This window comes from Aquarana catesbeiana, linkage group LG13 (genome assembly GCF_042186555.1).
Source record: "Aquarana catesbeiana isolate 2022-GZ linkage group LG13, ASM4218655v1, whole genome shotgun sequence".
NCBI classification, from domain to species: domain Eukaryota; kingdom Metazoa; phylum Chordata; class Amphibia; order Anura; family Ranidae; genus Aquarana; species Aquarana catesbeiana.
The window spans coordinates 224,305,884-224,376,363 of NC_133336.1; the positions used below are offsets into that span (position 1 = coordinate 224,305,884).

The following is a 70,480-nucleotide window of genomic DNA, read 5'->3' on the forward strand; positions in this document are numbered from 1 at the left end:
AGACAAGATGGAACCTATGCCCTCAATGGAAACTATATCCTGGTGCCATCAGAAGTGGACGTTAACGTTGGAGGAGGGTTAACTGTACGGTACAGCGGGGCCACCAAAGCTATGGAAACCATTGTTGGCCGTGGACCCCTGAAAGAGTCCATTACTATCCAGGCCTTGGTTGTCAGTGACCAGAGAGCCCCACGTCTCAAATACACCTTCTTCGTCCCCAAACCAACCACCAGGTCCACACCAGCCAAGAAACCGGCAGAAGACTGGATGAAGCGGAGGGCACAGATACTCGAAATTTTGAGGAAGACCAGAAACAGCCGCAAATGATCAGTAGAAGATGTACTGGGACATTTATGTCTCGATTCAGAGAGACAAGCTAGCACATTCCAACCTAATTTCTTTTAGGTAGGAAGTTTAAGTGTTTCGCAGGCAGCATCTTCAAGCTATGCATATAAAGAACTGGACAGTACCACCTTTCACAAAACGTTCAGAGCTGAAATTAATGGGCGACATCCTGTAAACCATTTAACGGCCAGCTTTGCAGCCAAGTTATTAAGAAATATATTGCAAAAGAGAGGTGACCATAGGTGGTACAGATGGTCTTGCCAAAAAAAGCATCAACAGACTGTTGTATAGCTCGAAAGAAACAAAGGAAGGCCACCTGGACTCAAAGTAGACATTGTTGAGTCTTTAATAAGCCCGTGCTGTTGGCTGGTCCACCACAGGCGGCTCCCCTTTGGACTTTTCCCCTTTGGCCTTGTTTGGCCAACTGTTTTCTTATTGCCAATGGACTTTGAACTTCAAAGATGAACTGGTGACCACAAAGACAGTCTTCCAGGAACTTTGAGAGTTATATCTGGTCACTGCAGTGTTCAAAAAAAAAAGAAAAAAAAAAGGGTTTGCCGTTGCTGAGGCAATCAAAAATTTCAGCGTCAAACTCTACGGTAGCTTGTAAGAGGAGTTGATTCCTCACTATGGACTGAAAGTAGGGTCTGGATACCCATATTATTTAATAGGAACATAAAATAATTAGCTAGGATAACTTTGTTGATAACACATCCCTTAGGGACAGCCTGAGAAGGTCCACAAAAGCGATAAGCTCTTCCCATTCTGGAATTCCCTTTTGAGAGGAACTGGAAGAAGGGTTCGTTTTCTGGGAATAGCTTTTCGTAGGCATAGAAGTGATCGATGGGGGGGGGGATATTTGTATGGATCTTGTTCGCTACCATAAAGCCCAACATGAACAACACCTGGCGGTTCTGGCCAGACACTTGGTGCTGGTTAGCCACAGCATGAGGTTCAAAATCCATTCTAATTTATATGTCTATAGTCTTCAAAAGTGAGATCTGGTGCTAAACAGGGCACTCTCCATCGTAATCCAGCCTGGGTGGTTCTTTGCAGATCTACATGTGATCCTTTTGAAGATCTAAGGAGCAATGGACTAAGTTGTACATCGAGGCTGGAGGACCGATGGAGATCCTTGGTTTATCCTACTGTAAGGACATATCAAAACTTACTCTGGTGCTACAGAAACTCGAAAATTCCATTACCTTTATGTCCATCTTTAGTTCTCAAGAGCTCTTCAAGGCTTTTAATTTATAGAGCCCATAGGAACTGCTGTTTGTTGCTGCATCGATCAGTCCTCGATGGCGTGTACAAATCTCTAATGAGTTTTATTTATATATTTATTATTGTGTCTACAAGTCTTAAATTTGGATGAAGAGGCCCTAGTAGACTGCAAAGAAATCGGGACTAACAGACAACGTGAAGCTTTTAGCAACAAACTAACTGACATTAGATATAGTTTTCGAAAGTGAACAAAAGGTTCCCAAGGATCCTCAGTAATAGGCGCTCTACTGCACTGCAGATGTGTGAACATATGTCTTCGTTTAGTGACCCCATTATGCACCGTATCATAACATCTGCAAACGTTTAACCATTTGGGGGGTTAAAGGTGGCCACAGGAACCCAAATCTTTTGTCGGATTCAATGTTCAGCCTTCGACTAGGCCTGTAATTATCAGGGGGAACCACGCATCTGAAGTGCAGTAGAACGGGGATTATAACTGGGATTCTCCTGTGTAATCCCAGAGATTGTAGAAGTTAAATCATATTTGCCATCATCTCCTTCAACCATATCAGGTATATCAAGGAGAAGGTATTAAAGAACTCTTCTAATATTTTATGCAACTATTTATGATAGTGTTAAATTATTCTAAAATGATGGGGATATTCCAGTCCTCTATATAAAGGGTCCCCTAGATAACACGTAACTGCTAACCTTCAGAAGATGCCATAGAGCACCCAGCGTAACAAGGATTTACCAATGTAGCATACCGTTTTATGACTATCCGTGGTCACGTGACATAGAATCAGACATGCCCCGCCTCCCGAAAGCGTTCTAAGAATCTAACGACACCCACCCACGGCTGTGACCCAACGGTTACAGGTACAGGGCCCTCTCATTTTTTTTTGCTGCAATGGTTGAGAGTCAGGACTCTCAGGACTGCACACAGGGCCAACTGAATGAAGGGACAGCCAGCAATTCCTCAAATCAGTGTTTAATTATGATGATTTTATATTATTATTTTTGTCCTCTTTTTTTTCTATTGTTAAGAAATGCACAGAATTATTTAAAAACTATTTATATTAAATAAAAAAAATAAATATTAATTAAGAATGTCTTGAATTTATTGTGTCCTCTGCTTTGCATTCTTAAAGTGTTGAAGATTTGTATGCAATGTGTTAAAATAACAAGAAAAACAGTACAATAAATCCCCTGCAGCCAGCAACAATAGATCCCCTAGCAACAATAGATCCACCTCATTAACAATAGACCCCCAGCAGCAACAATAAATCTCCCAGCGGCCAGCAGGAATAGAACCTCCAGCAGCCAGCAACCCCTCCCTCAATAGTAGATTCCTCCAAGCAACAATTCCCCCCAGCAATACATCCCCCACCAGTCACAACAGACCCACCACAGCAGCAACAATATATCTCCCAGCATTATTAGAACCTCCAGCGACCAGCAACAGTAGATACCTCCCGGCAACAATTGACACCCCCCAAGCAACAATAGATCCCCCACTAGTAATAATATACCTCCCCGGCGACAACAGATCCCCCAGCATCAACAGACCCTCCAACAACTCCAGTACCTCTTGCCAGTACATTCAGTGCTGGAGTTACCTGAAATAGATAGATAGATAGATAGATAGATAGATAGATAGATAGATAGATAGATAGATAGATAGATAGATAGATAGATAGATAGATAGATAGACAGACAGATAAGATAGATAGATTAGATAGATGAAAGCCATGGGAGGCTATCAGCTGACCCAAGGAGGAGGTTTAGATCGAGAACAGGAGAGGTCCAAGAACAGAACCTTGGGGGACCCCTGATGGAAAAAGGAAGAGGAGAAGAGGAAATACGAATTGAAAGTGATGCTGAAGGAGCGGTGGGATAGGTAAGATGAGACCCAGCGAAGAGTACAGTCACAGAGGCCAAAGGAATGGATTCTTTTCAGGAGAAGATGGTGGTCAAATGTGCCAAAGGCAGCAGAGAGGTCCAGGACTAGGAGTACATAATACTGACCATTGGTTTTAGCCATTAGTAGACTGTTTGTGAGTTTTAGTAGAGCAGTTTCTGTGGAGTATTGAGGGCGAAATCCAGACTGAAGGGGATCAAGGAGGTTACTCTCAGTGAGGTGGTTGCTCAGTCTGATTTTCAAGGAGTTTGGAGGAAAAGGGGGGCAAGGAGATGGGGCGTAGGTTGTTATGAGTGGTGGGGTCCAATGAAGGCTTTTTAAGTATGGGGGTGACTAGTGCATGTTTTAGAGAGTTGGGAAAGATGCCAGAAGAGAGGGATAGATAGACAGACAGATAGGTGGGTATGGTAGTTATATGGTAGAGATACGATGGAAGGAGACAGTACAGCTACAATACAATTCATTACAAAAGGAATCAGAGGGCCATGCTCCTTAGAGCTTGCACTCGAAAAGGGAGATTCAGGTGATACAAAAGCTAATAACTGTAGGGGATGAACTGATAGAAGACAGTAAAAGTTTACAAATGAGTCTGGCAGCAGCATTCATGTTGGCCTGAAGGGCAGACAGCCTAGGCAGGCCAACAAGGAAGGAGTTGCAATAGTCAAGGCGGAAGTTAACCAGGGAGAGAATTAGAGGCTTTGTGGTGTTGTTAGTTAAGGAGGGGCGAATTTTGTATATGATATGGCGTTTGAGGCGGTAATATATGGACAGTGGTTGGATGTGGGGCCCAAAGGAGAGTTCAGAATCTAGGATTACACCTAGCATCCTGGCATGCAGGGGGGAACTGATAGTTGCACCACTGATCTCAACAGACAAGTCAGGGGAAGGGAGCCTGAGGGAGGAAATATTAGGAACTCAGTTTTGTATGGATTGACCTTGGGGAAGTTTTGTGACATCCATACTGATATGCCTGTTAGTAAATTAGTGATGCACAAGGAGACTGGTGAGGTGAGCTGAGGAGTAACGATATGGTATTGGAAGCTGTGGGAGACTGACCAAGGGAGGACTTGTAGATAGACTATAGAAGAGGTCCGAGGACGGAACTGTGGAGGACCCAACGGAAAGAAGAAGAGGAGGTGGAGTTGTAATACTAAAGATGTGGTGAGATAGGCAAGAGAGAGGTCCATGGATGGAACCTCGGGGGACCCGATGGAAAGAGGAGGAGGAGGTGGAGTTGTGATACCAAATGTGGTAAGATAGGTAAGAGAGAGGTCCGAGGATGGAACCTCGGGGGACCTAACAGAAAGAGAAGGAGAGGAAGAGGTGATACCGAAGATGTGGCAAAAGGCAAGAGAGAGGTCTGAGGATGAAACCTTGGGGGGCCCGATGGAAAGAGGAGGAGGTGGAGTTGTGATTAGAGATGGGCTCGAGTGTGTTTGAGTTCCCATGTGCCCGATCCTGCCCGGAAGCCGACACTGCTAATCACAGGCACTAAGACATTTTACGATCCGCAGCTGCACAGATCCGTAAATGTCTCAGTGCATGTGTTTAGCGGTGTGCAGTGTCGGCTTCCTGGCGGGATTGGGCATGTGGGAACTAGAACACGTCCGAGTCCATCCGAGGTCCGAGGATGGAACCTCGGGGGACCTGACAGAAAGAGAAGGAGAGGAAGAGGTGGAGTTGTGATACCAAAGATGTGGTGAGATAGGTAAAAGAGCGGTCCAAGGATGGAACCTTGGGGGACCCAATGGAAAGAGGAGGAGAGGAAGTGGAGTTGTTATACCAAAAATGTGGTGAGATAGGTAACAGGCCTGAGGAGGGAACCTTGGGGGACTCAACGAACAGAGGAGGAGGACGTGCAGTTGTGATACCGAAGATGTGGTGAGAAAGGTTAAATAGAGGTTTGAGGACAGAACCTTGGGGGACCCGAAGAGGAGAGGAGGAGGTGGAGTTGTGATACCGAAGATGTGGTGAGATAGGTAGGAGAGAGGTCTGAGGACGAAACCTTACGGGACCCAATAGAAAGAGGAGGAGGAGGTGGAGTTTTGATAATGAAGATGTGGGCAGATAGGCAAGAGAGAGGTCTGAGGACAGAATGTTTGGGGGCCCGAAGGAAAGAGGAGGAGGAGGTGGAGTTGTGGTATTGAAGATGTGGTGAGATAAGTAAGAGAGGTCTGAGGATGGAAGCTTTGGAGACCCGACGGAAAGAGGAGGAGGAGGAGGAGAGGAGGAGGTGAAGTTGTGATACTGAAGATGTGGTGAGATAGGTAAGAGAGAGGTCTTGGGACAGAAGCTTGGGGGACCCGTCGGACAGAGGAGAAGTTGTGAAACCGAAGATGTGGTGAGATAGGTAAGAGAGGTCGGAGGAGAGAACCTTGGGGGATCAGATGGAAAGAGGATGAGGAGAGGAGGTGGAGTTGTGATACCGCAGATGTGGTGAGGTAGATAAGCAAAAGGTCAGAGGATGGAACCTTGGGGAACCCGACGGAAAGAGGAGGACGAGGAGGAGGTGGAGTTGTGATACCGCAGATAAAACGAGATAGATACGAGGTCCGAAGATGGAACCCAACAGAAAGAGGAGGAGGAGAGGAGGAGGTGGAGTTAAGATGTGGTGAGATAGGTAAGAGAAAGATCCGAGGATGGAACATTGGGGGACCAGATGGAGAGAGGAGGAGGAGGTGGAGTTGTGATACTGAAGATGTGGTGAGATAGGTCATATAGGCCAAGGGGGTGGAGTTTTTTGAAGACCAGGGGATGGTCAACTGTATCAAAGGCAGCAAAGAGGCTAAAGAGTAAGAGTACAGAATAGTGACCACTGGTTCTAGTCGTTAGTAAGTTTTTTGAGAGCAGTTTCTGTAGAGTGTTGAGGGCAAAATCCAGATTGAAGAAGAAAAACAGATACCTGTAGATCGAAAGATCAACAAAAGAAAGACAATGGAATTAGTTGCAGGGTGCAACAGAGGTATCTAGACCTGGAAACCCTCCTCAGTCCCTGTTGGATGGATAATAACACATCAATATTATCGTTGGAAATGTCTTGGGCAAACAGGTTCCAGAAGCCAAATGATCGCCATTTACCCAATTAGAGTTTATTCACACCTGGATAGACCTGGAACATTTCCCTGCCAGAGTGGTGGGTATATAAATGTTCTGTTGTAATGTCCTCTGCCTAGAAAATTCCCAAATACCTATCCTGGGACAATGGCTCCTTGTCTTCTCAGATTTCCATTGATTAAAGACAAACAGAAGCTTCATTAAAGAGTTGCCCGTAAAACAATTAAAAGCAGTAATGCCCTCCAGCTTGAATCATTACAAGAAATTAAAGGCAAACTCCCAACAAAATATTTTAAAAATCACATTTTTGAAATGAACCCGGGGGAGGGGGGGGGGTTAACAAGATGGCTGACCTGTTGGTATCCTTATGTTCTGAACAGCCTGGAATCTAAACCTAGGAACTTATAGTCATCGTGTTCCCAGGCTCATAGACTGGCCCCAATAGCACAGAGAGAAATAAACACCTTCTAACACTTCCCCCTACATCCAAAACAACAATAAAACCTGGGCCTTAGATACGCCTAAGGGTCTCTTCCTCTGAGCCCTCCCGAAGAAACGCCATAGATAATAAATGGATCTGATGTTGACACACCACACCTTATTAGTACAGAAACAAAAATTTATTCCAATGAAAAATTGGGTGTGAGGCCGAACAAGAATTTCAACGTGTTTCGTCTGTCTAAACCAGCTGCTGATGAACATTGCGCTTCATCACTGTATTGGCCAAAATACCATGTATATTGTATGCTCAATTCATCCTTATACATTGCATCCTCAATTGATCTGTATACACTGTATCAATGTAAAATCATGTGAAGGACCGGACAATAAATCCAACGCATTTCGTTTGTCTAAACCAGCTGCTAATGAACACTGCTCTTCATCACTGCATTGCCCAAATATCATACACATTGTATTCTAAGTTAATCTGTATAAATTGTTTCCTATCCTGTAGCCCTAATGAAGGAGACAAGTTTTGTCCCCCGAAAAACGTTGGCTTTCTTGTTTATTATTCTGTGGTATGGCACTTCAATCTCAGCTCTATATATTGTCATTACAAACCAGGGAAGTTGTAGAAATTCTGTGGCGTATAGAAGTCACCAGCTCCAAATCCAGATACCCTGTACAAATAGCACTGCAATACTATTGGATAATAATACCAACAAGGACAACCCCCAAAGTTCCTGTGCTACCTATCCCTTCCCCCAAGTATTATTTCCATAGCTTGCACCTGAAGAAGGCATGAACCGCTAAAAACTGGATCTGTATTTCAGGTCTTCTACAAACAAGACCTAGAGTCCCCCCCTGTGAGGGGCATAAAATGAGCCCCCACCTGAAACGCATTAGCTTTCTTGTTTATTAATCTGTGGTGTGGCACTTCAATCTCAGATCTATTTATTGACATTACAAACTAGGGAAATTGTAGAAATTCTGTGGTATGTATTAGCCACCAGCCCGAAATCCAGGTACCCTGTACAAATAGCACTGCAATACTATTGGATAATAAAAGCCGTAGGGACCACCCCCAAGGTTCCAGTACTAACTATTCATCCCTCCCCAAGTATAATTTCTATAGCTGAAGAAGGCAGGAACAGCTAAGTACTGGATCTCTATTTCCTAGAGAGATCATGTGAGGGGCAGAAAAATACCAACCCCCCCAAGCACAATGGCTTTCTTGTTCATTAATCTGTTGTGTGGCATTTCAATCTCAGATCTATTTATTGCCATTACAAATCAGGGAAATTTTAGAAGTTCTGAGGTGTGTAGAGGCCACCAGCCCAAAATCCAGGTACCCCTTACAAATAACACTGCAATACTATCGGATAATAATACCAATAGGGACAACCCCCAAGGTTCCAGTGCTACCTATCCATTCCCCCCAATTATTTCCATAGCTTGCATTTGAAGAAGGCAGGAACCTTTAAAAACTGGATTTCAGGTCTTCTTCTGCAAACAAGACCTAGAGACCCCCTGTGAGGGGCATAAAATTACCCCCCCCCCCCACCATGGTTTTTGGGATGAATGGTCTGGTGACAGGGTCCGTTTAAGTCCACTGACCTTAAACATTAATAAATAATTGGCTCAGTTTTACAGTCGCGTGTTGGAGAAGCACCACTTCCCAACAGCTGTACCCTACCGACTCCGCGAGCTGGACCTTAGGTCATGGGAGATTCCCACGGTCTACTTCCCGCACTGTCACTGCGCAACCGATTTATTCATTCAGCTGGGAATATTATTGGGTACAAAGAAAAATGATTTGGTTTCCATCTCCAAAAACACGGCTACATATGTTGCAATCGCTGACCAATATGGAATAAAATATTGGAATGGAATGGTAAAGTGTTCGGTCACCATAAAGCCAAGGGACAAGGATTCATGCCCGCATGGGGTGATGGGGGAGAGGAGCAGAAGCAGCTGGAGCTCTGCTAAAAAAAATTCCTCTCTGTGTACCCAGAAGCCGGCGTGCCAGACAAAGCGATTAAACCAGCAGCACACAGATAGGATGTCACTGAGAACATGGCATTCCCTGAGCAAAGGGGAAAACATAAAGGCAAACCCCGAAGCTGTCACCTAGAAGTGGGTCCCCGTACGCAGGGTGTTTAAAAGACCCCCTTAAAAAGCAATGTCAGAAAAGTCAATTTTATCATTCATTTCAGTTTCAGACACATCCAGCACACTTTTTTTTACAGGGCACACTGCAGCCTCTGGTCACATGACTTTGTCACCTCACCTTCTCAGAACTACCAAGGGCTGTGTGTGAATAAAAGCAGCAAAATGCACCAAAACTTGAAGTACTTTTTTTTTTACCAATGGCTGGAATGGTGATACTTTGGTGGTGGATAAACTTAACCGGCTGTGTATGGCTCCTCTTCCTACTGCAGTAAGCACGAGGAAAGGAGAGCTCTACTCCCATGATGCAACAGGTGCATGACTTCTACTTCTTGTAGGCTGCATTCTGAACTTCGAATTGGCCAAGCCCTCCCCTGAGCAATGTCCAAGTGACCTCATTGGCAGGACTGAGGGTATTGGCCCAGCCCTCCCACGCGTAGTCCCTAAATGACCGCATCGCCAGGATTAATCATGTCAGTCCAGCCCTCCCCTGAGGAATGCCTAAATCACTTCAGCAACAGGAGTGTGCATTTTAGCCAGCCCCTCTACCAAGACTTGCATTATTGACCCGATCACCAGGATTGGGCGTATTTGCCCAGCCATCTCCCCAGTAGTGCCTACATGACCTCACCAAGGCTAAGCGTGTTGGTCCAGCCCTCACCCAAGCAGTGCCTAATTACCTCATCATCAGGACTAAGAGTATTGGCTAGCTCCTCCCCCAAGTAGTTCCAATGTGACATCTCTGGGACTGAGCGTTTTGGGCCAACCTTTTCCATAGTAGTGCCAAACTGACCTTGCCAATGCCAAACATGTTAGCCCAGCCCTCCTGAGCACTGCCTTATTTATCCCATCATCAGAACTGAATACATTTCCCAGCTCCTCCCCTGAGTAGAAGTGCCTATGTGATCTCATCTCCAGGGCTGGCACAGTTCCTTTCCCAAGATATGCCTAAGTGATCTCATTGCCAGAACTAAACATTTTGGCCAAGCCCCCCCCTGAGCAGTGTGAGTGACTTCATCACCAAGAGTATGTGAATTGGTCAGCCCCTCCCCCGAGCAGCGCCTTTGCGAACTTATCTCCCGGTCTGAGGGTTTGGGGCCAGTTCTTCTCCAAGTATCCCCCAGTCTGAGGGGTTGGGGCCAATTCTCCAAGTATTGTATAAATTACCTCATTACCAGGACTAAGCATATTGGCCTAGCGCTTCCTTGAACAGTGCCTGGGTGTACTGATCCAGCCCTCCCCCGAATAATGCCTGAGTGACCTCATACCCAGCACTGAGTCTCTTGGCCAGCCCCTCCCCAGAGCAGTGCCTTTGTGACCTCATCTCCCAGTCTGAGTGTTTGGGGCCAGACCTCCTCCAATTAGTGCCCATATAACCCCATTACCAGGACTAAGCATGCTGGCCTAGCCCTTCCTTGAGCAGTGCCTGAGTGTATAGAACCAGCCCTCCCCTGAGTAATAACTTAGTGACCTCATACCCAGCAATGAGTGTATTGGCCAGCCCCTCCCCTGAGCAATGCCTTTATGACTTCATCTCCCAGTCTGAGTGTTTGGGGCCAGTCCTCCTCCAAGTAATGCCTATATAACCTCATTGCCAGGACTTGGCATGTTGGCCCAGCCCTCCCCTGAGCAGTGCCTAAGAGCAGGGCTTAACCAGCCCTCCCCTGAGCAACTCCCTAAGCAGTACCTGTGTGACCTCATGACTGAGGACTAACACAAGGTGGGCAGGGGTGTGCCTATCCCTACGCAAATCTCAACCTTAAGAAAAAGCTACATTGATGCAAGATCCTCTGGGGCGGCACAGAGGTGAGGTGGGCGGGCACTGCAAGCAGGATGCGGCTTATACTAACAGACACGCAGAGACAAAACACCGTCATCTGAAAGATTTAATAGCACCCAAAAAAACAGAAATATACACAAATCATTGAATATAAAAGCACAAAAAGCAATAAATATTTATACAGCAACAGCAGCACACCAGCCTGGAGTCGACCATCGCGGTTCTCACGTGGCGATTCCTTTCGGTGGACTGATGCGATGAATTGCACACAACTGAAAAGTTTTTTTTTTGGTGTTGAAGCTGTTCTGGGTATCAATACTGCAGAAATACAGGAAAGTATCCCTTTCACCCGGCAGCGGGCGTCCCCCCGAGAAACGCTGCAGCAGAACTCCTGTGATGCAATGGGGGGCGCCAACTTAAAGAGCACCTGTCCAGAGTCCCGAAAGGCTGATTGCCCTAATACAATTACACACAGTATTCACCACTGGGAGGAGGAGCTATTCTGAACAATGTTAGTAAATGATTATGTTTGCGCCCTTATTTATCTTTATTACTTTGAATGAGTCCATACCTCCGGGGGGCGGGGCATCAGAGGTCATCTGCAGTCCGATAGTTGCCGTCTGGTCTACTGCCTGACCTCACAGCTTCAGAGTGTGCATAACCATGTCAAACCACAGTGCCCCCTAGTGGTTTACATTCCTCTAAGTCAGGGGTCTCCAAACTTTCTAAGCAAAGGGCCCATTTACTGTCCTTCAAGTTTTAGGGGGGCCGGACTGTGGCCATCGGGAGTAGAAAATGTCCCAGCATCCGTTGGAGTAAACAATGCCCCATCTGTGGTGTCAGTGAGAAGAATTGCACCCCATAGTTGGTGTCTTTAGTAGGAATTATGCCTCATCCTTGGTGTCATTGGGAGGAATTGTGCCCCATCATTGGGCCTCATTGTTGGTGTCACTGGGAGGAACTATGCCCCATCATTTGTGACATTTGGCCCCATCGTTGGTGTCATTGGGAGGAATTGTGCCCAACGTTGGTGTCATTGGGAAGAATTGTACACCATCATTGGTGGCATTGGGCCCCATCGTTGGTGGCATTTGGGCCACGTTGTTATTGGGAGGAACTACGCCCCATCATTAGGGACATTGGGCCCTATCGTTGGTGTCATTGGGAGGAATTGACCCATCCTTGGTGTCATTGGGCCCCATCGTTGGTGTTATTGGGAGGAATTGTGCCCCATCATTGGTGGCATTTGGGCCTCGTTGTTATTGGGAGGAACTATGCTCCATCATTGAACACATTGGGCCCTATGGTTGGTGTCATTGGGAGGAATTGACCCATCCTTGGTGTCATTGGGCCCCATCGTTGGTGTTATTGGGAGGAACTATGCCCTATCATTGAGCACATTGGGCCCTATCGGTGTCATTGGGAAGAATTGTGCCCCAACAATGATGTAATTAGGAAAAATTTGTGCACCATCATTGGTGGCATTGGGCCCCATCGTTGGTGTTATTGGGAGGAACTGTGCCCCATCATTGGTGGCATTTGGGCCTTGTTGTCTTTATTGTGAGGAACTACACCCCATCGTTAGGGATATTGGGCCCTATCATTGGTGTCATTGGGAGGAATTGACCCATCTTTGGTGTCATTGGGCCCCATCGTTGGTGTTATTGGGAGGAATTGTGCCCCATCCTTGGTGGCATTTGGGCCTCGTTGTTGTTATTGGGAGGAACTATGCCCTTTCATTGAGCACATTGGGCCCTATCGTTGGTGTCATTGGGAAGAATTGTGCCCCAACGTTGGTGTCATTGGGAAGAATTATGCACCATCATTGGTGGCATTTGGGCCCCATTGTTGGTGTCATTGGGAGGAAATATGTCCCATCACTGGTAGGAATTGTGCCTCATGATCAATGTTATTGGGAGGAACTGTGCTTCTTCGTTGGTGACATATGACCAAGGGCCATATAAAGGCGAGCAAAGGGCCATATTCGGCCCCCGAGCCACAGTTTGGAGACCACTGCTCTAAGTCAAAGAGGCCTTAGTTGGATACAGATATGCACACTCAAGTTCTAGGAGACAGTCAGAAGTCAGGAAGCCGGCAAGGACTTTAGGGAACCTCTGACTCTCAAGCTGAAGAGTCGGGGACTTAAGAGAAAGCTAAAAGGGAGGGGTCTGGTTCCCCTTTTAAAATGAAATCAAGTAACGGCAGATTGAGACAATGTAGACATCATATTGCTTTTTACATTCATGCTGCTAAGTAATCAGCAGTGGAAAATTGTGGATCTTTCACCCCACAGCAGAAATCCCCATGGAGTCGGACGCTCTCCGCGCCTGGAAAACTATTTAACATATCTACCCTCCCAAACCGGAGGGGCGGGGGGGCTCTTCATTTACAAATCCCAGAATGCTCTGCTAGTCCTTAGCTAGAAACTACAATTCTCATCATGTCCCATGAGTCTTCATCCACAGAATGCCTCCAGCTTCTATTACTCCAGCGACCAGCATACCCCGTCCAGTCTCTGCTAATTGAACTTTGGAGAACTACAAGTCCCAGCACGTCACCAGTCTCTGGAGTTGCCACAGGCTGATGGCTTGCTGGGACTTTTAGTTCCACAGTGGTCACTTCCAGCCCCGGGGTGTGCAGAGAGGATGTGTTACGTGGCTCTCTGTATATCAGACCGCTGACAGCTGCCATAGGAGGAGAAGACTGTGCAAAGAGCTCCCTCTGCTGGTCACATGGGGAACTGCATGCAAGGGGCTCATTAATCATGTAGCTAACCCGTTATTACAGCAGATTAACCCTTAAAGGAGATGTACACCCTCCCTGGATGACATTCCGTTTGCTCTGTAAATGTGTTTCCATTAGATGTGAGCCAAGCCGTGGTGCTTGGATATATGGCATTATCAAGCCATGTTTGGTAATGCTAGGAGAGCATGCTGGGATTTTTTTTAAAGGACAACTCCACCCAAAATGAATAGATCAGTATTGCGTGGTCACTTAATCTCATGCCAGCTTTTTACAGCTCTTGGGCACAAAAGTGAGATTCCTTCATTATATTTTCCAGTTGATGGTGAAATCTCCCCATTGTGAGAGGGGCAGAGACACAAACTACTGCAGGAAATCACCCCATTGTGGGAGGGGCAGAGACACAAACTACTGCAGGAAATATCAACATTGTGGGAGGGGCAGAGACACAAACTACTGGGGGGAAATCTCGCTGTGGGAGGGGCAGAGACACAACTGCAGGAAATCTCACCATTGTGGGAGGGGCAGAGACACAAACTACTGGGGGAAATCTCACCATTGTGGGAAGGGAAGAGACAAATTACTGCAGGAAATCTCCCCATTGTGGGAGGGGCAGAGACACAAACTACTGAGGGAAATCTCCCCATTGTGGGAGGGGCAGAGACACAAACTACTGAGGGAAATCTCCCCATTGTGGGAGGGGCAGAGACACAAACTACTGCAGGAAATCTCCCCATTGTGGGAGGGGCAGAGACACAAACTACTGGGGGGGGGGGGGTTCTCGCTGTGGGAGGGGCAGAGACACAAACGACTGCAGGAAATCTCCCCATTGTGGGAGGGGCAGAGACACAAACTACTAGGGGGGGGGTTCTCACTGTGGGAGGGGCAGAGACACAAACTACTGCAGGAAATCTCCCCATTGTGGGAGGGGCAGAGACACAAACTACTGCAGGAAATCTCATCATTGTGGGAGGGGCAGAGACAAATTACTGCAAGAAATCTCATTGTTGTGGGAGACGCATAGACAAAAACTACTGGGAGAAATCTTCCTATTGTGGGAGGGGCAAAGACACAAACTACTAAACTGAAATATCAGATTTGGGTGGAGTTGGCTTTGGACAGAAGTCGTTACAGTTCACATACATTGTTCAGCACTAGAATATTCAGTGTTCGATATATATTATTGTTCTGGAGCCTCGCATTTAAATACATTATATATACTGTAGTACACTTTGGTAATCTGCCTCCAGTTACTGCCATCGAAGGAAGCGCAGCCAGCTGCAACCACCCAGGTTGTCATGGAGATACAGTAAGTGCTAGGTTAAGACATCATCTAATTTACAGATAAAAGATCAGTAGTTAATGACTTTAGAGTACTTATGACCTAAAGGAGCAGTCCACCCAATATGGACATGTCAGTTGCGAGTGGAGTTTGGCGTGCTCAGCGCCCCGTGTTTCAGCAACCCCTCGATGAGTTCTTTCTGCTCATGGTCCTATGCCTGTAGTGTAACATAAAAAAAAATCAAATCCGCAGCTGGGACCTCAGGGGCGGAGACCTTAACTTGTGTTCCCTGGGGGCGGAGACCTTAGCCTGATTCCTTGACGTATACGGGAAGCCAATGAGTGCTTATGCTGGCCAGCATCCACCCGCAACTGAAGCGCCAACCCTGGACAGCAGTCATTTGGGGTTTCACAAGATCCAGGCTGTTCATTGGCTAGGAGCATGCAACATAGGAGGGAGGAGGAACTTAGTGCTTATGTGATGTCACTAGCTTCTAGTGAATAGGCAGGCAGCATTTTAAATGAGACCTGCACAGAGAAATATGGCGGCTTTCTATTGAGTTAAGTGGCACAGCGTGGGGTTGCCAGTTCCTGTGGCAAGCTAAGTATTGCACCCCCCAACCCTCCTAAGTGAGCACCCCTCCCCCCACTTCATGCCCCCACCTCCTTATTGTGCACCTTTACTCCCTTCATCGCCTCCCAAATCCATAACCCCACTCCCCCTTCATTGTGCCCCCTCAGCCCCTTCACCCCCTTATTGGACACCCTTCAGCCCCTCCACCCTCTTGTACACCCCAATTCCCTTTGTCCTCTCATTGTGCCCCCCAAATCCACACAACCCCTCATTGTGCACCCCAGTCCCTCTTACCCCCTTAAATTTCCTTATTCTGCCCCCAACCTCATACACCCCGTTCCCTCTTCATTGTGCACCCTCAGCCCCTTCACCCCCTTGTTGTACACCCCAATTCCCTTAATCCCATCACTGTGCCCCCTGAATCCACACAACCCCCCATTGTGCAACCCCAGTCCCTACACCCTCTTATTCCGCCACCAACCGCATACACCCCTTTCCCCCTTCATTGTGCACCCTGAGCCCCTCGATCCCCTTATTGTGCACCCCAATTCCCTTCATTCCCTCATTGTGCCCCCAAATCCACACAACCCCCCCCCCCCATTGTGCAACCCCAGTACCTACACCCCCTTAATTTCCTTATTCCACCACTAACTGCATACACCCCTTTCCCCCTTCATTGTGCACTCTCAGCCCCTCATTGTGCACCCCAATTCCCTTCATCCCCTCATAGTGCCCCCAAATCCACACAACCCCTCATTGTGTACCCCCAGTCCCTCCACCCCCCTTAATTTCCTTATATTCTGCCCCCAATGCATACACCCCTTCCCCCCTTCATTGTGCAACCTCAGCCCCTCCACCCCCTTATTGTGCACCCCGATTCCCTTCACCCCCTTATGCCCCCTGAATCCACACAACCCCCCCCCATTGTGCAACCCCAGTCCCTCCACCACCTTATTGTGCACCCTCACTCCCTTGACCACCCCATTGTTCCCTCCAGATCCTTTACCCCCCCCCTTCATGGTGCACCCTCAGCCCCTCCACCCCTATATTGTACAGTGTACACCCCAAATCCATATAACCCCTTCTCCCCCCAAGATCACCGATAGCTGGAGGAGTTCCAGTGCATGGTATGCCAGGGAGGCGGAAGGAGAAAGAGAGATCAGAACCATCCACAACTGCACCGAGGACCGCACGGCCACACACTCAGCTGGATCGCACCGCTCACTCTCCTCAACTTCTCCCACTCTGAACTCACTCCGCCCAGCTGGACACACCCACCCACCCAAGAGGGAGAGTGCCTGTAAGAGAACTATTAGAATACTGGCATGCGCACACTCATGGGCGACTGCAGATGCCCATAAGCACCAATGCGCATGCGTGACGGACTGCGTGCACGCGCAGGAGCGCGTCCCTAGTAACAATTGGCGCAAGTTTCTGGGTCTACACCTGCAGGCACTCGTTGTTCCTCCTGTCCCTCGGTTCCCTCTGTTCCACTCTCAGTGGGACCTGGGTTGGAGATACAAGAGAGGCCGACCTCGTCATTTCATTCTCCCTTCAGGTACGTGACAGGACCAGAACGGAAGCGTGCACAGACCAAATCTGCTTCTTCTTACCCCAAGTCCTTAAGAATTTTGCACCCCCTGAAGCCCCCACTCACGCTATGCCACTGTTTGTACTGAAGCCAGGAGGGACATCATTATGGCCACGGAGACCATCAATGGCCTGGCCTTGTATTTCTTCTCTGGGCAGATGTCCCTTAGAACTGTAACAACAATGGCAGCTGCCATGACCAGCAGGTCACATGACCTCTTTCAACCAGACATCAATAAAAGAAATAAAACATTAAATAACTTAAAAATACAACAAAATATACATAAAAAGCACACAACTCGAGACCTCTCTGTGAAACGTAATATACACATAGTGGCCGGAGAAATGGAAACTGAAGAGGACCTGTCACCTTACCCAAGGCAGGTATAAGAATGCACAATGGCCCCAAATTCATCAAGCTGCCAGATCACCTTAGAAGTACAAAACAGTACTCAGGGCTAAAGTAACATACAAGAAAATCCAGCTTAAGAAAAAAATGTAAATAAAAAAACAGCCAAGGACTGAAAAACCATTGCCTGGGCCAGAAAATCTCAGATCCAGGTCCATGGGGGCTGGTTCCTGGGTAGAGGGACCCCCAACAATTCTGTAAGGTCTGGAAAAAAAACAAAGTGTAGCGCTAAATATAACAATATGACAGCAATAAACTGAAACAATGAATACCGTATGTGAAAACATATAAACGTGTTATAAACATGCAAAGTGAAAGTCCAATGTTCACTGTGTGAACAGGATGAATCGGTGAATGTAAAAATTCAAACATAAAAAGAACTCCTAAGAATGTGTGTCCATCTAATACGTGACTTGTGAGTCCTCAATAAAATTTGGTGATGGTGCGAACAATATAAGTCTGGCTGTGAAGCTGTTGAAAAAAGAATGTGGATGGGTACTCTTACCGGATAGGGTGGACCCAAGAATGGGTACTCTTACCGGATAGGGTGGACCCAAGAATGGGTACTCTTACAGGATAGGGTGGACCCAAGAATGGGTACTCTTACAGGATAGGGTGGACCCAAGAATGGGTACTCTTACAGGATAGGGTGGACCCAAGAATGGGTACTCTTACCGAATAGGGTGGACTCAAGAATGGGTACTCTTACCGGATAGGGTGGACCCAAGAATGGGTACTCTTACCGGATAGGGTGGACCCAAGAATAGGTACTCTTACCGGATAGGGTGGATCCAAGAATGGGTACTCTTACCGGATAGGGTGGATCCAAGAATGGGTACTCTTACCGGATAAGGTGGACCCAAGAATGGGAACTCTTACCGGATATTCTTACCGGATAGGGTGGACCCAAGAATGGGTACTCTTACCGGATAGGGTGGACCCACTTAGCAGCGGTAGTGGATCAGCCAGGATTTTACAGGCTGAACACCTCAGGGTTAGGAGTTGCAAGAAGGTGGTCACGTCAAACTGGGTAGTTCCACTCCATGGCTGTAGGGATCCAGCTGGAGTTCCAGGATTTAGATAGCTCTCAAAAAAAGGCATGGAACCTCCACCCAATAGGGGAGCCGTCTGGAGGCCAATGGTAAACGCAGGATAGGCTCAATCAAACCAGGGTAGGAATAAGAAAAAAAAAATGGAGAAGCTCCAGGTCAAAAAACGGAGAGGTTTATTTTTAAAAAGTACAATACATCATAGTAGATGAGTACAAAAATACTGGTGATCACGAGTCATAAAATTATAAAAAGCAATGTGGGAAGCAAAGTATTGTACTTTTTAAAAATAAACCTGTTTTTTTTTTACCTGCACCATATGGAGCTTCTCCATTTTTTTTCTTATTCCTACCCCGGTTTGATTGAGCTTATCCCGTATTTACCATCGGCCTCCAGACGGCTCTCCTATTGGGTGGAAGTTCCATGCTTTTTTTTGAGAGCTATCTGAATCCTGGAACTCCAGCTGGAGTGGAACTACCCAGTTTGGAGTGACCACCTTTCTGCCAACCCTAAACCCTGAGGCGTCAAGCCTATACAAGCCTGACTGATCCACTACCGCTGGTAAGTGGGTCCACCCTATCCGGTAAGAGTACCCATTCCCATTCTTTTGACAGAAGATTTCCGTTTCAACAGCTTCACAGCCAGACTTATATTGTTCGCACCATCACCAAATTCTATTGAAGACTCACAAGTCCCGTTTTAGATGGACACACATTCTTAGGAGTTCTTTTTATGTTTATTTGAATTTTCACATTCACTGGTTTATCCTGTTCACACATGTGAACATTGGACTTTCACTTTGCATGTTTATAACACGTTTATATGTCCATTGTTTCAGTTTATTGCTGTCATATTGTTATATTTAGCTCTACACTTTGTTTTTTTTCACATCTGGTTGAGACTTTGTTTCAGTGTTAGCAGATTTTTTTTGTCACATTTGGGTTTAGCGCAGTAATTTCACCAATTTTTTCTTATATTCTGCGAGGTCCCCCGTCACACAGGAACTTCCATGAAGTCATAGGAGCTTAACAGCCAAATGTGTCCCAAACCAATTAGGGGTTCCTATTACTCTGGCCATTGAGCGACGATCGGGGGTTTCTATGCTTCTGGTCACTGAGCGACGATCGGGGGTTTCTATGCTTCTGGTCACTGAGCAATGATCGGGGGTTTCTATGTTTCTGGTCACTGAGCAATGATCGGGGGTTTCTATGTTTCTGGTCACTGAGCGATGATCGGGGGTTTCTATGTTTCTGGTCACTGAGCGATGATCGGGGGTTTCTATGTTTCTGGTCACTGAGCGATGATCGGGGGTTTCTATGTTTCTGGTCACTGAGCGATCATTGGGGGTTTCAATGTTTCTGGTCACTGAGCGATCATTGGGGGTTTCAATGTTTCTGGTCACTGAGCGATGATCGGGGGTTTCTATGTTTCTGGTCACTGAGCGATGATTGGGGGTTTCTAGGTTTCTGGTCACTGAGCGATCATTGGGGGTTTCAATGTTTCTGGTCACTGAGCGATCATTGGGGGTTTCAATGTTTCTGGTCACTGAGCGATGATTGGGGGTTTCAATGTTTCTGGTCACTGAGCGATGATCAGGGGTTTCTATGTTTCTGGTCACTGAGCGATGATTGGGGGTTTCTAGGTTTCTGGTCACTGAGCGATCATTGGGGGTTTCAATGTTTCTGGTCACTGAGCGATCATTGGGGGTTTCAATGTTTCTGGTCACTGAGCGATGATTGGGGGTTTCTATGTTTCTGGTCACTGAGCGATGATTGGGGCTTTCTAGGTTTCTGGTCACTGAGCGATCATTGGGGGTTTCAATGTTTCTGGTCACTGAGCGATGATCAGGGGTTTTTACGTTTCTGGTCACTAAGCGATGATTGGGGGTTTCTATGTTTCTGGTCACTGAGCGATGATCAGGGGTTTCTATATTTCTGGTCACTGAGCGATGATCAGGGGTTTCTATGTTTCTGGTCACTGAGCGATGATCGGGGGCTCCTATTTCTCTGGCCATAGAGCGATGATCGGGGGCTCCTAGCTCTGGCCATAGATCGATGATCGGGGGTTACTACGTTTGCACAGTGGTGGGGTTCCTTTCTTTCTGGTCATTGTGCAATGCTCAGTGGTGGGGTTCCTATGTTTCTGGCCATTGTGTGATGCGCAGGGGTGGAGTTTCCAATTGGCTGGCCATTGTGCAATGCACAGGGGTGGAGTTCCTAGGTTTCTGGCCATTGTCCAATGCACAGGGGTGGAGTTCCTAGGTTTCTGGCCATTGTGTGATATGCAGGGGTGGAGTTTCCAATTGGCTGGCCATTGCGCAATGCTCAGTGGCGGGGTTCCTATGTTTCTGGCCATTGTGTGATGCGCAGGGGTGGAGTTTACAATTGGCTGGCCATTGTGCAATGCTCAGAGGTGGGGTTGTTATGTTTCTGGCCATTGTGTGATGCACAGGGGTGGGGTTTCTAATTTGCTGGCCATTGTGCAATACTCAGGGGTATCTTTTTTTTAAGGTTTTTACCCATTGAGCGATGCTCATGGGCGGGGCTTCTATTTTTCTGGCCACAGAGTGTATATAATTATTGCCACCAATACGGACCGTTACCATCAAGGCCGCAGGCTGTGAATTGGTCGCGCCAACCTAAAGCTCCGCCCTAATACCAAATTATGTTTTTGGTAAACTCTTAATTAGCTCCACCCAATATCTTTGGGTGGATCATTAGAATGTTTTTTTTTTTTTCATAATACCTCACTTAAATCGTAATGGATTGCTGTTGGCCCCGCCTCCTTTCATGTGCGTGATCGCATCCAGAGGGCGCAGCGGCAGCAGCATGACAAACATGATTATGAAAACCACAGGAAATAAAGTTTAAAGGGTCATTCCACCCAGAAACTGATATTCCCACTCCAAGCGGAAGCCAGCAGGTTAAACTGCACACCAAGTTCTTCTAAAGAGCTTCAGCAGAGGGTGTGAGACTCCCCCCCCCCCCCGCCTTGTGGGGGAAGGGAGGGGGTAGGGAATTCAGAATCATAATGCCTGCAGGATGATCCAGCTTTGCCGGCGTATCAGTTTAGGGTGGACTGGCCCTTTAACATGAGGTGCCCAAACTGACAATCGCGGTTCGGCTTCAGCAGTTTTTTTCGGTAGCAAGTATTCCGTAGTGTGACGTCACACACAGTGCAAAGACCACAGGGGGCCGCGGGGAGGGGGCCAGCAGCGAGCCGGACCACCACCCCAATATACTGACCAATCGGATGGCTGCCCAGAGGACAGCGGGCGGAGCTAACACTCCGGCCTTTAGAGAAGAGGTAAGGAGAGAGAGAGCAGCTCGGAGGAGGCCGGAGATCTCAGATAGGTCAGGCTCCGCCTACAAGGACCTCTATACGTCGTAGTCCGGGAGGTAGCTGTACGCCGGACCCCCCGAGGATGGGGGGGTGACCAATGGGCAAAACCAGCAGACGATGAAACCTATAGGGAGAAATATAATAAGATTAAGTTTAATCTGCTTTTATTTTAATTCCTCCCTCCTCCCCCCCACATACCTTATTTTAGCCCCAGTGATGTCAGCACTGGGTCTACAGTGCATCTGGAAAGTATTCACAGTGCTTCACTTTTTCCACATTTTATGTTACAGCCTTATTCCAAAACAGATTAAATTCATTATTTTCCTCAAAATTCTACAAACAATCCCCCATAATGACAATGAAAGAAGTTTGTTTGACATCTACAAGCTTGGCACTCCTATTTTTGGGCAGTTTCTCCCAGTCTTCTTTTCAGGACCTCTCAAGCTCCATCAGGTTGGATGGGGAGCGTCGGTGCACAGCCATTTTCAGATCTCTTCAGAGATGTTCAATCGGGTTCAAGTATGAACTCTGGCTGGGCCACTCAAGAACATTCAGAGTTGTCCCATAACCACTCCTTTGTTATCTTGGCTCGTTGCCCTGTTGGAAGATGAACCTTCACCCCAGTTTGAGGTCCAGAGCGGGTCTGGAGCAGGTTTTCATTAAGGAGGTCTCTGTACATTGCTGCATTCATCTTTCCCTCGATCCTGACTAGTCTCCCAGTTCCTGCCGCTGAAAAACATCCTCACAGCATGATGCTGCCACCACCATGCTTCACTGTAGGGATGGTTTTGGTCAGGTCATGAGCGGTGCCTGGTTTCCTCCAGACATGACGCTTGCCATTCAGGCCAAAGAGTTCAATCTTTGTTTCATCAAACTAGAGAATTTTGTTTCTCGTGGTCTGAGAGTCCTTTAGGTGCTTTTTTGTAAACTCCAAGCGGGCTTCGGTATAACCACTCTGCCATAAAGCCCAGATTGGTGGAGGGCTGCAGTGATGGTTGTCCTTCTGGAACTTTGTCCCATCTCCACACAGGATCTCTGGAGCTCAGTTGGGTTCTTGCTCACCTCACTAAGGCTCTACTTCCCCAATTGCTGTTTGGCCAGGTGACCAGTTCTTGGAAGAGTCCTGGTGTGAAATTACTCATATTATAATAATAATTACTTAATAATCTTAATTCCCCTACTACATTGCTACACCTGGTTGTGCCCAACTTCTTCCATTTGAGGATTATGGAGGCCACTGTGCTCTTGGGAACCTTCAGTGCAGGAGAAATTTTTTGTAACCTTCCTCACATGACGCTTGCCATTCAGGCCAAAGAGTTCAATCTTTGTTTCATCAGACCAGAGAATTTTGTTTCTCATGGTCTGAGAGTCCTTCGGGTGCCTTTTGGCTAACTCCAGGCGGGCTGTCGTGGGCCTTTTACTGAGGAGTGTCTTCCGTCTGGCCACTCTACCATACAGGTCTGATTGGTGGAGTGCTAGAGAGATGGTTGTTCTTCTGGAAGGTTCTCCTCTCGCCACAGAGAAATGCTGGAGCTCTGTCAGAGTGACCATTGGGTTCTTTGTCACCTCCGTGACTAAGGCTCTTCTCCCCAATCGCCCAGTTTGGCCGGGCGGCCCACTCTAGGAAGAGTCCTGGTGGTTCCAAACTTCCATTTACGGATGATGGAGGCCACTGTACTCATTAGGACCTTCAATTCTGCAGAAATGTTTCTGTACCCTTCCCGAGATCTGTGCCTCCATACAATCCTGTCTCGGAGGTTTACAGACAATTCCTTGGACTTCATGGCTTGGTTTGTGCTCTGACATGCACTGTTACCTGTGGGACCTTATATAGCCAGGTGTGTGCCTTTCCAAATCATGTCCAATCAACTGAATTTACCACAGGTGGACTCCAATCAAGTTGTAGAAACATCTCAAGGGTGATCAGTGAAAACAGGAGGCACCTGAGCTCAATTCTGAGTGTCATGGCAAAGGCTGTGATACTTATGTACATGGGAGGAGTCTGTGATACTTATGTACATGGGAGGAGCCTGTGATACTTTTGTACAAGGGAGGAGCCTGTGATACTTTTGTACATGGGAGGAGCCTGTGATACTTTTGTACATGGGAGGAGCCTGTGATACTTTTGTACATGGGATTTTTTCAGTTTTTTATAAATTTGCAAAGATTTCAAACAAACTTCTTTCACGCTGTCATTATGGGGGATTGTTTGTAGAATTTTGAGGAAAATAATGAATTTAATCCATTTTGGAATAAGGCTGTAACATAACAAAATGTGGAAAAAGTGAAGCGCTGTAAATACTTTCCAGATGCACTGGAAGTGCTTCTCTATGCAATGCAGGCAGACTGTGGCTGGTGGGAGGGGCCAGCAGGGTCCAGTACTCCTCTCAACAGTCCTGATGAAAGCAGTGGGAGGAGCTATGCAAACTTTAAAAATATTGGTCCCCACCTCTGCCGAACACTTCCCGCAGGAGCGCCATCTTTGGTTTGCGGCTGTGTGTCACCTCCTTGCGCGCTTCCTTCAGCAGTTTGTTACGCAGCTGTTCGATGGGGGTCTCGTCGGTGATTATGGATACAATCTGCGGACGAAAGGTAAAACCTGAGAACAAACCCGCAGACTTCCTGTCTAGACAGGAAGTGATTGGAAATCTCTCCAATGTGGTCACAGAACACAACACATGTGGGAAACGCCTGAAACCGTTCTTAAGGCTGCCTGCGCTTTCCTGTCCTGTGACAACCGCTCTCCTATTTCTAGTATGGGTGTCACGGGGGCAGGAAGTGATGGAAAATTTTCCCCACTCTATCCAAAAACTGACAGGTCCTCTTCATCTGCGCTCCCCTCCCTGTCTACCAGCATGTGTGATTCCTGCATGCCAGCGGGCAGGCAGCCAAGTGTTACTAAAGACCCCGTCTATCCCACTTATAGTCCCGCCCTATTTCAGCAATCTCTCACATACCAAATGATCAATCGATAAGCTCTTACCTGATCGTAGAAAATAACAGTGACGAAGAGCCCGAAGAGGACAGATTCCACCAATAGGAGGATACAGTGAGCTCTGCGGGGGAGGGACAAGATGGCCGACAATTAGGTCAATTGTTAAAGCTCAGATTATTGATACAAAGTAACACTAAATTCACTCTGAAAAATGAATTCCATCCAAAACTAATGAACAATAACCACATACGTGTATGCTGTATACGGCTTTGTATTGAGGTGGTTTACTGGGCCCATTCCCACCTCAGCTGTCGCCTTTACCAGACCCTCCCCTTTCACTGCTACTTCCACTTCTGCTGCCACCTTTATAGGGCCCGCCCCCTCTCCCACCTTTACCACCCCCCCTTCCCAACGCTGTTGCTGCAACCTTTATAGGGCCCGCCCCATCCCCTCCCACTGCTGTTGCCACCTTTACCGGGTCCATAGGCCCCCCCCTTTGCTGATGCCACCTTCCCACCACCATTGCTGCCGCCTTTACCCATCAATCCGAACATTTAGATTTTTCTTTGTTATTGTTATACAACTTTGCAGTCATTTTTCTTCTTCACTGATGGGCACTAAAGAGGCTGCACTGATGGGCTGTATTGATGGGTACTGATGGGCAATAATGAGGCAGCACTGATGGGCAATAATGAGGCAGCACTGATGGGCAATAATGAGGCAGCATTGATGGGCAATAATGAGGCAGCACTGATGGGCAATAACGAGGCTGCACCGATGGGCAATAACGAGGCTGCACCGATGGGCAATAACGAGGCTGCACCGATGGGCAATAACGAGGCTGCACCGATGGGCAATAACGAGGCTGCACCGATGGGCAATACCGATGGGCAATAACGAGGCTGCACCGATGGGCAATAACGAGGCTGCACCGATGGGCAATAATGAGCAACAATAAGGCTGCACTGATGGGCAATAATGAGCAATAATAAGGCGGCACTGATGGACATTAATATGCTGCACTGATAATCAGTGTAAATGCTCAGCCGGTTAATGACTTTCCTTTCCTCAGACACTGACAGGGCTGAGAAAAAGAAATACTGATAACCGCCATTTGTTTACATGAGATAAGCTGTGATTGGACACAGCTGATCACATGGTAAAGAGCCAACATCATCAGCTCTTTACCCTGATCAGTGATGCACTATGTCCGAGAAACACAGCTCACCATCGATCACCCCGCTGCCCCCCCTCCCCCAGGGGACGCGCACGAGCGGCATGATATAAAGGACGTCATATGATGTCCAGTGCGGATGGTAAAGCCACCGCCCGGGCCGTCATTCTGCTATAGGTTGAATGGGAAGGTGTTAAAGGGAAGCCGGGAAGGGGTTAAATCGCACCATCAGGGACAGTACAGAGGCTTGGACTCCACAATGGCCAACTTACATCTGCACGTGGCTGCGTACGTGGCCCGCCTTCAGCGCGTCCTCCACATCACCGCCCCTCAGTGCCGGCAGAAGCCACGTTCCCAAGACAAGACCCACGGAGTACATGCTGGCGAGAGCTGCAAGAAAAAAAAAAAAAAAAAGACAAAGACGTAACGGACCGGAGCACACAAACTGCCACTTACACCTTTTATTTCAGTTCTGGGTGGACTGTGGACGGGTCAACACTCAGGTTACCGAATTGTCATGGTCAACTGGCGGACGGGCAACCAATCACAGTGGTCACATGATCAGGACAGTCCCATCCTACCTCCTGGGTGTTAAGCCCCATTTACAGGGACGCCTTTAGATAGCAGGTAGCTGAGTTAAAGAGTCTTGGATTAAGCCCACCCCCAATAACAGCATGTTTCTCTGCAGAGGTCCGATGACACCAGGACAGGAAGTGATGGAAATCTTCCAAAACGTGGACACCTGTCCCAGTGGCAGCTACGAGGGGGTTTGCCCCCCCCCCCCCACACTTTGAGAAGATCTCCTCCAAATTCCTGCTGTGTCTCCAGGACAGGAAGTGAAGGGAAATCTCCCCAGTGATTTCAGCTTTGAGGGTGGACACGCCCCCTCCAGCCTCTAGCGTGTCGCTATTGGTCAGTGAGTCTGTCCTGCATACTGGGGGGGGGGGAGCCATTTTTGTATAAGTGGGCTCCCTGAGAGGACTGGGGTTCCCAGCATGCTCAGGAACGTACCTAAAAGCAGGGATAAAAGAAATGTGCAGCAGAAAGGCAGATGTGTTGCATTGTGGGATACCGAGGGGGGCGTGTCAGAGTTCTGACTTGAAGCAAATGTCAAGGACTGTATAGACCAGTGATGGCGAACACCTTGGCACCCCAGAAGTTTTGGAACTCCATTTCCCATGATGCTCAACTACACTGCAGAGTGCATGAGCATCATGGGAAATGTAGTTCCAAAACATCTGGAGTGCCACAGAGGGCCAAGTCAGTGTTGGAGCTTACACTGGGGTAATAAGCAACCCCCCCCCGGAAAGGAGGAGGTCACATGACAACCCACACCAGGAAGTACCGGGGATTTCTAAAGAGTTCGGAGTAGTTTGAAGGTCAGTGGGAAGCAGAAGAGAACCGGTCGCTGGTCCCGGAATGGCAGAAGAGCCCCAATAAAGAGTCAGTATACGGCACTCTACAACCGACGTACCGACCCGGACTCACCGGTATAGAAGAGGAACTGGATGAAGTATTTCTGGTTGAGCTCGCCGACACAATTATTGATCCTGCAGGAAATGAAGGCACAGCATTACACACGGCGGTGATCGGGGGGGGGGGGGGGCGTTGCACAAGCTATGTGACATCATCGTACCAGGGACAGTGGTGGTCCATGCGGCGGATGCAGCGGTGGCAGATACGGCAGTGGTGAGCCCGCGGAGGCCGGTACGTCTCACAGCGATTGCACACCGTCCAGTCTTCATTGCCCTGCGGGTTCAATAATACACATTCATTTATTAAAGGGTTAATCTGATAAGAAGCGCGCTGAAGATGGAGACGTCAGCTCCGCCCCCTTTTTAGATCAAGTCTTATTTTTCCTGTTGCAACAGCAGTCTCAGTCATGAAGAATAAGATAAAAATCCAGACAGGGAAAATGAAGACCTGTTGTCATGGCAGGGGTAGGAAGGGTGGGGCTGTGAATCAGGAAACAATCGGGCAGAGCCGAGAAGCGGGAGACAGGCGGCAGGAGCCGAGAAGCGGGAGACAGGCGGCAGGAGCCGAGAAGAGGGAGGAGCCGAGAAGCAGGAGGAGCCGGGAGGAGTCAAGAAGCGGGAGGAGCCGAGAAGCGGGAGACAGGCAGGAGGAGCCGAGAAGCGGGAGACAGGCAGGAGGAGCCGAGAAGCGGGAGACAGGCGGCAGGAGCCGAGAAGCGGGAGACAGGCGGCAGGAGCCGAGAAGCGGGAGACAGGCGGCAGGAGCCGAGAAGCGGGAGACAGGCGGCAGGAGCCGAGAAGCGGGAGACAGGCGGCAGGAGCCGAGAAGCGGGAGACAGGCGGCAGGAGCCGAGAAGCGGGAGACAGGCGGCAGGAGCCGAGAAGCGGGAGACAAATGGAAGGAGCCGAAAAACGGGAGACAGGCGGGAGGAGACAGGCGGGAGAAGACAGGCGGGAGAAGCTGAGAAGCTGGAGACAGGCGGGAGGAGCCGAGAAGCGGGAGACAGGCGGGAGGAGCCGAGAAGCGGAAGACAGGCGGGAGGAGCCGAGAAGCGGGAGACAGGCGGGAGGAGCCGAGAAGCGGGAGACAGGCGGGAGGAGCCGAGAAGCGGGAGACAGGCGGGGGGGGAGACAGGCGGGAGAAGCCGAGAAGCGGGAGACAGGCGGCAGGAGCCGAGAAGCGGGAGACCGGCGGCAGGAGCCGAGAAGCGGGAGACCGGCGGCAGGAGCCGAGAAGCGGGAGACCGGCGGCAGGAGCCGAGAAGCGGGAGACCGGCGGCAGGAGCCGAGAAGCGGGAGACCGGCGGCAGGAGCCGAGAAGCGGGAGACCGGCGGCAGGAGCCGAGAAGCGGGAGACCGGCGGCAGGAGCCCAGAAGCAGGAGACAGGCGGGAGGAGCCCAGAAGCTGGAGGAGCCGAGAAGCGAGAGGAACCAAGAAGCGAGAGGAGCCGAGAGGAACCAAGAAGCGAGAGGAGCCGAGAGGCGGGAGACAGGCGGGAGGAGCCGAGAAGCAGGAGGAGCCGAGAAACGGGAGACAGGCGGGAGGAGCCGAGAAGCGGGAGACAGGCGGGAGGAGCCGAGAAGCGGGAGACAGGCGGGAGGAGCCGAGAAGCGGGAGACAGGCGGGAGGAGCCGAGAAGCGGGAGACAGGCGGGAGGAGCCGAGAAGCGGGAGACAGGCGGGAGGAGCCGAGAAGCGGGAGACAGGCGGGAGGAGCCGAGAAGCGGGAGACAGGCGGGAGGAGCCGAGAAGCGGGAGACAGGCGGGAGGAGCCGAGAAGCGGGAGACAGGCGGGAGGAGCCGAGAAGCGGGAGACAGGCGGGAGGAGCCGAGAAGCGGGAGACAGGCGGGAGGAGCCGAGAAGCGGGAGACAGGCAGGAGGAGCCGAGAAGCGGGAGACAGGCGGGAGAAGCGGGAGACAGGCGGGAGGAGCCGAGAAGCGGGAGAGACAGGCGGGAGGAGCCAAGAAGCGGGAGAGACAGGCGGGAGGAGCCAAGAAGCGGGAGACAGGCGGGAGAAGCCGAGAAGAGGGAGGAGCCGAGAAGCGGGAAGAGCCGGGAGGAGTCGAGAAGCGGGAGGAGCCGAGAAGCGGGAGACAGGCGGGAGGAGCCGAGAGGCGGGAGACAGGCGGGAGACAGGCGGGAGGAGCCGAGAGGAACCGAGAAGCGGGAGGTGCAGAAAACCGAGAGGAGAAAAGAGCAACCGAGAAGCGGGAGACAGGCGGGAGGAACCGAGAAGCAGGAGGAGCAGAGAAGTGGGAGACAGTCGGGAGTAGCCAAGAAGCGGGAGGAGCCGAGAAGCGGGAGACAGGCGGGAGGAGCCGAGAAGCGGGAGACAGGCAGGCGGCAGGAGCCGAGAAGCGGGAGACAGGAGGCAGGAGCCGAGAAGCGGGAGACAGGCGGCAGGAGCCGAGAAGCGGGAGACAGGCGGCAGGAGCCGAGAAGCGGGAGACAGGCGGCAGGAGCCGAGAAGCGGGAGACAGGCGGCAGGAGCCGAGAAGCGGGAGACAGGCGGCAGGAGCCGAGAAGCGGGAGACAGGCGGCAGGAGCCGAGAAGCGGGAGACAGGCGGCAGGAGCCGAGAAGCGGGAGACAGGCGGCAGGAGCCGCGAAGCGGGAGACAGGCGGCAGGAGCCGCGAAGCGGGAGACAGGCGGGAGGAGCCGAGAAGCGGGAGACAGGCGGGAGGAGCCGAGAAGCGGGAGACAGGCGGGAGGAGCCGAGAAGCGGGAGACAGGCAGGAGGAGCCGAGAAGCGGGAGACAGGCGGGGGGGAGACAGGCGGGAGGAGCCGAGAAGCGGGAGACAGGCGGCAGGAGCCGAGAAGCGGGAGACAGGCGGCAGGAGCCGAGAAGCGGGAGACAGGCGGGGGGGAGACAGGCGGGAGAAGCCGAGAAGCGGGAGACAGGCGGGAGGAGCCGAGAAGCGGGAGAGACAGGCGGGAGGAGCCAAGAAGCGGGAGAGACAGGCGGGAGAAGCCAAGAAGCGGGAGAGACAGGCGGGAGGAGCCAAGAAGCGGGAGAGACAGGCGGGAGGAGCCAAGAAGCGGGAGAGACAGGCGGGAGGAGCCAAGAAGCAGGAGACAGGCGGGAGAAGCCGAGAAGAGGGAGGAGCCGAGAAGCGGGAAGAGCCGGGAGGAGTCGAGAAGCGGGAGGAGCCGAGAAGCGGGAGGAGCAGAGAAGTGGGAGACAGTCGGGAGTAGCCGAGAAGCGGGAGACAGGCGGGGGGGGAGACAGGCGGGAGAAGCGGGAGACAGGCGGCAGGAGCCGAGAAGCGGGAGACAGGCGGCAGGAGCCGAGAAGCGGGAGACAGGCGGCAGGAGCCGAGAAGCGGGAGACAGGCGGCAGGAGCCGAGAAGCGGGAGACAGGCGGCAGGAGCCGAGAAGCGGGAGACAGGCGGCAGGAGCCGAGAAGCGGGAGACAGGCGGCAGGAGCCGAGAAGCGGGAGACAGGCGGGAGGAGCCGAGAAGCGGGAGACAGGCGGGAGGAGCCGAGAAGCGGGAGACAGGCGGGGGGAGACAGGCGGGAGGAGCCGAGAAGCGGGAGACAGGCGGCAGGAGCCAAGAAGCGGGAGACAGGCGGCAGGAGCCGAGAAGCGGGAGACAGGCGGCAGGAGCCGAGAAACGGGAGACAGGCGGGAGGAGCCGAGAAACGGGAGACAGGCGGGAGGAGCCGAGAAACGGGAGACAGGCGGGAGGAGCCAAGAAGCGGGAGAGACAGGCGGGAGGAGCCAAGAAGCAGGAGACAGGCGGGAGAAGCCGAGAAGAGGGAGGAGCCGAGAAGCGGGAAGAGCCGGGAGGAGTCGAGAAGCGGGAGGAGCCGAGAAGCGGGAGGAGCAGAGAAGTGGGAGACAGTCGGGAGTAGCCGAGAAGCGGGAGACAGGCGGCAGGAGCCGAGAAGCGGGAGACAGGCGGCAGGAGCCGAGAAGCGGGAGACAGGCGGCAGGAGCCGAGAAGCGGGAGACAGGCGGCAGGAGCCGAGAAGCGGGAGACAGGCGGGAGGAGCCGAGAAGCGGGAGACAGGCGGGAGGAGCCGAGAAGCGGGAGACAGGCGGGAGGAGCCGAGAAGCGGGAGACAGGCGGGAGGAGCCGAGAAGCGGGAGAGACAGGCGGGAGGAGCCGAGAAGCGGGAGAGACAGGCGGGAGGAGCCGAGAAGCGGGAGAGACAGGCGGGAGGAGCCGAGAAGCGGGAGAGACAGGCGGGAGGAGCCGAGAAGCGGGAGAGACAGGCGGGAGGAGCCGAGAAGCGGGAGAGACAGGCGGGAGGAGCCGAGAAGCGGGAGAGACAGGCGGGAGGAGCCGAGAAGCGGGAGACAGGTGGGAGGAGCCGAGAAGCGGGAGGAGCCGAGAAGCGAGAGGAACCAAGAAGCGAGAGGAACCGAGAGGAACCAAGAAGCGGGAGGAGCCGAGAGGCGGGAGGAGCCGAGAGGAACCGAGAAGCGGGAGGTGCAGAGAACCGAGTGGAGAAAAGAGCAACCGAGAAGCGGGAGGAACCGAGAAGCAGGAGGAGCAGAGAAGTGGGAGAAAGTCGGGAGGAGCCGAGAAACGGGAGAAAGTCGGGAGGAGCCGAGAAACGGGAGACAGGCGGGAGGAGCCGAGAAGCGGGAGACAGGCGGGGGGGAGACAGGCGGCAGGAGCCGAGAAGCGGGAGACAGGCGGCAGGAGCCGAGAAGCGGGAGACAGGCGGCAGGAGCCGAGAAGCGGGAGACAGGCGGCAGGAGCCGAGAAGCGGGAGACAGGCGGCAGGAGCCGAGAAGCGGGAGACAGGCGGCAGGAGCCGAGAAGCGGGAGACAGGCGGCAGGAGCCGAGAAGCGGGAGACAGGCGGCAGGAGCCGAGAAGCGGGAGACAGGCGGCAGGAGCCGAGAAGCGGGAGACAGGCGGCAGGAGCCGAGAAGCGGGAGACAGGCGGGAGGAGCCGAGAAACGGGAGACAGGCGGGAGGAGCCGAGAAGCGGGAGACAAGCGGGAGGAGCCGAGAAGCGGGAGACAAGCGGGAGGAGCCGAGAAGCGGGAGACAGGTGGGGGGAGACAGGCGGGAGAAGCCGAGAAGCGGGAGACAGGCGGGAGGAGCCGAGAAGCGGGAGAGACAGGCAGGAGGAGCCAAGAAGCGGGAGAGACAGGCAGGAGGAGCCAAGAAGCAGGAGACAGGCGGGAGAAGCCGAGAAGAGGGAGGAGCCGAGAAGCGGGAAGAGCCGGGAGGAGTCGAGAAGCGGGAGGAGCCGAGAAGCGGGAGACAGGCGGGAGGAGCCGAGAAGCGGGAGGAGCCGAGAGGCGGGAGACAGGCGGGAGGAGCCGAGAGGAACCGAGAAGCGGGAGGTGCAGAAAACCGAAAGGAGAAAAGAGCAACCGAGAAGCGGGAGACAGGCGGGAGGAACCGAGAAGCAGGAGGAGCAGAGAAGTGGGAGACAGTCGGGAGTAGCCGAGAAGCGGGAGGAGCCGAGAAGCGGGAGACAGGCGGGAGGAGCCGAGAAGCGGGAGACAGGCGGGGGGGAGACAGGCGGGAGAAGCCGAGAAGCGGGAGACAGGCGGCAGGAGCCGAGAAGCGGGAGACAGGCGGCAGGAGCCGAGAAGCGGGAGACAGGCGGCAGGAGCCGAGAAGCGGGAGACAGGCGGGAAGAGCCGAGAAGCGGGAGGAGCCGAGAAGCGGGAGACAGGCGGGAGGAGCCGAGAAGCGGGAGACAGGCGGGAGGAGCCGAGAAGCGGGAGACAGGCGGGGGGAGACAGGCGGCAGGAGCCGAGAAGCGGGAGACAGGCGGCAGGAGCCGAGAAGCGGGAGACAGGCGGCAGGAGCCGAGAAGCGGGAGACAGGCGGCAGGAGCCGAGAAGCGGGAGACAGGCGGCAGGAGCCGAGAAGCGGGAGACAGGCGGCAGGAGCCGAGAAGCGGGAGACAGGCGGCAGGAGCCGAGAAGCGGGAGACAGGCGGGAGGAGCCGAGAAGCGGGAGACAGGCGGGAGGAGCCGAGAAGCGGGAGACAAGCGGGAGGAGCCGAGAAGCGGGAGACAGGCGGGGGGAGACAGGCGGGAGAAGCCGAGAAGCGGGAGACAGGCGGGAGGAGCCGAGAAGCGGGAGAGACAGGCGGGAGGAGCCAAGAAGCGGGAGAGACAGGCGGGAGGAGCCAAGAAGCAGGAGACAGGCGGGAGAAGCCGAGAAGAGGGAGGAGCCGAGAAGCGGGAAGAGCCGGGAGGAGTCGAGAAGCGGGAGGAGCCGAGAAGCGGGAGACAGGCGGGAGGAGCCGAGAAGCGGGAGGAGCCGAGAGGCGGGAGACAGGCGGGAGGAGCCGAGAGGAACCGAGAAGCGGGAGGTGCAGAAAACCGAGAGGAGAAAAGAGCAACCGAGAAGCGGGAGACAGGCGGGAGGAACCGAGAAGCAGGAGGAGCAGAGAAGTGGGAGACAGTCGGGAGTAGCTGAGAAGCGGGAGGAGCCGAGAAGCGGGAGACAGGCGGGAGGAGCAGAGAAGCGGGAGACAGGCGGGGGGGAGACAGGCGGCAGGAGCCGAGAAGCGGGAGACAGGCGGCAGGAGCCGAGAAGCGGGAGACAGGTGGCAGGAGCCGAGAAGCGGGAGACAGGCGGCAGGAGCCGAGAAGCGGGAGACAGGCGGCAGGAGCCGAGAAGCGGGAGACAGGCGGCAGGAGCCGAGAAGCGGGAGACAGGCGGCAGGAGCCGAGAAGCGGGAGACAGGCGGCAGGAGCCGAGAAGCGGGAGACAGGCGGGAAGAGCCGAGAAGCGGGAGACAGGCGGGAAGAGCCGAGAAGCGGGAGACAGGCGGGAAGAGACAGGCGGGAGGAGCCAAGAAGCGGGAGACAGGCGGCAGGAGCCGAGAAGCGGGAGACAGGTGGCAGGAGCCGAGAAGCGGGAGACAGGCGGCAGGAGCCGAGAAGCGCGAGACAGGCGGGAGGAGCCGAGAAGCGCGAGACAGGCGGGAGGAGCCGAGAAGCGCCAGACAGGCGGGAGGAGCCGAGAAGCGCCAGACAGGCGGGAGGAGCCGAGAAGCGCCAGACAGGCGGGAGGAGCCGAGAAGCGCCAGACAGGCGGGAGGAGCCGAGAAGCGCCAGACAGGCGGGAGGAGCCGAGAAACGCGAGACAGGCGGGAGGAGCCGAGAAACGCGAGACAGGCGGGAGGAGCCGAGAAACGCGAGACAGGCGGGAGGAGCCGAGAAGCGGGAGACAGGCGGGAGGAGCCGAGAAGCGGGAGACAGGCGGGAGGAGCCGAGAAGCGGGAGACAGGCGGGAGAAGCCGAGAAGCGGGAGACAGGCGTGAGGAGCCGAGAAGCGGGAGACAGGCGGGAGGAGCCGAGAAGCGGGAGAGACAGGCGGGAGGAGCCGAGAAGCGGGAGAGACAGGCGGGAGGAGCTGAGAAGCGGGAGACAGGTGGGAGGAGCCGAGAAGCGAGAGGAACCAAGAAGCGAGAGGAACCAAGAAGCGAGAGGAACCGAGAGGAACCAAGAAGCGGGAGGAGCCGAGAGGCGGGAGACAGGCGGGAGGAGCCGAGAGGAACCGAGAAGCGGGAGGTGCAGAGAACCGAGAGGAGAAAAGAGCAACCGAGAAGCGGGAGGAACCGAGAAGCAGGAGGAGCAGAGAAGTGGGAGACAGTCGGGAGGAGCCGAGAAACGGGAGACAGGCGGGAGGAGCCGAGAAGCGGGAGACAGGCGGGAGGAGCCGAGAAGCGGGAGACAGGCGGGAGGAGCCGAGAAGCGGGAGACAGGCGGGAGGAGCCGAGAAGCGGGAGACAGGCGGGAGGAGCCGAGAAGCGGGAGACAGGCGGGAGGAGCCGAGAAGCGGGAGACAGGCGGGAGGAGCCGAGAAGCGGGAGACAGGCGGGAGGAGCCGAGAAGCGGGAGACAGGCGGGAGGAGCCGAGAAGCGGGAGACAGGCGGGAGGAGCCGAGAAGCGGGAGACAGGCGGGAGGAGCTGAGAAGCGGGAGACAGGCGGGAGGAGCCGAGAAGCGGGAGACAGGCGGGGGGGAGACAGGCGGGAGGAGCTGAGAAGCAGGAGACAGGCGGGAGGACTGGAGAAGCGGGAGACAGGCGGGAGGAGCCGAGAAGCGGGAGACAGGCGGGAGGAGCCGAGAAGCGGGAGACAGGCGGGAGGAGCCGAGAAGCGGGAGACAGGCGGGAGGAGCCGAGAAGCGGGAGACAGGTGGGAGGAGCCGAGAAGCGGGAGGAGCCGAGAAGCGAGAGGAACCAAGAAGCGAGAGGAGCCGAGAGGAACCGAGAAGCGGGAGGAGCCGAGAGGAACCGAGAAGCGGGAGACAGGCGGGAGGAACCGAGAAGCGGGAGGAGACGAGAAGTGGGAGACAGGTGGGAGGAGCCGAGAAGCGGGAGACAGGCGGGAGGAGCCGAGAAGCGGGGGGGAAGGCAAAGATCATATTTATTAGTTTTAGGACAGCGGAAGGGTTACAACCTCTGTATGGTCTTTTATTGCTGGTTTGGAAATGTCCCCCCTCATTTCCTGTCACGATGACCAAACAAGAAGTGAGGAAGAATCTTTCCCATGGGGACACATTCCTGGCTACCCCTTCCCCCACTCTAAATGTGGAAATGTCAGTGCCCCCATCGGAGAGATTCTGCTCACCTCCTGTGTCAGGGGACCACACAGGAAGTGAGGGAAAATCTCCCCAGCAATAAAAACCTGACAGAGGTTTGTCACTTTAACAGAAATGAGAGAACATTTTGTTATATTTTGTGGCGCTCACCCGGTCGTTTTTGCGTGGAGTACCGCGCAGATCTGAGAAGTCGATGGCCATTTCCGGCAGAGGTACGACACCTGGAATAAGACAAGATGGGGGAGGGGGGTTAGAGCCCGTTGGGTGGAAATGTGCTCTGGAGGCGGAGCAAAGACGCGGGTTACCTGGATCGGAGAAGACGGCCCGGGTGTGGCAGGCCAGCAGCATGAAGACGATGAGATTATAGAAGACAGCATGGAGCGGACACCAGACACTGCAGGGGAGGAGAGGACAGTTACACTTCTGCCAGGGGCCCCCCGATACCCTACTCCCCTTCTATGACCCCAGAAACCCCCCCCCCCCGTGGCCCTGATCTCCCTGTCCTCCAACACTGGGGCCCCCAATCTTCTCTCCTTTCTCCTGTGGCCCCTAAACCCCCTATCCTCCCCAATGTGACCCCCGATCTCCAAGTCCTCTTACCTGCTTTGGCCCCTGATCCCCCAGTCTTCCTCCCTGCCCCTGCCATCATTCGTGTGGCCCCTGGTTCCCCAGTCCTCCCCCTGTGGCCCCTGATACCTCAGTTCTTCCTGTGGCGCCCTATCCTCATTCATGTGGCCCCTGATCTCCCAGTCTTCCTCTTTGTGGCCCCTGATCCTAATTCATTCGCCCCCCCCCCCCCCCCGATTCCTCAGCCCTCCACCACTGTGGCCCCTGATCCCCCAGACTTCCCCCCTGTGGCCTCTAAGCCTCCTATTCTCATTCATGTGGCCCCTGATTCCCCAATTCTCCTCTTTGTGGCCCCTGATCCTCCTATCCTCAGTCACGTGGCCCCTGATCCTCCTATCCTTAGTCACGTGGCCCCTGATCCTCCTATCCTCAGTCACGTGGCCCCTGATCCTCCTATCCTCAGTCACGTGGCCCCTGATCCTCCTATCCTCAGTCACGTGGCCCCTGATCCTCCTATCCTCAGTCACGTGGCCCCTGATCCTCCTATCCTCAGTCACGTGGCCCCTGATCCTCCTATCCTCAGTCACGTGGCCCCTGATCCTCCTATCCTCAGTCACGTGGCCCCTGATCCTCCTATCCTCAGTCACGTGGCCCCTGATCCTCCTATCCTCAGTCACGTGGCCCCTGATCCTCCTATCCTCAGTCACGTGGCCCCTGATCCTCCTATCCTCAGTCACGTGGCCCCTGATCCTCCTATCCTCAGTCACGTGGCCCCTGATCCTCCTATCCTCAGTCACGTGGCCCCTGATCCTCCTATCCTCAGTCACGTGGCCCCTGATCCTCCTATCCTCAGTCACGTGGCCCCTGATCCTCCTATCCTCAGTCATGTGGCCCCTGATCCTCCTATCCTCAGTCATGTGGCCCCTGATCCTCCTATCCTCAGTCATGTGGCCCCTGATCCTCCTATCCTCAGTCATGTGGCCCCTGATCCTCCTATCCTCAGTCATGTGGCCCCTGATCCTCCAATCCTCAGTCATGTGGCCCCTGATCCTCCTATCCTCAGTCATGTGGCCCCTGATCCTCCTATCCTCAGTCATGTGGCCCCTGTTTTTTTTTTTATCCTCATTAATGTGGCCCCTGATCTCCCCAGTTTTCCTCTTTGTGGCCCCTGATCCTTCTATCCTCAATCATGTGGCCCCTGATCCTCCTATCCTCAATCATGTGGCCCCTGATCCTCCTATCCACAATCATGTGGCCCCTGATCCTCCTATCCACAATCATGTGGCCCCTGATCCTCCTATCCACAATCATGTGGCCCCTGATCCTCCTATCCACAATCATGTGGCCCCTGATCCTCTTATCCTCATTAATGTGGCCCCTGATCCTCTTATCCTCATTAATGTGGCCCCTGATCCTCTTATCCTCATTAATGTGGCCCCTGATCCTCCTATTCCCATTCATGTGGCCCCTGATCCTCCTATTCCCATTCATGTGGCCCCTGATCTTCCCAGTCTTCCTCTCTGTGGCCCCTGATCCTCCTATCCTCATTAATGTGGCCCCTGATCCTCCTATCCTCATTAATGTGGCCCCTGATCCTCCTATCCTCATTAATGTGGCCCCTGATCCTCCTATCCTCATTAATGTGGCCCCTGATCCTCCTATCCTCATTAATGTGCCCCCTGATCCTCCTATCCTCAGTCATGTGGCCCCTGATCCTCCTATCCTCAGTCATGTGGCCCCTGATCCTCCTATCCTCAGTCATGTGGCCCCTGATCCTCCTATCCTCAGTCACGTGGCCCCTGATCCTCCTATCCTCAGTCACGTGGCCCCTGATCCTCCTGTCCTCAGTCATGTGGCCCCTGATCCTCCTATGCTCAGTCATGTGGCCCCTGATCCTCCTATCCTCAATCATGTGGCCCCTGATCCTCCCAGACTTATTAATGTGGCCCCTGATCCTCTTATCCTCATTAATGTGGCCCCTGATCCTCCTATTCCCATTCATGTGGCCCCTGATCTCCCCAGTCTTCCTCTCTGTGGCCCCTGATCCTCCTATCCTCAGTCATGTGGCCCCTGATCCTCCTATCCTCAGTCATGGGGCCCCTGATCCTCCTATCCTCAGTCATGGGGCCCCTGATCCTCCTATCCTCAGTCATGGGGCCCCTGATCCTCCTATCCTCAGTCATGGGGCCCCTGATCCTCCTATCCTCAGTCATGGGGCCCCTGATCCTCCTATCCTCAGTCATGTGGCCCCTGATCCTCCTATCCTCAGTCATGGGGCCCCTGATCCTCCTATCCTCAGTCATGTGGCCCCTGATCCTCCTATCCTCAGTCATGTGGCCCCTGATCCTCCTATCCTCAGTCATGTGGCCCCTGATCCTCCTATCCTCAGTCATGGGGCCCCTGATCCTCCTATCCTCAGTCATGGGGCCCCTGATCCTCCTGTCCTCAATCATGTGGCCCCTGATCCTCCTATCCTCAATCATGTGGCCCCTGATCCTCTTATCCTCAATCATGTGGCCCCTGATCCTCCTATCCTCAATCATGTGGCCCCTGATCCTCCTATCCTCATTAATGTGGCCCCTGATCCTCCTATCCTCAGTCATGTGGCCCCTGATCCTCCTATCCTCAGTCATGTGGCCCCTGATCCTCCTATCCTCATTAATGTGGCCCCTGATCCTCCTATCCTCAGCCATGTGGCCCCTGATCCTCCTATCCTCAGTCATGGGGCCCCTGATCCTCCTATCCTCAGTCATGGGGCCCCTGATCCTCCTATCCTCAATCATGTGGCCCCTGATCCTCCTATCCTCATTAATGTGGCCCCTGATCCTCCTATCCTCATTAATGTGGCCCCTGATCCTCCTATCCTCAGCCATGTGGCCCCTGATCCCCCAGCCCTCCACCTCTGTGGCCCCCCGGTGCCCCCCATACCTCCCGGCGTAGTCCTCCAGCAGGATGTGTCGGAGGATGACGTACTCGGAGTAGCTGACACTCAGGTAGGTGAGGAGGAGGCAGAGCAGCCCGCACGGGTCCCGTACACACGGCGCCATCACCCGGCTCCTCCCCCTCCACCACTCTCCGCCAACCACACGCCCGTTCCGAGCCGCAGCCACGCCCAGCCCGGCACTTCCGCCATCAGACGGTCACCTGACCGCCTGTCATCCTCCACTACCGGTGTGGAGCATCTCTATGGAGACCGAGTGATTCATCAGATTAGGCGACCCGTCAGAATGTGTAGCAGAAGTGACGTTTAGTCGCCGCCATCTTGCTACACCTCTCCACTGTAAGGATACACTCAGAAGGGGCAAGCGGACATCTTGGTACACCCACCGGAGTTTTGCATTTTACACTTATTTTTAACAGTAAACTGAGTTTATATAGTGAAATACAATACTTAGAACTTCATCTGACTGTTTAGATGTTGAATTTTAAAAGCAGCGGCAAGCCTGCTGATCTCGCAGGTTTACTAACCGGACAGAACACCGCTGCTTTTAAAATTCAACATCTAAACAGTCATATGGAGTTCTAAGCACTGTATCTCACTATATAATCTCAGTTTACTGTTATAAAAAGTGTACAATGCAAAACTCCAGTGAGTGTAGCAAGATGTCCGCTTGCCCCTTCTCGCTGTATACTTACTATGGAGGAGTGCTGGGTGTAGCAAGATGGCGGCGACGGAACGTCACTTCCGTTACACATTCTGACGGGTCGCCTGATCTGATGAAACATCCGCAGTGCATGGGGAACGGGGAGGGGCTCCACACCTAGAACCGCTCCTCCCCTATACTTTCCTGTCATGTGACCTGTACACAGGGGGAGGGGAGTGGGTAATATCCTCCTATAATAAGAATAGAAGGATTCTGTGAGTATATGGAAGTAATAAACATCCGGTACTGGGGCTCTGTAACACCCACTGAGGGGGGAACTCGTGGTACTTCCGGGTATGGGACCATGTGACCACACTGCTGGTTGGTGATTGGCCCAGCACTGTCACATGGGGGGAGAGCCCATCTTGTGTAAGCTCCAACAGACTTCTGCCTCCTTCACATGGGCCTTCCGTCTGACTCCGCGGGGGAGTGCGCTCCCGGCACAGGACAACGCCATGCTTATCTATGTACGGCCTGGTGGGGAACAGTTCAGATTTAGGCCTGGCTGTATTCGCAGGGCATTATCCATCAAGGGCCACAGGGAGGAGCCGACCCTTTAAGGGGGGGGGTCATATCGCCGGGGGGACTTCACGATCATGTGATTGGCTGTCACAGTGGTCATGTGACCAAGAGCCCATCCTACCGGTGAGTGCGGGGGGGGGGCTTTTGGTGACAATGTGGCCTCAGAGTTAGAGGAGCGCAACTGAGCGCGCTCTCAGCACAGAACAAGGACGCCGCCATCCTATCACATAGGTGCATACGGCCAGTGGGTGGGGCTTAAAATGTGGGGCCCAGTTCCATTTCTGCAGGGTGTTACATATCAGGAGCCACACAGAGGAGCCGGCCCCTTAACCCTTATCTGGGGGGGGGGAGCGGCCCCCTCTCCCTTATCTGGGGGGGAACTGGCCCCTTATCTGAAGGGAAGCCGGCTCCCTAACCCTTATCTGGGAGGTGGAACTGGCCCTTTAACCCTTATCTAAAGGGAAACCGGCATATTAACCCTTATCTGGGGGGGAATTGGCCCTTTAACCCTTATCTGGGGGAGGGACTGGCCCCTTATCTGGGGTGAGGCGGCCCATAACTCTATCGGGGGGGGGGACTGGCCCTTTAACCCTTATCTGGGGGAGCCAGCCCCTTAACCCTTATTCGGGGGGGAACTGGCCCCTTATCTGAAGGGAAGCCGGAGCCTTAACCCTTATCTGGGGGGAGCCTGCCCCTTAACCCCTATTTGGGGGGGGGGACGGCCCCCTAACCCTTATCTGGGGGTGAACTGGCCCTTTAACCCTTTTCTGGGGGGGGACTGGCCCCTTATCTGGGGGAGGCGGCCCATAACTCTTTTTGGGGGGGAGCCGGCCCCTTAACCCTCATCTGGGGAGGGGAAACTGGCCCCTTAACCCTTATCTGGGGGAGCCGGCCCCTTAACCCTCATCTGGGGGGTGAACTGGCCCCTTAACCCTCATCTGGGGGGTGAACTGGCCCCTTAACCCTTATCTGGGGGGGGGGGGACTGGCCCTTTAACCCTTACCTGGGGGGCCGGCCCATTAACCCTTATTTGGGGGGGAACTGGCCCTTTAACCCTTATCTGGGGGGGAACTGGCCCCTTATCTGGGGGAGCCGGCCCTTTAACCGTCATCGGGGGGGGGAACTGGCCCTTTAACCCTCATCTGGAGGGGGGAACTGGCCCTTTAACCCTTATCTGGGGGAGCCTGCCCCTTAACCCCTATTTGGGGTGGGGACGGCCCCCTAACCCTTATCTGGGGGTGAACTGGCCCTTTAACACTTTTCTGGGGGAGGGAACTGGCCCCTTATCTGGGGGAGGCGGCCCTTAACTCTTTTTTGGGGGGGGGGCGGCCTCTTAACCCTCATTTGGGGGGGGGGGAACTGGCCCTTTAACCCTTATCTGGGGGAGCCGGCCCCTTAACCCCTATTTGGGGGGGGGACGGCCCCCTAACCCTTATCTGGGGGTGAACTGGCTCCTTATCTGAAGGGAAGCCGGCCCTGTGATTGGCTGTCACAGTGGTCACATGGGAACTTATCCCACCAGTGATCGGGAGCTGTCGGTGACAATAAGGTCACAGAGTTGGAGGCGCTCCCAGCACAGAATAATATTGTGGACTCGCTCCACTTATATAAGGCTGATGGGAAGGGGTTAGGATTTTAGGGCCCGGTTGTGTTATGTATCGGGGGGGGGGGGCCCACAGAGATGAGCCAAGCCTTTACCCCCCTATCTGGCCGGAGCTGGCCCTTTTAAGGGGCTCTTAATGCTAGTTATGCCCGACCATAGGATCGGTTATTGGCGGCCACAGTGGTCACGTGATCCAGAGCCCCTCCTGTTGGCTCCTATAAGCAGTGACCTGCGGTGCAGAATGATTGGACGCAGCATGTCCAGTTCAAGTATTTACATTTTGTACAGCGCTCCCCCCCCCCCCCCCGGCAGCGAAACGTGTCACATTTTATCTCTGAAAATGCTAATTATCTGGCTGCACCCAGGACAAGGGATGAGGAATCCCTGACAACATGCATGTCCCCGATCTTTATACCAGGCACAGCCAAGCAACAGGTATTTCTAGAGGAAGGCCAGCTGTCATTGTTCTGGTACAATAGGACCACTTTAATGGAGACAGCCAGGCAACTAGCAATTTCAGAGAATGGGGTGTCGGTGAGGAGAGGTGGTGTAGAGGCGAGCTGAACACAAGCCGCACTCTGCAGGGGGGGAGGGGGGGCTTATCCTGAACACAGCCTGTGTGATAGAGATATCTGCCCCAGCCAGGCACTTCCTGGTCTGTCCGCCTGTCACCTCAACCCACAACTCTGATTGGCTTACAGCTGACAGACACACCCCCTCCAGTGCTCCGTCCTCCATACCATGTGGGTGGGAGGTCTCAGTGAGTGCTGGAGAGGATCAGAGAGGGGCAGCTGGTGAGATCACATTGTGTAACTTTGTATCCTCATCTCCTCCTATCGTTACATTGTATCCTCATCTCTTCCTATCGTTACATTGTATCCTCATCTCCTCCTATCGTTACATTGTATCCTCGTCTCCTCCTATCGTTACATTGTATCCTCGTCTCCTCCTATCGTTACATTGTATCCTCGTCTCCTCCTATCGTTACATTGTATCCACGTCTCCTCCTATCGTTACATTGTATCCACGTCTCCTCCTATCGTTACATTGTATCCTCGTCTCCTCCTATCGTTACATTGTATCCTCGTCTCCTCCTATCGTTACATTGTATCCTCGTCTCCTCCTATCGTTACATTGTATCCTCGTCTCCTCCTATCGTTACATTGTATCCTCGTCTCCTCCTATCGTTACATTGTATCCTCGTCTCCTCCTATCGTTACATTGTATCCTCGTCTCCTCCTATCGTTACATTGTATCCTCGTCTCCTCCTATCGTTACATTGTATCCTCGTCTCCTCCCATCGCTACGTTTTATCCTCGTTTCCTCCCATCGTTACATTGTATCCTCATCTCCTCCTATCGTTACATTGTATCCTCGTCTCCTCCTATCGCTACGTTTTATCCTCGTTTCCTCCTATCGTTACATTGTATCCTCGTCTCCTCCTATCGCTACGTTTTATCCTCGTTTCCTCCTATCGTTACATTGTATCCTCGTCTCCTATCGTTACATTGTATAACATTGTGTCTGATCTCTTCTTTTAGTGTATTATGACTGGTCATGTGATCACCTCTGTGACAGAGGATTGGCCCCATCTGCAGAACATCGCTCCCTCCCCTCCCCCTCCTGACAGATCCATATTGATATATTCTGCAGATTATCTCATCACTGACCTCTCTAGAGATCTGCAGAACATCGCTCCCTCCCCTCCCCCTCCTGACAGATCCATATTGATATATTCTGCAGATTATCTCATCACTGACCTCTCTAGAGATCTGCAGAACATCGCTCCCTCCCCTCCCCCTCCTGACAGATCCATATTGATATATTCTGCAGATTATCTCATCACTGACCTCTCTAGAGATCTGCAGAACATCGCTCCCTCCTGACAGATGATATAAATGGTATAATAACGATGTGGTTGTCTCCAGGCTCGGTTGGGATTCGGATGCAGCGGTCGGTCGTAGTCGCTGGCGGCGGTATTAGTGGGCTCACCGCCTGCTACCACCTGGTGAAAGATGCCAAAGTGTCCAAGGTGAGAAATCCGGCCCCTCCTAGACCAATCACGTGTCGGATCGGATCGTACAGTTTGATTTCGGAATCCCATTATTTTATACCCGGTGATGTCATCACTGGGCCTCTGTTCTTCTCTATGTGATGTGCGGCGTGTCGTCTGTCACACAGGTCATCTTGTTGGAGGGCAGTTCCCGGCTCGGGGGATGGATGCACTCCACGCGGACAGACGATGGCGCTGTGTTCGAGCACGGCCCCCGCGGCATGCGCCCGGCGGGATTGGTGGGCAAGAACGCGTTGTGTATGGTGAGTCGCCCGGAGAAAAACTGAGCGTGTGCGGGGTTCCCTCCAGCAACTCCAAAGACGTGTGTTAAGTGACTATAATTATAATATAAATTCTAATAAATGAGCTGCCTGTCCCAAGTGACCGGTGTCAGGACCTCAAGTGGATGTAAAACACGACTTATTAAATATATTATTATTCATGTAAATAGTGGACACCATATAAACACCTATAATATATTATAATATAATTGTAATATTATAATTAACAGTTGTAAATTATAATAAATGAGCCGTCTTTCCCAAGTGGATATAAAATATGACTTATTACATTTATTATTATTATTATTATTATTATTATTATTATTATTATTATTATTAAAGTCATATTTTATATCCACTTGGGAAAGACAGCTCAGTTATTGTTATTATTTACAATTGTTTGTTATAATATTATAATTTGTATTATATCTTTTATCATTTGTTTTTTATAGGTGTTTATATGGTGTCCACTATTTACATTAATAATAATATATTAAGTCATGTTTAATATCTACTTGGGCTCTTGCCATTGTCACTTGGGACAGGCAGCTCTTATTAATAATAATAATATATTTACTAAGTCTTATTATTATTATTGTAAATAGTGGACACTATATAAACACCTATAATAAACATAAATGATAAAATATAATATTACAATTATATTATAATTTATTATATAAGAAACAAATTGTAAATTATAATAAATGAGCTGTCTTTCCCCAGTGGATATAAAATATGAACTTATGGCTTTAATAATAATATATTTAATAAGTCATATTTTATATCCACTTGGGAAAGACAGCTCATTTATTATAATTTACAATTGTTTGTTATATAATAAATTATAATATAATTGTAATATTATATTTTATCATTTATGTTTATTATAGGTGTTTATATAGTGTCCACTATTTACAATAATAATAATAATGAGCTGCCTGTCCTAAGTGACAATGTCAAGACCCCAAGTAGATGTAAAACATGACTTTATATAGTGTCCGCTATTTACATTAATAATATATTAACACCTATAATAAACATAAATCATAAAATATATAATAAAATTGTAATATAAGAAACAATTGTAAATTATATTAAATGATCTGTCTTTCCCAAGTGGATATGAAATATGACTTATTAAATATATTATTATTATTATGATTATTAAAGTCATATTTTATATCCACTTGGGAAAGACAGCTCATTTATTATAAGAAACAATTGTAAATAATATTACAATTATATTTTACTTTTATTATATCTTTTATCATTTATGTTTATTATAGGTGTTTATATAGTGTCCGCTATTTACATTAATAATAATAATAATAATAATTATTATTATTATTATAATATTAAGTCATGTTTTACATCTACTTGGGCTATTGACATTGTCACTTGGGACAGGCAGCTCTTAATAATAATATTATTATTATTATTATTATTATTAAGAGCTGCCTGTCCCAAGTGACAATGTCAATAGCCCAAGTAGATGTAAAACATGACTTATTAAATATATTATTATTAATGTAAATAGTGGACACTATATAAACATTTATAATAAATTACAAAATATGTAATAAAATTATAATATATAATTGTAATATTATAAGAAACAATTTTTGTAAATTATAATGAGCTGTCTCTCCCAAGTGGATATATAATATGACTTATTAAATATATTATTATTCATGTAAATAGTGGACGCTATATACCTATAATTATATAATATTATGGTCAGAAGTCCGCCCCTTTTTGCACATGTGTTTGGCCGTCATGAAGGGGTTACGCCCATTTGCACGATTGTTTGACTGACTGCCACACTTTCCCTCCTAGGTGTCTGAACTCGGCTTGGAAAGCGATCTGATCGCAATCCCGAGGAGTCACCCCGCCGCGAAGAACCGTTACCTCTACGTCCGGAAGAAGCTGCACAAAATGCCCTCCAGTCTGGGGTGAGATGTCGGGGATGCTCAGGCTTTGTTTTTTTTTTTTGTACGTGGGGGTCAGCCTGAGTCGGGGGGGGGGGGTCCGGGTATTGGGAACCCCCAAAATTAGGGGGGGGGTCACTGAGTGCAGGAGGTAATCCGGATCACACTTGCTCGACTGCGAAGTGGTCACATGATCGCCAACTCCTCCTGCCCCCCCCCGCCATATGGCATTCATCACTATTTAAAGGGATTCCAGGGAGAGCGAGAAAGGGGTTATAAAAGGGAAACTAACAGAGCGCACTATGACATCATTCATTTTTCTCTTCCATCACAGGGGGGTTCTTCGTACCATCCCCCCCTTCTCCAGACCATTGTTCCTGTGCGGCCTGCAGGACCTGACCGCTCCCCGCGGATCCCAGGAGGATGAGAGCGTCCATGATTTCTTCACACGCCGCTTCGGAAAAGAGGTACGAAATGGAGAGAAGACTCTCCTCTCCTGAAATACTCTTCTCCTTCCTCTATAACTCTCCTCTCCTGAAATACACTGCACTGCTGGAGGACTCCTCTCCTTCCTCTATAACTCTCCTCTCCTGAAATACTCTGCACTGCTGGAGGACTCTGCTCCTTCCTCTATAACTCTCCTCTCCTGAAATACTCTGCACTGCTGGAGGACTCCTCTCCTTCCTCTATAACTCTCCTCTCCTGAAATACTCTGCACTGCTGGAGGACTCTGCTCCTTCCTCTATAACTCTCCTCTCCTGAAATACTCTGCTCCTTCCTCTATAACTCTCCTCTCCTGAAATACTCTGCTCCTTCCTCTATAACTCTCCTCTCCTGAAATACACTGCACTGCTGGAGGACTCCTCTCCTTTCTCTATAACTCTCCTCTCCTGAAATACTCTGCACTGCTGGGGGACTCTGCTCCTTCCTCTATAATTCTCCTCTCCTGAAATACTCTGCTGGAGGACTCTTCTCCTTACTGTATTATAGGTTGTATCTCTCTATCTTCCCGTACTTCGGATTTATTAACGAATGGCGTCTTGCTGCTCTTCTCCCCTGCAGCTGGCGGACATCGTGGTGGACAGTTTGTGTCGGGGGGTCTTCGCCGGCGACTGTCGGAAGCTCAGCCTGCGCTCTTGCTTTCCCTTCCTGCATGACGCAGAAGCGCGGAAAAGATCGGTCATCCTGGGAATGGCGACGGGCGGAGGTAGGTGATCGACTCCTTTTTTTTTTCTTCTTCTGATACAGATGCCACCCATGTGGTCTCTCCCCCAAATAAATGCACCCAAGTCCCTCCCACTTCCCGCCCTCCTGCTTACTAATTATATTGTATATCTTGGAGGGGGCGTGTCACTTTACAGTGGTGCTCGACAGGAGGTCATGTAAGAGGAGATGTTACTGGGGCTCCTCACTGACCACCAATGTAAGAGGAGATGTTACTGGGGCTCCTCACTGACCACCAATGTAAGAGGAGATGTTACTGGGGCTCCTCACTGACCACCAATGTAGGAGGAGATGTTACTGGGGCTCCTCACTGACCACCAATGTAAGAGGAGATGTTACTGGGGCTCCTCACTGACCACCAATGTAGGAGGAAATGTTACTGGGGCTCCTCACTGACCACCAATGTAAGAGGAGATGTTACTGGGGCTCCTCACTGACCACCAATGTAAGAGGAGATGTTACTGGGGCTCCTCACTGACCACCAATGTAGGAGGAGATGTTACTGGGGCTCCTCACTGACCTCCAATGTAAGAGGAGATGTTACTGGGGCTCCTCACTGACCTCCAATGTAAGAGGAGATGTTACTGGGGCTCCTCACTGACCACCAATGTAAGAGGAGATGTTACTGGGGCTCCTCACTGACCACCAATGTAAGAGGAGATGTTACTGGGGCTCCTCACTGACCACCAATGTAAGAGGAGATGTTACTGGGGCTCCTCACTGACCTCCAATGTAAGAGGAGATGTTACTGGGGCTCCTCACTGACCTCCAATGTAAGAGGAGATGTTACTGGGGCTCCTCACTGACCTCCAATGTAAGAGGAGACGTTACTGGGGCTCCTCACTGACCACCAATGTAAGAGGAGACGTTACTGGGGCTCCTCAACTGACCACCAATGTAAGAGGAGATGTTACTGGGGCTCCTCACTGACCTCCAATGTAAGAGGAGATGTTACTGGGGCTCCTCACTGACCTCCAATGTAAGAGGAGATGTTACTGGGGCTCCTCACTGACCTCCAATGTAAGAGGAGATGTTATTGGGGCTCCTCACTGACCACCAATGTAAGAGGAGATGTTATTGGGGCAGTGCATGATTTATCTTATTGCTCATTCATCACTGACCAAACCCACTTTAATTTGGCCACGCCCCCTTTAAAGTGTTCCTCCCCCAGGGATCTGTCGCTTCCTCCTCTCGGGGATTCCTCCATAGTCTGTACTCATTCCTGTCATATTCCAGCAGAGAAGACCCCGGAGTTGGACTCGGCTCTCATCCAGAAGGCCAAGCAGGAGCGTTGGAGCCAGTGGTCACTGCGCGGGGGGATGCAGACGCTGTCTGACGCACTGGAAGATTACATCAAGCAGAGGGGAGTGGAGATACACAAGGACACCCCCGTGGAGGCCATGGAGAGGACCCCCAACAACAGCTGGAAGGTGACTGTGGGGGAGGGGGGCATAATAAACAAATTAAACCCACAAATTAAACTTTTTATTTTTTGGTGCAGGTGGGAGGGGTTTCAGCCTCAAGGGGTGCCGGCCTTCAGTTTCCAATGTGTCTAGTGGTCTAGTGTCCATTTCTCCTGTAGGTGGCAATATAACCCAAACCAAAACCCAGAATTTTTTCATTTTGATTTTTTCTTATTGGGGCAGGAAAGGTTTGGAGGAGGTGGGAGGGGTTTATAGCCCTGGGGGGGGGGCAGGCAGTTCTTCAGTTTCCAATGGCCTAGTGTCTATTTTTCCTGTAGGTGGCAGTATAACCCCAGATTGCTTATTTTCATTAAGCTGTGGCTCTCAGTGGAACCCTTTTTTTTGGGGGGGGCTTTTTAAACAAATTGCTTCTTGAAAATGCAGAATAATATGATGCAGAAAAGTAATAATCAGAGGCGTGTTTGTTTCAACAGATAAAACTTCCGAATGGCGGCGTCACGGCCGATCACGTGTTTAGCGCGGTCCCAGCAGCAGGTAATACAAGCAGATTGTGCATCACCTGTACTGAAAGGGAAGGCCGGAGGTCAGATTTGGAAAACTTGGGATGGACATCTGTGCAGCTCCTATGATGGGTCCTCTTTAAAAATGGTTGCATATAGACATGTGCAGAACGAAAAAATTTGTTTTGTTTCGTTACTTACATAAATTTGTTTAGTTTGACATTTGTTTCGTTTATTCGAATCGGATTCGAATTTTTCGAATTGCATTCCAAATCTAATTTATTTTATTCGAAATTCCAATTTTGGAAGATGGTTTATATTCTTTTCCATTTTATTCTACTGTGTGGTTTTTGTTTTTTGAGTTTTGTCTATTTTTTTTTATTTTCTATTATATTCTATTCTATTCGAAATTCAAATTTCCGAAAAAAAAATGTTTGTTTTTATATTCTTTCTATTGTTCTATTCTATTATTTTATTTTCTATTGTATTCTCCATTCTTCTTTCTTCTTCCTTCTCTTTTTTTTTTTTTTTCTTTTTTTTTTCTTTCAATTTTGTTCTTTTCTATTGTTATAATCCTTTCTATTCAAATTTTCGAAAAAAGTTATTTTTATAATCTTTCTATTAGTTGTTGTATTTATTTTCTAATTCTATTCTGTATGAATTTAAATTTATTTCTATTTGAATTTCAGAAGATTGGTTATAGTCTATTCTTTTATTTTCTATTTTATTTTAGTTCTTTTATTTTCTAATCTGTCTTTTTTTTTTTTTTTTTCCTATTCCATTTTTTTTTCTAATTCTGTTAGTTGTCCTTTTTTATTTTCTATATTGTTTTGTTTTTACTTCTTTTTATTTTCTCTTCTGTCCTTCTTTTTTTTTTTTTTTTTCTGTTCTGTTTTACTCTATTTTATATAAATAAATACAGTCAGTACATTATGGGAAGCATGTTGTTGACCATCTGTTAGCCCACCTTCTGTTCGTGTTTTTGGATTTATATGGACTTTTTATCACATTTTGCTATGTTTTATTGAGCCCCTGATATATGCTCTGTACACTATTACTCCATTTATATGCTATTCTTTTATTTTCTATTATATTCTTTTCCTATTTTAGCCTCTTCAAAAATTCAAATTTGCTTTGAAAAACGATTTGAATTTTTGATTCGAAAAAGTCTTTAATTTAAAAAGTATTCAAATTCAATTAGAAATGTCATCCTAAATATTGATTCGTTATTTTGGACTCGTTTAAATTTAGTTACTATTGTAATTCGGAAATTTGGATACATCCAAATTTCCGGATAACTAAAAATTCTTACGAATTTCAATTCGGGAAACGAAATGAACCGCACATGTCTAGTTGCATATAGTTCACGCATAGGAGGCTGCATCAGTTGCCATTCGATGTACTTTTTTCTACGATCGGTCATGTGACATGACACTCAAACCAATTTTTTTTTTTTTTTTTTTTTTTTTTAAATTTATTTTGTCTCCAGCTCTGAGCAGGCTGCTGGACCCGGTCGCCAAACCCATGGCGGACACCTTGCGTCAGCTGAGCGCGGCCAACGTGGCGGTGGTGAACTTGGAGTACGATGGAGAGGTTTTACCCGTATCGGTGAGCGTTTTTTGCTTCTCGGCTTGTGTTTTATTTATTTATTTATTTTTTTTAAGCTCCGTTTGCACTAGTGGAACTTTGGATATTGTAACGTCGCAGCTCCTTTGATTTTTCAATGGCGCTCGTTCCGAACGATGTGACTTAAAGCCACAGCGACTTTGAAAAAGGTTCCTGCGTTACTTTTTGATGCGACTTAAGTGCCAGGAAATCACGTGACTTTGGAGTCGCACAAGTGTAAACCGAGCAAAAAAAAAAATAAATAAATAAATTAATAAATGGTGTATGTGTGTGAATAGCACCACTCCGGGGAAGCTGATGCACCGACCTGCCCCACGGGTAACACGGCTCCCTGGAATCTGCCTCTCCCCCCTCCCAGGTATACAATCAGCCTGTAGGGGGCATTTTAACGATATAATGGGTAGTTCAGGGCATTGCAGGAGGTATTTATATTTCCTATTAGAACACTAAGGGGGCCATATATAAAATGTGTGCTGTTCTGATATGATAAACGTTCGCACAATCGGGAAGAAAATTGCCTTTTCTCTAATATGTGTGGTTCCTAGATCATCAGCCCCACCTAGTGGCCATAATGCGTATTTTTTAAATTTTATTTTTTATTTTTTTTATTTTTTGTGTGTGGTGTGTTTTTTTTTTTTTTTTTATTTATTTAGTTGTTTTTTTTCCTGACTGCGGCAAAAGGAAAAAAAAATCATGGCCGCTGATGATATAGGAACCACACATAATGGAGGAGGTGCAGCAAGTTTCGTCCTGATTAAACGGATGTTTGTCACATCCGCACAACAAACAATTTTATATGTAGACCCCTAAGGGGTGTATAATTTATATCGAAAAATATTTTCACAGCAGTCCGTCCATCGAAACGGCATGCAAATTTGTTCTGTATAAATGGGGGAAAATGTATTTTTTATATATATATATATATATATATATATATATATATATATATATATATATATATATATATATATATATATATCTATCGCTCTATCTTTTTTTTTTTTTTTTTATTTTATTATTTTTATAATTTTAATAATTTTTTTTTTTTTTAGGCTGTATTCGCTGCAAAATGAATCTATGAATGTGAAAAATACTTCATATGGCCACTAGATGGTGCCGAGGAGCATTCTTCTTTCTTATAATGATGATCGCCATCTAGTGGCCATAATACAGGATTTTGTTTGCATTCACACATCCAAACGATATGCAAATTTTTTTGCATATATTGTAGTAAATTAAATCTATAAATACTGCACGATGGCCACTAGATGGTGCAGAGGAGCATACTTATTTCTTATGATGGTCAGCGCCATCTAGTGGCCATAATGTGGTATTTTCTGCATTTACACATTCGTATGACAGAGAATATAAGCCCAAGAACGTTCGAGTTTGCACAAAGCGAATGTACATGTACAGCTTAGATGGACAAACAGCTATGCAAATTAATTTTTTGCATATATTCTAGTAAATTGAATCTATAAATAATGTATTATGGCCACTAGATGGTGCAGAGGAGCATACTTATTTCTTATGATGATGGTCAGCGCCCTCTAGTGGCCATAATGCGGTATTTTCTGCATTCATACATTTAAACGGCAGAGAATATAACCCGAGAACGTTCAATTTTTGCCCCATTTTGCTCAAAACAACCATGCATGCAACTTAGATGGACAAACAGCTATGCAAATTTTTTCTTTTGCATATATTCTAGTAAATTGAATCTATAAATACTGCATGATGGCCATTAGATGGTGCAGAGGAACGTACTTATCTCTTATGATGGTCAGCGCCATCTAGTGGCTATATATATAATTATTTATTACTACTACTAATAAAAAGTATATACATTAAGTGTGTGTGTGTGTATTTTGCACAAAACGAATGCAAATGCAGCTTAGATGTTTAAACACCTATGCAGATTGTTTTGCATATATTATAATAAATGTAATCTATAAATGCTGTATTACGGCCACTAGATGGTGCCGAGGAGCATACTTATACTTTATGATGGTCAGAGCCATCTAGTGGCCATAATGCGGTATTTTTTTTTTTTTACATTCACACATTCAATTAGCAGAGAATATAGCCCAAGAACGTTCGATTTTGCTCAAAATGAATGTACGTGCAGGTTAGATGGACTAACAGCTATGCACATTTTTTTCCATATATTATTGTTAATTAAAGGGGTTGTAAACCCTCGTGGTTTTCCACCTTTAATACATTCTATGCATTAAGGTGAAAAACCTTCTGTCGTGCTGCAGCCCCCCCCCCCCAGTGCCCCCATTTTATTCACCTGAACCCGGTCTTTTTCTCCCGGGAAGGGGGGGGGGGGGCTCCAGCTGGTGTCTCATGTCCTGATTGGATAGATTGATAGCAGCGTAGCCATTGGCTCCCACTGCTGTCAATCAAATCCAATTCTGGGGGGCGGGGCCAAGTCCTGCTTTCTGTGTCCAATAGACGCAGGACTCGGGGGCGCACTCCCGCATGCTTGTCCCGAAGGAGAGCGCTTCTTCGACTGGGCACTCGAAGAGGAGGAGCTACTAGCGCCGATGAGGGACCCCAGAAGAGAAGGATCCGGGCTGCTCTGTGCAAAACCAACTGCACAGTGGAGGTAAGTATGAAAAAAAAAAATATATATATATATATATATATATATATATATATATATATATATATATATATATATATATATATATATATATATATATATATATATATATATATATATATATATAAATAAATAAATTTTATTTATTTTTTATAACAAAGAATGAGGGTTTAGTAACCCTATAAATATTGCATTATGGCCACTAGATGGTGCAGAGGAGAATACTTATTTCTTATGATGGTCAGCGCCATCTAGTGGCCATAATGCGGTATTTTCTGTGTTCACACATCCAAATGGCAGAGAATTTAGCCTAAAAAAGTTCGAGTTTGCCCCATTTTCACAAAACATATGTACATGCAAACAGCTATGCAAATTTCTTTGCATATATTATAGTTAATTAAATCTATAAATCTGTATTATGGCCAATAGATATTGTAAAGTAGCATACTTGAGATAGAAAGATATAGATATATATATGATGGTCAGTGCCATCTAGTGGCCATAATGCGGTATTTTCCACATTTAAACATTGAAATGGCAGAGAATATAGGAAAATAGCCCAAGAACTTTTGATTTTTTTTTTTTTTTTTTTGCCCCATTTGCATAAAAAAATTATATTTATTATAGTATGAGTGTGTAATTTCAAGGTAAATATACGATTGATTCCTTGATAAATTACTGATCCAACATCCATTCTATGACAGTATAAGTAAACCATTATAACTGCGTTCGCCATTGCTCTGTGATCCTTTCAAGCATCTCTTCCCCCTCCCCCGCAGGGTTTTGGTCATCTCATCCCATCCTTTGAGGACGCCGCTCTGCTGGGGATTGTGTACGACTCGCTCACCTATCCGGAACACAACCGAAAAGGATCGGCATCTACCAGGCTAACGGTAATGTGACCTGACTTGGGCCAAAGAGCTGACACTCCATGCTGGGATTTGTTGCCGCCCCCCCCCCCCCCCATAAAATCTGGAAGCCTTCCTCCTGCAATATGTTACCCCCCCCATTCCATTCCATGATGAGGGGGTGACCTCCTCCATATTTGTGTCCCTGTCAGGTGATGCTGGGCGGCGCCTGGTTTGAAAGCAGCCTGGGGGACCTGGAGTCCGTTCATCCTGAGAAGATTTTGGGCCTGGCGACCACGGCGGCGGCAACTCAGCTCGGGGTGAAGGAGAAGCCGAGCCGAGCCATTGTCAGCATCAATAAGGTAGAGGAAGGGTGGAGGTGGGGGTTGGGCTTAATGGAGACCTGCGCTCAGAGATATACAGAAAACACATAACTTTTGTTCCATCCTTCTGAAAATGCTAGTTCCCTGGCTGATCTACTGATATCTCTGTTGTTGGAGCCTTCTGAACCACAAGTATGCAGATCCAGAATCTGCTGTATACGCATTCCAATTGACAGCCAGGTAAATGGCATTTTCAGGAGGTGAGCAATGCTATACTTCCTATTACTCTCAGTACGGGATTAACAGAATAATCGGAGGAACAGCCGTTCCTTGTCAGAGCCATGTATAAATAATAATAATAATAATTGTAGAACAACTGTAGTTTCCTGCCATGACCTGTGGGTGGCACTGTTGTACAGGTTTAATTAAGGAAAGACAATTGCAAGTTCCACTATTTAGATCCTCCCTCCATCCTCCGGGTGTACAGGCTCCTCCCCCCTGGTCTGAAGTGGCTTCCTCTGATTTCACCGCACACTGTGAGCTTCTCATTATGTGCATTAGAAGCTGCAGCAAGTCAGATAGATAGAGCTCCGCCCTCATTTCCTGGCTGGAGGGCCACCAGCATCGTCTATATCACTTTCCTGGCCCGTCCCTTGCATTCATTGGATGTCAGTTCTTTCAATCGTGGAGGATCAGCTTCACGTGTGGGTGTCGCCTATGCAAATGCAGCCTGCCTAGGAACCGCCCACTTCTCCAGACCGACCTCCACCCATCAGGGTGATTTTGGCATTTGCATAACTCCTCCCACTGCTTACATCAGGACTGAGAGGAGTACTGAGGGCGGGTGCTGGGATGTTTTCAGGAAGCCATGTACAGCCTCCAGTTGGCTCCTCCCACCAGCCATGATCTGCCAGCGTTGCATAGAGACCCAGTGATATCTAGCTGTGGACACTAGAGGGAGGATGTAGAGTCTGTAGTGGTAATTACCAGTTGTAGACACTAGAGGGAGGATGTAGAGTCTCTAGTGGTAATTACCAGTTGTAGACACTAGAGGGAGGATGTAGAGTCTCTAGTGGTAATTACCAGTTGTGGACACTAGAGGGAGGATGTAGAGTCTAGTGGTAATTACTAGTTGTGGACACTAGAGGGAGGATGTAGAGTCTAGTGGTAATTACCAGTTGTGGACACTAGAGGGAGTATGTAGAGTCTCTAGTGGTAATTACCAGTTGTAGACACTAGAGGGAGGATGTAGAGTCTCTAGTGGTAATTACCAGTTGTAGACACTAGAGGGAGGATGTAGAGTCTCTAGTGGTAATTACCAGTTGTGGACACTAGAGGGAGGATGTAGAGTCTAGTGGTAATTACTAGTTGTGGACACTAGAGGGAGGATGTAGAGTCTAGTGGTAATTACTAGTTGTGGACACTAGAGGGAGGATGTAGAGTCTAGTGGTAATTACTAGTTGTGGACACTAGAGGGAGTATGTAGAGTCTCTAGTGGTAATTACCAGTTGTGGACACTAGAGGGAGTATGTAGAGTCTCTAGTGGTAATTACCAGTTGTAGACACTAGAGGGAGGATGTAGAGTCTCTAGTGGTAATTACCAGTTGTAGACACTAGAGGGAGGATGTAGAGTCTCTAGTGGTAATTACCAGTTGTGGACACTAGAGGGAGGATGTAGAGTCTAGTGGTAATTACTAGTTGTGGACACTAGAGGGAGGATGTAGAGTCTAGTGGTAATTACTAGTTGTGGACACTAGAGGGAGGATGTAGAGTCTAGTGGTAATTACTAGTTGTGGACACTAGAGGGAGGATGTAGAGTCTAGTGGTAATTACTAGTTGTGGACACTAGAGGGAGGATGTAGAGTCTAGTGGTAATTACCAGTTGTGGACACTAGAGGGAGGATGTAGAGTCTAGTGGTAATTACCAGTTGTGGACACTAGAGGGAGGATGTAGAGTCTAGTGGTAATTACCAGTTGTGGACACTAGAGGGAGGATGTAGAGTCTAGTGGTAATTACTAGTTGTGGACACTAGAGGGAGGATGTAGAGTCTAGTGGTAATTACCAGTTGTGGACACTAGAGGGAGGATGTAGAGTCTAGTGGTAATTACTAGTTGTGGACACTAGAGGGAGTATGTAGAGTCTCTAGTGGTAATTACCAGTTGTGGACACTAGAGGGAGGATGTAGAGTCTAGTGGTAATTACTAGTTGTGGACACTAGAGGGACACATTATGGGTATAACATAAGGAAAATGGAAAGGATTTATTCACTAATTAGCATGAGGATGGAACCGGGGAAGGCAAAATATAAGGTAATTAAACGTTGATAATGATGATGATTTAAATATTATGTAATTTTAAAGATTGGTAATTTTTTTTTTTTTTTTTGCTAACATGCATTAATTATTATCAATTACTATTTAACACACATTAATAGCAATGGTGTCATAGGCTTGAATCATTCTTTTCACCAGCATTTAAAAGAAAAACAGTCGGAGGGTCTAGCACTGCTCTGGTGATATTAGTATTGGGATAGCACTGTTATTTATTACAAAAATGTTATCTCTCATTCCTTTGGCAGAGCTGTATTCCTCAGTATACGCTGGGACACTGGAAACACATCGGTAAGAATATTTCTGGAATTGTGTGCCTTGTGGGGGAGGGGCAATATGTAGAGTCTAGTGGTAATTACCAGTTGTAGACATTAGAGGGAGTATGTAGGGTCTCTAGTTGTAATAACCAGTTGTGGACACTAGAGGGAGGATGTAGAGTCCAGTGGTACACCCCCCCCCCCCATGGCTCTAAAGCCCAAACTTTTTTTTTTAAACTCTCACTTCCTGTTGTGTCCACCAGCCAGGAAGTTATAGGAATCTCCATATGGGGACACAGATGTGAAGAGGGTTTAATCCATTCCCTACAACAACAACAAAAAGTTTTGGCCCCGGATAGACTCTACATAACGTCTATCTGCCCTCAGTTGAGTTGAGTTGAGTTGGGGTGGAGGAACATGACTGCACAGAGTCCTGACCTCAACCCGATAGAACACCTTTGGGATGAATTAGAGCGGAGACTGCAAGCCAGGTCTTCCCGTCCAACATCACAAATGTGCTTCTGGGAGAATGCTGAAACATTCCCATAGACACCCTCCTAAACCTTGTGGACGGCCTTCCCAGAAGAGTTGAAGCTGTTATAGCGCCAAAGGGTCGGCCAACTCAATATTGAACCCTACGGACTAAGACCCCGCTGCCATTAAATTTCATGTGTGTGTAAAGGCAGGCGTCCCAATACTTTTGACATATTGTATCTGTGTATTGATTGGCTCACACACGTGGGTTCAGATCTTAGCCTGAGCTCATCACTTCTGCTATTGGTCTGGCTGCTTGTAGCCTTCACCAGGGGGCGCATATGTCCGAAGGTGACTACACAGGGCAGAAATTAGGAGGCATGGACAGAGTCTTGTCACCTTTTTTTCATAACAGGAAGGGCCTGAATAAGGATCCTTGTGGGCAGGATCACCAGAGCTTCTTATAATGAAAGCTGCAGATCTAAACCGATTCAGAACTGATTTGGGTCTGTAGGTGGTGGACTTTTGTTGAGTTTTCTGTCATTTTACGGGTCGTCTCTCTTCCCTTCAGAAAACCTTTTCTCCTACGTTGATGAGCACCACCTTCCCCTCAGCCTCCTCGGAGCCTCGTATCGGGGCGTTTCTGTGAACGATTGCATCTTCAACGCCAAAAAGTCTGTCCAAGGCCTGACGGGGTGCTAACACAGACGGTGTGTCCTAGATGGGTGACCACCCCACCCCGGGGTCCAGGCTGTACTGCTCTACAGGAGAACTTCCACACCAAACCTCGTTCCTGGAGATTGAATGTCTCAGGCCGTCCACCCAGCCAACTGAAAAAGAGGATAACCTACCTGGGCCACCCTTCCCATACCTGGGCCACCCTTCCCATACCTGGGCCACCCTTCCCATACCTGGGCCACCCTTCCCATACCTGGGCCACCCTTCCCATACCTGGGCCACCCTTCCCATACCTGGGCCACCCTTCCCATACCTGGGCCACCCTTCCCATACCTGGGCCACCCTTCCCATACCTGGGCCACCCTTCCCATACCTGGGCCACCCTTCCCATAACTGGGCCACCTTCCATACTTGGGCCACCCTTCCCATAACTGGGCCACCTTCCATACTTGGGCCACCCTTCCCATAACTGGGCCACCCTTACCGGCTGTCTTACTTTATTGATTACCAATGTAATGGATACATTTTAAAGCGCCCTTCATCTCCACTCTGAAAGTGAGAGGAAGTCCTTGCTGTAGCTTTACGCAAACCTTTAGCGGACTTTAGCAGTATTCCCGAACTCGAGCTGAGGGGTGCTTTATGGATCTTACATGAAGATAGGAGGTCTGGTTTTTCTTTTTTTGTAGCCCTCACTAGAAATATTTTAATAAATAATAAAATAGGAGGAAATAATTGGAAGGAACCTGCGGCTGGAATCTTCCTTTACATGTTATGTTGGGTGCTGCTAAAATATTATATTTAGTATTAAAAAGGAAACGAAAATATTAAAAAGGAAATGAAAAAGCTCCTCCCCCGTGTCCGGGTTCTGTGTCTGCCGCTACTTTTGGAACATATAATAGTAAACTATTTTCCTGAAGATACGATCGCCCCCCATAAAGAGGCGATCACATAGACTTTGTACGAACAACCTCCCCTCCAAGTACACATCCCCCCCCCCCCCCAAAAAAAAAAAAAAATCCCCCTCCTAGTTCACCCCCATTCACTCTCTCCACCCCCCCCCCCCCCCAGTACAAATACCCCTTATTCATCCCTACTATAAAATAAATTCCCCCTCCGCTCCTAGAGTACAAATACCCCCCATTAATCCCCGCTAGAACAAATTCCTGCCCCACCCCCTCCCCTCCAAAAAAAAAAATAAATCCCCCTCCTAGTACAGATACCACCCCCCCCCCAAACAAAAATAAAATCTCCTTCCTAGTTCACATACCCCCCCCCCCCATTCATCCCTGCCAGAACAAATTCCCCCCCCCCTAGTACAAATACCCCACATTCATCCCTACTAAAACAAATCTCTCTCACCCCTCCAAGTAAAAAAAAAAAAAAAAAAAAAATTCCCCCTCCTAGTACAGATACACCTCCCCTAAAAAAAAAAAAATGTAATTCCCTTACTAGTTTAAATACCCCCCATTCATCCCTACTAGAACAAATATTCTCCCCCTCACCACCCTCAAAAAAAACAAAACAACCCCCCCCCCCCAGTACAAATACCCCACATTCATCCCTACTAGAACAAATCTCTTCCCCCCCCCCCCAGTAAAAAAAATTCCCATCCTAGTATGAATAAACCCCCCCCCCCCCCCCCCAATTCATCCCTACTAGAACAAATTCTTCTCCCCCTAAAAAAAAAAAAACATTCCCCTCCTAGTACAAATATCCCCCATTAATCCCTACTAGAACAACCCCCCCATAAAAAAAAACATTCCCCTCCTATAAATACCCCTTATTCATCCCCCACTAGAACAAATTTCATGCCCCACCCCCTCACTTCCCCTCAAAAAAGAAAAAAAATGCCCTCCTAGTTCAAATACCCCCCCCCCATTCAGCCCTACTAGAACAAATTCCCACCCCTCCCTTCCCCTAAAAAAAAATATGCCCCTTCTAGCACAAATACCCCCCCTCCCCCCATTCATCCCTAATAGAAAAAAAAAATCCCCCTCTACCATATCGCCTCTCCTCCCCCCCCCCCCCCCCCCAAATTGACCCTCCTTGAACAATTCTTACCCCCTGCTGCCCACCAAATTCCCCCTTTCCAACACAAATCCCCCCCCCCTCACATGATACCATAGTGCCCAGGGGGCAGCTGCCCCTCCTGCCCACCCCTTGTCCCGGCCCTGCTGACAGTGCAGCCCAATCGGTAGCAGTTAGACCCGGTGTGGTCAGTAATCGGCACTCAGAGCTGCCCATGGATGGAAGGAACTTCGCTCGGTTCAGCGGAGATATAAACGGACTTGATTTCCCCCTTCCACACATTCCGTGCAGACGGGGAAATCCCCCCTCCCCCTCCACTGTGTCTTTATATTCTGACAGCAGAGAGACTTCCCTCACCACCACCACCAGAATACATCGATCGGTGCTGCCGGTTGGGTTGCCACCTTTTTTTCAAGCCGAACACTAACGCCCCTTCCACACGGGCGTTCTGATCAGGTCCGGACTGTCGGTTTTTCAGAGGGGACTCGATCGGAGCCTCCATTCACCTCTATGGAGCGGCCGATGTTTAGCGGTCACACGTCCGCTGACACCCGCCACCATCCGATCCGATCGGTGAAATCCAGACGGATGGTGACCCTTATTTTTCCACCCATCGATCGGATGATAATGGAGAGCGGAGCTTTGACAGGTCCGCCTCTGCAGTGTGAGGGGAGACAGGCCTGCTCAGCAGGGATCAAGCAGATCGATCGCCCGTGTGAAAGAGCCCACCAGCCTACGGCACTGCACTTACCTAACGCGACCCATTCAAGTGACTGAGGCTGTGTGCAATGCACAATGTCTACGGCACGGCGGCGTGGGATTTTAGGGGGTGAGGGGAAAACATAACGCTTCTTCACCCCCTGTCCAATCCTATGAAGAGTTATCCACAGTGGATTACTTTTCAGAGTGCTCTGCAACTCCCAATTTTACACTTTTTTTTGGGGGGGAGGGGGGGGGACAGTAAAAAAAAAAAAGAGGTTGAGCCGTGTTTTTACTGCTGTTCCTCTTAAACTGCAAAGGCAGCGGAGCCGCGCACTCGCCGAAATTCTTCGCATCGCGGCAAGAAAATCGTCTGCGGTGTCGGGTCCAGCGAGCGGTAATACCCCGCTGAATGCGGACCATCCAAGTGAATTGGGGGGGGGGGGGGTTTCCTCCATCCGCGTGCAATGCATCGAGTTGCGGGGCGCTGCTGTGGGGTACGGGTGAATCCCGTACAGGTGGCAGCCCCAGCTGCCGGCTATAATCTGCAGTGCTGATGGGAAGGGGGGAATTTTCCAGCAGGGCGCTGGCGTTTGTACAGAAGCTGATCTACTGATTGACTTTTGTACACCCGTCCTGCTAAAAAAAAAATGTTCCTCTCCATCAGCACTGCGGATTATAGCCGGCAGCACTGATCGGTGTATTGGGGTGGTGGTGGGGGAAGTCTCCCCGCTGTCAGAATATAAAGACACAGTGGGGAGGATTCCCCCATCTGCATGGAATGTGTGGAAGGGGGAAATCAAGTCTGTTTTTATAGTTTAATCGCTGGTTGAATGATTTAAAAAAAAATTAAAAAATATGGACTGATCTATGGCCAGCTTAACAAACTTGCTCAGACACGCCGTTCCCCCTTCTCAGCAATACAACTTGTGATAAGGGGTGTGACTGTTACTCAGCTCTGCCAGCACAGAGCAAAGAAGGGAGAGGAGTGCCAAGGGGTGTGGTTGTTACTCAGCTCTGCCGGCACAGAGCACTGGAGGGGAAGGGCAGGAATCGGCAATTTACAATCAGCAGATTGTGCTGGTTTTGAGAACCACCCCCCCCCCCCCACACACACACACACACTTCCTGCCCTAGGGTCAGTACCACAGGGGGGGGCTCTACACAAGGGGGGGGGGACACAGAGCCAGCAAATAGGGGCCTACATATAAAGAATAGAAACAAATTCACCTATAAAAAGTCCAGAATTATATTTTATCTAACATCTCCAAAATAAACCAACGCGTTTCTGGGTTTTTTAAATTCTCCATTCTTCAGGGCTGGAAAGGCTGAAATCCGGACCGGACTGGGACAAGAGTCTTCTTATCCGTTTCAGCCCTGATGAAGAGAGACTTCCCCTGAAACACGTTGAGATTTTCTTTTTTCGATTATAAATAAAATGTAATTCAGGACTCTTATCTGCAGAGTGTATGAATTCTAATCTTCATCCTAATTGTAGGTTATCCCTGAGGATCTTTTTGTGTACTTAAGACAAGTTGGGAGGGGCCAGATCTATAACCAGTTAGGGGAGGGGCCAGTTTTAAGACCAGTTGGGACAAGGGAGGGGCCAGTTTTAAGATCAGTTGGGACAGGGGAGGGGCCAGTTTTAAGACCAGTTGGGACAGGGGAGGGGCCAGATTTATAACCAGTTGGGAGACAGGATGGGCTAGTTTTAGGACCAGTTAGGAGGGGGACAGTTTTAAGATGAGTTGGGAGAAAGGAGGGGGCCAGATTTATAACCATTTGGGAGAGAGGAGGGGCCAGATTTATAACCATTTGGGAGAGAGGAGGGGCCAGATTTATAACCAGTTGGGAGAGGGGAGGGGCCAGATTTATAACCAGTTGGGAGAGAGGAGGGGCTAGTTTTAAGACTGGTTAGGAGGGGCCAGTTGGGAGAGGGAAGGGGCCAGTTTTAAGACCAGTTGGGAGAGGGGAGGGGCCAGTTTTAAGACCAGTTGGGAGAGGGGGAGGGGCCAGTTTTAAGACTAGTTCGGAGAAAGGAGGGGCCAGTTTTAAGACTAGTTGGGAGAAAGGAGGGGCCAGATTTATAACAAGTTTAGAGAGAGGAGGGGCCAGATTTACAACCAGTTGGGAGAGAGGAGGGGCTAGTTTTAAGACTGGTTAAGAGGGGAGTAGGGGCCAGTTTTAAGACCAGCTGGGACAGGCGATGGACCCAGTTTTAAGACCAGTTGGGAGAAAGGAGGGGCCAGTTTTAAGACTAGTTGGGAGAAAGGAGGGGCCAGATTTATAACAAGTTGGGAGAGAGGAGGGGCCAGATTTATAACCAGTTGGGAGAGAGGAGGGGCTAGTTTTTAAGACTGGTTAGGAGGGGAGTAGGGGCCAGTTGGGAGAGGGGAGGGGCCAGTTTTAAGACCAGTTGGGAGTGGGGAGGGGCCAGTTTTAAGACCAGTTGGGAGTGGGGAGGGGCCAGTTTTAAGACCAGTTGGGAGAGGGGGAGGGGCCAGTTTTAAGACCAGTTGGGACAGGCGATGGACCCAGTTTTAAGACCAGTTGGGAGAGGGGAGGGGCCAGTTTTAAGACCAGTTGGGAGAGGGGAGGGGCCAGTTTTAAGACTAGTTGGGAGAAAGGAGGGGCCAGTTTTAAGACTAGTTGGGAGAAAGGAGGGGCCAGATTTATAACAAGTTGGGAGAGAGGAGGGGCCAGATTTACAACCAGTTGGGAGAGAGGAGGGGCTAGTTTTAAGACTGGTTAGGAGGGGAGTAGGGGCCAGTTGGGAGAGGGGAGGGGCCAGTTTTAAGACCAGTTGGGAGAGGGGAGGGGCTAGTTTTAAGACCAGTTGGGAGAGGGGAGGGGCTAGTTTTAAGACCAGTTGGGAGAGGGGAGGGGCCAGTTTTAAGACTAGTTGGGAGAAAGGAGGGGCCAGTTTTAAGACTAGTTGGGAGAAAGGAGGGGCCAGATTTATAACAAGTTGGGAGAGAGGAGGGGCCAGATTTACAACCAGTTGGGAGAGAGGAGGGGGCTAGTTTTAAGACTGGTTAAGAGGGGAGTAGGGGGCCAGTTTTAAGACCAGTTGGGAGAGAGGATGAACTAGTTTTAGGACCAGTTAGGAGGGGGTAGGGGGACAGTTTTAAGGCCAGTTGGGAGAGGGGAGGGACCAGTTTTGGAGATGAGAGGGGCCAATTTTAAGGCCAGTTGGGAACGGGGAGGGGTCAGTTTGAAGAGGGGAGGGTCCAGTTTTAAGATCAGTTGGGAGAGAGGAGGGGCCATATCTATAACCAGTTGGGAGAGAGGAGGGGCCATATCTATAACCAGTTGGGAGAGAGGAGGGGACAGTTTTAGGACCTGGGAGTGGACAGTTTTATGACTGGTTAGGAGGGGACAGTTTTAATACTAGTTGGGAGAGGGGAGGGGCCAGATTTATAACCAGTTGGGAGAGAGGAGGGGCCAGTTGGGAGAGAGGAGGGGCCAGTTTTAAGACCAGTTGGGACAGGCGATGGACCCAGTTTTAAGACCAGTTGGGAGAGGGGAGGGGCCAGTTTTAAGACCAGTTGGGACAGGGGAGGGGCCAGTTTTAAGACCAGTTGGGAGAGGGGAGGGGCCAGTTTTAAGACTAGTTGGGAGAAAGGAGGGGCCAGTTTTAAAGACTAGTTGGGAGAAAGGAGGGGCCAGTTTAAAGACTAGTTGGGAGAAAGGAGGGGCCAGATTTATAACAAGTTGGGAGAGAGGAGGGGCCAGATTTACAACCAGTTGGGAGAGAGGAGGGGCCAGATCTATAACCAGTTGGGAGGGGGGAGGGGACAGTTTTAGGACTGGTTAGGAGGAGACAGTTTTAATACTAGTTGGGAGAGGGGAGGGCCCAGATTTATAACCAGTTGGGAGAGAGGAGGGGCCAGTTTTAGGACCAGTTGGGTTTAGGCTGGAGTTCCACTTTTAAAAAAAAAGAGAAAAAACCCGGCCAGGGGTCGTCTCGCCTTCCTCCCGCTCCATCTATTCGAAGGTTCAGACAAGAAGCAAACTCACCGAAATAAAACCAAACAAATTTTTAATGTTATAATTTAATGAAATAACATCAAGGAGTGCGGAGGTGGGGCACCGTGTAAATCGCACCATCGAAGGCCCAGTTGGGGGGGAGGGGAAAGTGACGGGGATCCTCGCTTGTTCCTTGTTAAGAAAAAAAAAAAAAAAAAAAAGTCGTTTGTTACAATCCTTTATAAATTAAATATTAAAGTCCATTCCAGTGCTTTGTGTGAAGTGATACACAAAAAATCATCCAAATAAATAAACCAGAATAAAATAAAAATAAAAGAAGAGGGGCGCACACAGAGGCATTTATGCGGTCAGATCGATGGATACACTGAGAACACTTCGGAGTTGTGGGAATTGGAAAATACTGTCGTCTTGCTCACTCACATTCGTAAAGTTTTTTTTTGTTTGTTTTTTTTTTCCCAAATCTTGCACCACACGAGAAAAATTTTGGCGAAATTTTTTTTTCTTTTTCCTCACTTTTTTTTTTTTTTTTTAAAAGACGTAGCAGCCTGAGAGACACACCCAGCGCACAGCACGGAGCAATTCAATTACACTTTTTCTGTTTTTTAAAATATATAGTTATGTCTACACTTTATATACAGCCAGAGAGGAAACCAATCAGGATAGAAATGTGGAAGTTGACGATTTTTATCTTCAACCAATGACCATCAAAAGATGAGGTTTTCAGTAGGCATGGAGGCGGGAAGAGACAGCACCAAACAAATGTATATATTTCAGAAGTTTTGAATGCTCAACGCGTTTCGGCGGGTTGTAGAAGACTTCATCAGCGCTAGTATCTAAAAGTAAAAGTATCCTGCAGTTGGGGGGGGGGGGGTCAGGCTAGACCCGAGCGGGGTCTACAATTCTAACCTGATCCCAATTGCAGGTGACGTCATTCATCCTCCGTTTATTTTTCACAAGCGTTCATGAAAGGTTGACTTGTAGAAGCCCCGAAACGCATTGAGTATTCAAACTGGGGACTAAGGATCCTGCAGTTGGGGGTCAGGCTAGACCGCAGTGGGCTCTACAATTCCAACCTGATCCTAATTGCAGGATACGTAGATCGTTCTCAGTTTCATTTTTCACAAGCACTCATGAAAGATTGTCTTCTAGAACCCCCCCCAAAATGCATCAAGTATTTAAACTGGGGACGAAGTATCTTGCAATTGGGGCCAGGTTAGACCCCAGTGGGTTCTACAATTCTAACCCGCTCTCAACTGTAGGATACGTAGATCACCCTCAGTTTTTTATTTTCAAACAAACGCTCATGAAAGGTTGTCTTATAGAACCCTCGAAACGCGTTGAGTATTTAAACTGGGGACCAAGTAACCTGCAGTTGGGGCCAGGTTAAACCTGAGCGGGCTCTACAATTCTAACCTGTTCCCAATTACAGGATACGTCTTCAGTTTTTTTTTTTTCACAAGCGCTCATGAAAAGGTTGACTTACAGAACCCCCGAAATGCGTCAAGTATTCATATTTGGGACGATCCAAGTATCCAGCAATTGGAGTCAGGTTAGATCCAAGCAGGCTCTACAATTCTAATCTGATCCCAATAGCAGGATACTAGCCTTTTATCCTGATCGATTTTTACAAGCCCTGATGGAGGTTTTTTTTTTTTCCCAAAACTTCCCGAAATGCGTTGAATATTCAAGTCGAACAATACAAATAATACGGTCTGATGCATAGGATGGTGCACCTTCATCCCTTATATTACATAATGTACAAAAGCCAATGCCCACAGGGCTGTGATGCGGTACGCCATATAGACAAACAATCTAAAAAACGCTAATGTGTTATTGAACATTGTATCACCATAAATGTTTTTTAAAACAGAAGAAGTAAATTGATAAAACAATTAGGTTACTTCCTTTGAGTGCTTTGTTGTAAAGACATGATCATGGTTTCCAACAACAATATTGGAGAACTCAGTGAGGTTTACGCTCACGCGTTTCGTAAATTGTAGTTCATGTCATCAGGAGAAAGACGTAGCTGACAAGGCATAAACCATCTTGTCCCTGGGTGGATATACTGATTACTTTTGTGCCATTATGAGCCGTTTTCTGTCTGCTGGCCCGGTGCTTTGGTCATACCGCGCAGGTCCCCACCACTCCTGGGACAGATCCCGGTAGCAGTTGCCACGCTTCCTTTCTTTGGTTTCTGTTTTTTTTTACTTCTACAATATGGTTTATACCTTGTCAGCTAATGAAGTGAACTAAGGTTTACGAAACGCGTTGAGCAGCCACTCATTGAGTTCTCTAATATTGTTGTTGGCAACCATGATCATGTCTTAATAGAAGTAAACCAATTGTCATATTGATATTCGTGGCAAAAAAAAATTGAAAAATTATCAATAAAACAATTGGTTTACTTCCATCAAGACCCGGTCATGATTTCCAACAATATTAGAGAACTCAATGAGTAGCTGGGTTGTGCTCAACGCGTTTCGTAAATCTTCACTTCATCAGGAGAAAAAAAAATTTTTGGCTATATAAAAACAACATAGAAAAAGTAACGATAAGACAATTGGTTTACTTTCATTTTATTGTCTTCATCTGGAGAACACACTTTTTTTCTATTTGCATAGCCATAAATTTTCTCGTCCCGATGAAGAAAATTAGGATTTAAAGAAATGCGTTGAGCATAACCCAGCTACTGATTGAGTTCTCTAATATTGTTGGAAATCATGATCAGGTCTTGATGGAAGTAAACCAATCGTTCTAGCGATACTTTTTTGCTTTGTATAACCATTAAAGGTTTTTCTCCTGATGGAGAGTTAAGATTTACGAAACACGTTGAGCATAACCTGGCTACTCATTAAGTTCTCTAATATTGTTGTAAGAAACCATGGTCATGTCTTGACGAAAGTAACCCAATGGTCTTATCGATACTTTTTTTCTGTTTGTATCGCCATAAATGTTTTCTCTGATGAAGTGAAGATATATGAAATGCGTTGAGAAAAACGCAGCTACTAATCGAGTTCTTTAATATTGTTGTTGGAAGCCATGATCAGGTCTTGACGGAAGTAAACCAATGGTTTTATCAATACTTTCTCTATTTGTATAACCTTACTTTTTTTTTTCTTGATGAAGTGAACTAAGATTTACAAAACGCGTTGAGAATAACCTAGCTTCTCATTAAAATTCTTGAATATTGTTGTTGGAAACTATAGTCATGTCTTGACTAAAGTAAACCAATGGTCTTAGCGATACTTTACTTGTTTGTATTGCCATGAATTTTTTTTTTCTCCTGATGAAGTGAAGATTTACGAAACACATTGAGAATAACCCAGCTACTCGTGGAGTTCTCGAATATGGTTGTTGGAAACCATGATTGGCTCTTGACGGAAGTAAACCAATTGTTTTATCAACACTTTCTATTTGTAGAATCATAAATGGTTTTCCTCCTGATGAAGTGAAGATTTACGAAACGTGTTGAGCATAACCGAGCTGCTCATGGAGTTCTCGAATATTGTTGTTGTAAACCATGATCAGGTCCTGCTGGAAGCAAACCAATTGATTTATCAATACAAACAAATAGAAAAAAAGTATTGATAAAACAATCGATTTACTTCCTTCAAGAGCTGATCATGGCTTCCAACAATATTAGAGAACTCCATGAGTAGCTAGGCTATGCTCAACGTGTTTCGTAAATCTTCTCTTCATCAGGAGAAAAACATTTATGGTTATACAAAATAGAAAAAAAGTGTTGATAAAACAATTGAGTTACTTCCCCCAAAAACCTGATCATGGTTTCCAAAAATATTCGAGAACTCCATAGCTAGGCTATGCTCAACGTGTTTCGTAAATCTTTACTTCATCAGGAGAAAAACATTTATGGTTGTATTAAAAAAAAAAAAAGTAAGTAAGTAAAACCATAAATGTTAGATGTTCAATAAACCAGGGTTTTTATATAAAAGGATTTGTCTATATGGCGTATGTTTCCAAGAAATATCTTCAAGAGCTGCCAATTCGACAAAACAATTCAAAACCAATCCGGTCCTCCAAACTCCAGAGCCCCAAAACTCCCTGTTAGCCAATAGACATGTCAGCTTCCACATTTCTGTCCCAACAGGTTCCCTTTAATTTATGTACAACACCGCCCCCTACTGTTTAGGAGGCAGTACCACCTGGGGTCTGCAGGGTGGCATTAACAAGGCAGCAGGTTCAGTCATTGGCCATTTTCACAGTGTAACCAGAAAATTTTCTTGCACAGAAAGGGAGTGTGTGGTCTTCTCTTCGGTAAGAGGAGCCTCAGGAGGCGTATCTAACCAGCTTTCTTGCACGCTCAAGGCTCTGAAACACAAACGGGACTCCACGACAAGGTCTTTAAGTCCCGTAAAACGAGAAGAAAAATCAGACCTTGAACCAAGTCCTGCCGTCGTTCAGACAGCACAGGTTCCCAAGACCGGACGCTTCTTGAAGACACTGGAAAAAAGGTGGTCTCTAATCCCTTGGCTTTCATCTATCCATGCCAAGACAAAGAAGCATCATCCAGCTGGTCTTCACTCAAGTTGCCAGCAACCAGTAGTCAACCGTTCTCAAAGCTGCGTTGGGTTCTTCTTGGCTTGCCTCTGGAGCGTCGGAGGCCTACTCCGAGACGTTCGGTTCTCGGCTTTCTGTGGCTCCAGTTTGAGGCTCTGAGGCCTTCTTTTTTTAGGAGCCTCTTGCGATAGATGTGAGATGATGGGACTTTCGGCAGCATGGACCTCCTCCGTTTTGCTTGGGCCTACCGTGGCTCCGGTTACTTTGCCTTCCCGCTTGAGTCTTTTTGGATCATTTACAATGGCG

General features: G+C 49.2%; 4 protein-coding genes across 6 annotated transcripts in view; 2 read left to right on the forward strand and 2 right to left on the reverse strand.

Moving 5' to 3' along the window:
• ADAMTS4 (ADAM metallopeptidase with thrombospondin type 1 motif 4) overlaps positions 1-2,648 on the forward strand; it is a 22,093-nt gene extending 19,445 nt beyond the window's left edge. Inside the window, exon 9 of the mRNA XM_073609269.1 lies at positions 1-2,648. This exon is cut by the window's left edge and continues 109 nt beyond it. Coding sequence (XP_073465370.1) covers positions 1-327 — 327 coding nt within the window. The 3' untranslated portion in view covers positions 328-2,648.
• A 19,069-nt stretch (positions 2,649-21,717) lies between these two features.
• LOC141116817 (palmitoyltransferase ZDHHC3-like) lies at positions 21,718-39,743 on the reverse strand. The gene is made up of 9 exons (XM_073609270.1): positions 39,541-39,743; positions 36,351-36,439; positions 36,196-36,266; positions 27,667-27,779; positions 27,519-27,580; positions 26,303-26,420; positions 24,905-24,977; positions 24,371-24,500; positions 21,718-22,045 (listed from the first exon to the last, which is right to left on the reverse strand). The coding sequence occupies exons 1-9, from the start codon at positions 39,657-39,659 to the stop codon at positions 21,957-21,959; spliced, it is 864 nt and encodes a 287-aa protein (XP_073465371.1). The 5' UTR covers positions 39,660-39,743; the 3' UTR covers positions 21,718-21,956.
• A 685-nt stretch (positions 39,744-40,428) lies between these two features.
• Positions 40,429-59,681, forward strand: PPOX (protoporphyrinogen oxidase). Of its 3 annotated transcripts, none has more exons than XM_073609283.1 (13): positions 40,429-40,471; positions 44,310-44,413; positions 44,563-44,697; positions 46,555-46,670; positions 46,981-47,113; positions 47,709-47,853; positions 49,107-49,300; positions 49,768-49,828; positions 51,284-51,402; positions 54,808-54,921; positions 55,089-55,238; positions 57,779-57,821; positions 58,833-59,681. In XM_073609283.1, exons 2-13 carry the CDS (start codon positions 44,327-44,329, stop codon positions 58,961-58,963), a joined length of 1,428 nt encoding a protein of 475 aa, XP_073465384.1. In that variant the 5' UTR covers positions 40,429-40,471; positions 44,310-44,326; the 3' UTR covers positions 58,964-59,681. The 3 variants fall into 3 exon arrangements, with proteins under 3 accessions (XP_073465384.1, XP_073465383.1, XP_073465385.1); XM_073609282.1 differs by lacking the exon at positions 40,429-40,471 and adding an exon at positions 43,078-43,175; XM_073609284.1 differs by lacking the exon at positions 40,429-40,471 and adding an exon at positions 43,078-43,175 and having other exon boundaries at positions 49,110-49,300.
• A 9,072-nt stretch (positions 59,682-68,753) lies between these two features.
• B4GALT3 (beta-1,4-galactosyltransferase 3) overlaps positions 68,754-70,480 on the reverse strand; it is a gene marked incomplete at its 5' end in the record, with an annotated part of 2,026 nt that continues 299 nt past the window's right edge. The window contains 1 exon segment of the mRNA XM_073609271.1: positions 68,754-70,480. This exon segment is cut by the window's right edge and continues 299 nt beyond it. Coding sequence (XP_073465372.1) covers positions 70,231-70,480 — 250 coding nt within the window.

Excerpts from the sequence above, each read along its gene's own strand:
- PPOX (XM_073609283.1), top strand. The coding sequence starts at position 44,327 with ATGCAGCGGTCGGTCGTAGTCGCTGGCGGCGGTATTAGTGGGCTCACC. Across the intron at positions 47,114-47,708 it reads CACGCCGCTTCGGAAAAGAG|CTGGCGGACATCGTGGTGGA; the intron begins GTACGAAATGGA and ends TCTCCCCTGCAG. Across the intron at positions 49,829-51,283 it reads TAGCGCGGTCCCAGCAGCAG|CTCTGAGCAGGCTGCTGGAC; the intron begins GTAATACAAGCA and ends TTTTGTCTCCAG.
- LOC141116817 (XM_073609270.1), bottom strand. The coding sequence starts at position 39,659 with ATGGCGCCGTGTGTACGGGACCCGTGCGGGCTGCTCTGCCTCCTCCTC. Across the intron at positions 24,978-26,302 it reads GTACGCAGCCACGTGCAGAT|AGCTCACTGTATCCTCCTAT; the intron begins GTAAGTTGGCCA and ends CCTCCCCCGCAG. Across the intron at positions 24,501-24,904 it reads CTGTTATTTTCTACGATCAG|ATTGTATCCATAATCACCGA; the intron begins GTAAGAGCTTAT and ends TTTCGTCCGCAG.